The 72,089-nt window shown below is 39.1% G+C and overlaps 4 non-coding genes across 4 annotated transcripts; 3 read left to right on the top strand and 1 right to left on the bottom strand.

Moving 5' to 3' along the window:
• The first annotated feature begins 17,287 nt into the window (after window positions 1-17,287).
• LOC112738652 (small nucleolar RNA R71) lies at window positions 17,288-17,391 on the top strand. The gene has a single exon (XR_003169599.1). It is a non-coding gene; the product is annotated as a small nucleolar RNA R71 (small nucleolar RNA).
• A 24,962-nt stretch (window positions 17,392-42,353) lies between these two features.
• Window positions 42,354-42,461, top strand: LOC112738680 (small nucleolar RNA R71). Its single transcript, XR_003169626.1, has one exon. It is a non-coding gene; the product is annotated as a small nucleolar RNA R71 (small nucleolar RNA).
• A 6,572-nt stretch (window positions 42,462-49,033) lies between these two features.
• On the top strand, window positions 49,034-49,141 carry LOC112739890 (small nucleolar RNA R71). Its single transcript, XR_003170827.1, has one exon. It is a non-coding gene; the product is annotated as a small nucleolar RNA R71 (small nucleolar RNA).
• A 9,540-nt stretch (window positions 49,142-58,681) lies between these two features.
• On the bottom strand, window positions 58,682-58,785 carry LOC112739852 (small nucleolar RNA R71). The gene has a single exon (XR_003170787.1). It is a non-coding gene; the product is annotated as a small nucleolar RNA R71 (small nucleolar RNA).
• Window positions 58,786-72,089: the final 13,304 nt, after the last annotated feature.

Genomic DNA, 72,089 nt, shown 5'->3' with positions numbered 1-72,089 from the left:
TGATAAACCCATATTTCATGAGTTATTTCGTGCTTAGTTTGAGTGATTTATTCAATCCTTCACCCACTTATTCATATTAATTGCATGCTTTTACTTTCCCTTCCTTATTATGTGATGTATGTGAAAAACATGTTTCCTAAGCTTTAAAATTAATTATTTTAATTACCTTGCTTCCATTCGATGCCATGATTAGTGTGTTGAGTAGTTTCAGATTTTCTAAGGCAGAATGACTTAAAGGATGGAAAAGGAAATGTACAAAAATGGAAGGAAAGTGCGAAACGGAGTTTTGAAGAAACTGGCATCCACGCGATCGCATGGACGACGCGATCGCGTGCCAAGAGCGAAGAAGCAGTGACGCGGCCGCGTGACTTAAGTAGAATACATACGACGCAGATGCGTGAATGACGCGACCGCGCCACAAGGAAAACTCCAGATGACGCGACCGCGTGACCCACGCGGACGCGTGACAGAGGCCACGTATCAGAATTTACAGAATACGCCCCCAGCGATTTCTGAAGCCCTTTTGGCCCAGATCCAAGTATAGAACACACAGACTAGAGGCTATAAAGTGGGGGAATGCATCCATTCAAAGGGAGCTCGCATTTTTACTACTTTCCATGATTTAGATTTATTTTTGAGAGGGAGATTCTCTCCTCTCTCTCTTAGGATTAGGATTAGGATTTAGGACTTCTCTTAGTTTTTAAGAGTAACTCTCGATCCAGGTTTAGTATTTACTTTAATTTATGTTTCTATGCTACTTTTACTTTAATGCTTTTATTCGTATCTATAAATGTTGCCAACTTGACTTATGAACCCATTCCATGTTACAGATTGTTATTTGAATTAATGATATTTGAGGTATTTCAGTTATTGATTGCTTTCTCTTTAATTTGTGTTACCATTTTTTCCAATCTGAAGATATTTAATTCCAGCAAATTTACTTTTTCCCTTTTTGGTCTTGGTTAAGAAATCAGTAACTCAACAGTTATCAAACTCAACATAATTGATAATCGTTATCTTGCTAATTGAACTGAACTTCAATAATCCCAACTTTTTCTTAGGAAATAAATAGGATTCGAAGGTCCAACTAATTAGTCCCTTGACTTTCCTTTGTTTTAGCAAAGGTTAACTAAGTGGAATTTAGATTCAACTTTCATTAGTGTTGAGAGAGATAACTAAGTTGGACTTCCAATTTCTCTTACCTTGCCAGAAGTTTGCTTTACAGTATTTATTTATTTTAATTACCCTCTACTTTACTTGTCATTTAAATCACTTGCTTCTCACCTTCTAAACCCCGATTACAACCTTTATAGCCAATAGTAAGAACATACTTCCTTGCAGTTCCTTGAGAAGACGACCCGAGGTTTGAATACTCGGTTAACAATTTTTAAAGGGGTTTGTTACTTGTGACACCCAAAACGTTTGTATGAAAGGACTTTTGAAGGTTTAGAAACTATACGTGCAACGAGGATTTATCCGCAAATTTCTAGACCACGCAAAAGTTCTCTCATCACGCTGCGTGAAATGATTTAACAAAGCGCTACAATGTTTCACAAAGGGAATTGACTCAAATGGGACAGCTATGGTTCGAAGCTGGAAACCCATATTCAAGCAAAGGGGCACTACGTTTGGATTCTTAACTTAGCGCTATGCAAAGCCTTGCCAAGAAGGTTGGGATGAGCCTGGGAAGAAGCATATGTAGCGCTCAGTTACCTTACATAACTGAGCGCTCCACTGGAGGTGGTTCTTTAGCCCAATTTCAATCAGTAACCAATTTTGGATCCAATTCTTCACCAATTTGAAAATTCCACTCCAAATTCTGAAGATAAAAATTAGGAAGTGTATAAATAGGAGTTAGTTTAATTTGTAAAGGACCTTTACTTTCACTTTTGAACTTTCTTTTATTTTTAGTTTTATTTTTAGCTCACTTTTTATATTTTAGCTTTGAATTGGGGAATTGGGATTGAGATCAGAGTTCTCTTCCTCTTGTTCTTACTTCTGCATTTCTTACTTTCTATTTTGGAATTTTAGATTGAGATTGAAGGAATTCTGTTTCAAATCTTGATCTGAAATCTCTTTGTTCTTCTTCTGCGTAATCTTAGTGAATTAAAAATTTGAATCTGAGTTTCCTTTACTGCTTTTATTTTTTTCTTCTGCAAATTATTCTCTGTTGGATCAAGGAAGGAATTGAGATCTAGACCTGTTTTCTAGTCTCATTGAGCCCCTGAGATCTTGAATTTCTTTTCTAGCTTTTACAATTGAGCTGAATTTACTTTCTGTGTTGTTCTTCTAGCAATTTGCCATTTCTGTTTAGATCTACTGCACTTACTTCATCTTCTTTACTTTCTATTGTTAAATTATGCATCCCAGCATCCCACATCCCTTTACTATTCAAGCAATTTACATTTCTTGCTCTCTAAGCTTCAGTTATTTACATTTCTTGCAATTTAAGTTTCAGTTATTTACATTACTTGCACTTTAAGTTTCATGCAAATTTACTCTTCTGCACTTTAGTTTTCTATCAATTCTCCCTCTCCCTTTTAGTTTCATGCAATTTAGCTTCTGTTAGTTACAATTCACTCAAATCATCAACTGTTTGCTTAACTAAATCAACCATCTAACTAAAATTGCTCAATCCTTTAATCCCTGTGGGATCGACCTCACTCATGTGAGTAATTACTACTTGATACGACCCGGTACACTTGCCGGTGAGTTTAGGTGTTGGAATTCGATTTCAACCCATCAAGTTTTTGGCACCGTTGCCGGGGATTGATCTAGATTGACAATGATTAAGTAAGGTGGTGGTCTAGAGTAAGCACTTTTCCTTTATTTTTGTTCATTTTCTTTGTTTTTAACAAGCACACTAACTATTTGAGACTTTGTCTCTACTAATTCTCACCGCACTCAAGCTACAGAGTGCTCTATGTGTTCTTGTTGTTTTGGTTGTATGACAGAAGCAAGGAGAGAGGTTTCCACCTCTGGAAACTTCTGAAGAAGAGTACCAAGAAATGGAGGAGAATCCAACAAATCCACCAGTGGGAGTGGCCAAGAACAATGGTCAGCCCCAGAGGAGAGTCTTGGCTTCATATACGTTTGCTAATCCTAGGCATTGTGGGAGTAGCATCCTTACCCCAAATGTCAATGCAAACAACTTTGAATTGAAGCCACAACTCATCACCTTGGTACAAAACAACTGCTCCTATGGAGGAAGTCCAATAGAAGATCCAAATCAGCATTTATCTACCTTCTTGAGGATCTGTGATACAGTGAAGTCCAATGGTGTGCATCTAGACATATACAAATTGTTGCTGTTTCCATTTTCATTGAGGGACAAGGCTGCTCAATGGCTTGAAGCCTTCCCACAAGGAAGCATTACTAGCTGGAAGGATCTAGTGTGTAAATTCTTGGCCAAGTTCTATCCACCTCAAAGGATTATCAGATTGAAGACAGAGGTGTAAACCTTCACACAGATGGATGCAGAATTCCTCTATGAGGCTTGGAAGAGATACAAGGCCCTGATTAGAAAATGTCCACCTGAAATGTTCAATGAATGGGACATTGATGTGGGCGGAAATTGGCGAGTTAAGAATGATTATAAAATATGCGTTGCAAGTATAGTTCTCAACCAACCAGAAATCCGCTTATCAATTTAGAAGGGTGTCACAGAAATTAAAATTGAAATACTGGGAGTATGAATCCCAGGTCGTCTCCCAACGAGTTGCAGAAAAGTGTGCTATTTTATTAATCAGATGTTTTCAAAAAGGTTTGAGTTGAATGGCAGAAAATTAAATTAGATAATTTATATAAATTTAAATAAAAGCCTTGACTGGGAGTTGATTAGCTGGAAGCCCTATTCTTGTTGGAGTACTCTCAAGATTAATTGACAATTGAGGGTTATTATGTTTAGTTGTACCTCACTAAGTAAGGGAAAGTTAAACAAGTTGGAATGCTGTTTCTATCCACAAGTTCCAATCCGCTCTTGGGAGGATTGGTGTTAGTGACTAGAGAGCAATCCAACAATAAACCTAATTATAATGTGATGCCAGGGCATTTTGGCCAGTTTCACTGACCTTTTCTTTACTGTTTTTAAGGTAGTTTCATGCATTTTCTTAGAAAATAAGCTAGTTTTGGGTAGATATTCACTTACATCTTGATTCAAGCATACATTGTGCACTTTACATGATTTCATGAGAATTTTGCATGAATTATATGATAAATTGGATGATGCATGATCCCATGATTAAGAGCAAGACTTTGATGCACTTTGTTTGATTGATTTCAGGCCAAAAGAAGAAGAGAAGAGCCACGTTAGTGGCTACGTTAGTTACACTAACGTAGGCACTAACGTGGAAGGAAGGAAAGCCCCAACGTTAGTGAGAAAAGTTAGTGGCATTAACTTTGAAGAAAGGAAATGGAGCCAACGTTAGTGACACTTAACATTATCACTAACGTTGGACCAAGCTCATAAGTGGGGACGTTAGTTGCCACGTTAACTTAGTTAACGTGGCCTCTAACGTTAAGAAGAAAGGGGGAAAGCCAACGTTAGTGACATTCAACATTGTCACTAACGTTGGCCCAAGTTACAACGAAGCCACGTTAACTCCCACGTTAACTTAGTTAACGTGGAAGCTAACGTGGAGAAAGGTGGTGATCGACAACGTTAGTGACACCAAACATTCTCACCAATGTTGGAGTGAACTCACAAGCCCCCAATAAGCCACGTTAACTTCCACGTTAACTTAGTTAATGTGGTAGTTAACGTGGGCAAAAGTCCCACCTGGCAGCCTGACCATGCCTTCTTCAAACATGCATAACTTGAGCCACAAAGCTCCAAATGAGGTGATTTTAGTGGCATTGGAAAGTAGGATTCCAGAGCTTTTCAAGCATATATGGCACTACATGGTTGACACTAAATTTGAGGGAGAAAACCTGCCCCGAAAGTGCAATGATGAACATGGTATCAGCCTGTATTTAGGCCAACTGACCTTTTCACCTTCCAAGAAGTATAACTCGAGTTGTAGAGCTCCAAATGATGCGCTTACAAAGGCATTGGAAAGTAGACATCCAGGACATTCCAACGATATATAATATTATGGGATGGACACTAAGTTTGAGCTTCAAAAACGGAAAATCGCTAGCGATATTGGCAATCAACATTTCCAGTAACGTTGGCATATATGCCAGCGACCATGTTCACTTCAGAGGAGCATAACTTGAGTTACAGAGGTCCAATTGAGGTGATTCCAGTTGCGTTAGAAAGCTGACATTCAAAGCTTTCTAACGATATATAATACTCTATAGTGGGCATGAAATAGGAGTACAAAAAGAGGCATCTTTTAAGCCCCAAAAACACCAACTGGGCAGCAAGTGCAACGTTAGCCACAATAACTTCAGCATTAACACCACACTTGTAGCGTTAGTTTGGCTAACTTTGGCACTAACTTTAGCACCTAGACCTCAACTTGACTCACTTCTCTCTCAAGCCCACTTCAAAGCTCAAGCAAGCAAGCCCACAATTGTCAACCAATCAAGGCCACAAGAAGCATCTAGAATAGGAATTTTCATTTAATTGTAATTTGCTTTTAATTTCATTTTGTAATTTAGGAGAGCCTATATAAAGGCCTTAGTTTTTACATTGAAATCATCTGAGGCTAGAAGAGGCTGGGAATTCTGGAAGGAGGGATTAGAGAGGGGTCTTCGGACTCCCTCCCCTCACACACTTTTCCTTTTCTTTCTTTTCTTTGCACTTTTCATTTATGAATTTTGAAGTTTCAATTTTAGTTTTAATCTTCATCTTTACTTTTATGCACTTCTTTCTTTTCTATTTTGGTAGAGCAATGATCAACTAACTCTTTACATTGGGTTAGAGAGCTCTATTGTGATTCAATGGATCAATTGTAGTTCTTATTCTTCTTCTTCTTTCTTTTCTCTTGATTTTACTTGAAAGCTTTCGGTCTTCATCCAATTGGGTAGTTATCTTGGAAAAGAAGCTATTCATACTTGGATCTCTTTTGAACCTTGAAAGAGGAATGAAGAGATCAATCTAGAAATGCTTTCTCATGCTGGACCAAATTGGGTTTGGATGGATATGTGACTATAATCCTCTCAACACTTGATTTGAGAAATGCATGTGGTATAATCAGTGACCATACTTCATCTCTTCTCATGAGCAATTGACCAAGGAATTGGCTATTGATCAAGATTTGAGAGATTGAATTACAAGAAATTGTAATTCAATCACTTAAGATTGCCAAGGAGATCAATGAGTGCATTGATTGAGGAAGAGATGAGAATGAACATGATCCGGAGGATTGCAATATCTCTTGATCCCAATGTTTATTTTATTTTTAGTTCTTACATTTACTTTTCTTGCCATTTTACTTTTCTGCACTTTATTGCTTTCTTTACTTTTCTGTCAATTTACATTTCCTTGTTGCTCATCATCCAAATCTGAATCGTCTAACTAGGATAATCAATTAACCATTGATTGCTTAATCCGTTAATCTCTGTGGGATTCGACCTCACTCTATTGTGAGTTTTACTTGACGACAATTCGGTATACTTGCTGAAAGAAATTTGTTGAGAGACAAGTTTTTCGTGCATCAAGTTTATGGCGCCGTTGCCGGGGATTAATCGTGATTAACAAACTACCGGTTGATTGATTTACTAGATTAGACACTTTTCTTTTGTCTTTGTTTTCTTTTGTTTCTTTATTTTCTTTTGCTCACTAACTGTTTGTGATATTGCCTCACTGAAAATTTCCTCATCTGTGACAATGGAGATTCCAATTTCTTTTGGTGATTATTATTTGAGACAGAGCTTTCTGCAGGAAAGAAAGGAGCATCCATCATATTCTAGTCAATCAAATTTCATTGGAAACTCTTCACCACCACAGAATGATTCACTTTACTATGCTCATGGTGGGTGGGAGTATCAAGAACATGAAATGGGGTGCTTCCCAGGGCCACAAAATGGTCCATATTTTGATGACTTTGATCACTACTCAAGTTGTGGCTGTGAAGATCAAAGTCAAAGAGATTTCACTCATTCATACCCCATTCATCAAGAGCCATCACCTCTCAATTATACAACCTCACCTCTAAGTTTCACATGCCTAAATCCTTCATCATTTGAGTATGCCTCAGCACAAAAGTCTATCCAAAATCTATACAATTCATTTCACCATCCACAAAACTCAATCCACTGCTAACCACAAGAGTCATACCACTTTCAGAACACACAACCATAAAACAACCAATTCCATTCACAAACCAACCCCGTCCAACCATTACAACCTACCCAACCACCTTTAGATAGACTTGCTAGGATGGAACTCTTCATGGAAGAGCTCAAAAGAAGTAGAGAAGAAGAGAGACTCGTTAGGATAGAGCTCCTCCTTGAAGAAATAATAAAGACAAATGAAGAGGAGAAAATAGCAAGAAGGGACCATGAAGAAAAATTGAGACAGAATGCACAACTCTATTCTGAAGAACAATTCATTGAAGAGCTGAGAGCACAAAGAGAGACCACTTCACTCTCTCCAGAAACAGAGGAGTTCATTCAAAGGTCAAGAACAAATGAGGAAGTCAATCAAGGGAGTCCACACTCCAAGGAAACAGAGAGTTGCATAGAGGGTGAGTTCATTGAACCACCAATTCAAGAAGTTCTTGATGAAGAGGATGCTCCAACCATCATACAATACCCAAGTCCTGAAATCAAGGTGGTAAATGCAATCAACATGAACACTAACAAAAGGATGGTGACCAAGAAAAGAAGGACAATATTCATGAAGAAGAAAAGGTCAACCAAAAGCCATCCTACCCCTACCCCAACAAGCAAGTTTACTCAAGCTAACAACAGAAGAAGGCTTGCTGGGGAGAGGCACTCAAAACAAGGGGCATTAACTGGCTCCTCTTTCCTCTTGAGGTCATTCATCTTAACAAACTGGAAGAAGAGGAAAAAAGTCGTGAATAACATGTCAAGCTAATGACATTAAAAGAGCGCTTGTTGGGAGGCAACCCAACCGTAGGTAACATTTTCTTGCTTTGCTTAGTTTACTTTCAATAATTTGGCATATGATTGCACTCTAAGTTTGGTGTTGCCATGCAACAATTTGATTTTCAATCTTCACTGGGTACTTGCAACATTCTAAATTGACAGTGGCACACTAAGTTTGGTGTTGCCACTTAACTTTCATACAAAGTACCATGCCAACACCACTTATTAATGCAATCACATTGTCTCTGTTTTACTTCTTGTGCTTTTGTTGTGATCCATAATCTTGCTTGCTGAAACACATGCATACTCACACTTTATTTTAAGACATTCATGATCCATTATAAACCCCGTCACCACTGTTTTAATTGTTGCTTGAGTATAAGCAATCATTCTATGTCTGGTGTGGGAAGGGGAAGAATAGGAGGAAAAGGGCAACAACAATGAAGATAAAATACAAGGTGGTAAAGTTCCTTTCTCCTCTTACTTATTTCCAGCACTTTAATTTGCATGATTGTCTTCTATATTCTGTGTATGTATATGTGCTTTCTCCTTGTGAATAAGCATGTCAATTCTGTCTTTTAAACTTTTTATTGATTAAGGTTGTGTTTTCTAGTCTGAATGTCATTACTGCATCCTTACTTTACTTACTAGTATGCTTGTCCCTTTTGAATCAAATGAAAAGAGAATGAGTGTTTTATAGAAGACCAGAGTAGAGTTCATACTATGGAGTAAGTTCCTGAGTTTGTGGTGTGGTCATAAGTTAGCTAAGTTGGTTCAACCACAAGGTGGGAAGACAACTATCTGTCATGAATACTATGCTTGAGACACACCCCATGAGACTAGCTAAATAAAAAGATCCTAATAAGAAAGAGGGAAAGAACAATGAAAATGGAAGAATAAAAAAAAAAGTAAAGCAATAAGGCTAGGCACCAATGGTTTTAATCTTGAAGCATGTGTCTGTGGTGCTCCTGTGTGGGGGATCTACTTGGATGAATAAGCCCTTGGGGGTGCTTTATCACTTGGTAACTTGGGTTAACTAACCTGGGATTATCAGCTGAAAGTCCACTATCAAGAGTAACCCTCACTACTGATGCGCATAAACTTGTTATGCTACGATTTAGGAAATTGCACGATCGGCAAAATTCCTTCCGGCAAGTGCACCAGTTATCGTCAAGTAAAAACTCACCATAGAGTGAGGTCGACTCCCACAAGGATTGGTTGAGTGAGCAATTCGGATTAGAAGTGTGTTCTAGTTGAGCGGAATCAAGATTTAGATGAGAATTGCGGAATGTAAAATTGGCGGGAAAAGTAAATGACAAGAAATTTAAATGGCGGAATCTTAAATTGCATGAAGTAAAGAGCAGAAGCTAGATTGCTGAAATTAAAAGGGAATGGGGGTGATTGCATGAATGTAATTGCAGAATGTAAAGAGAAAGTGGAAATCAGAAATGGGGAATTCATTGGGTTATAGGAGATATTGAGATCTCCAAATCAAAACATGTTTATCTCTTCCTCAAGCAATGCGTTCATTGAATTTTGCTTGGCAATCTTATATGATTGGATCCCAATCCCTTGGCTCACCAATTCTCTCTAAAAACGAACAAATTCCCAATCCCTTGGTTTAAATGTTCATAAGAAGAGATGATGCTCGATCACTGATTATACCACACAGTTTCATGAACCACAATTTGGTAGGATTACATGTCACAATATCCATCCAAACCCCAATCCAATTCACTGTGAGAAAGCTTCTCTAGCATGAATCCTCCATTCCTTTCCCAAGGTTCCGAAGGATTCCAATTATGGGTAGTTTCTTTCCCAAGACAACTACCCAATGGAATTAGATCGAGAAGCTTTCTAACAAAATTCAAGAGAAAAGATTGAAGAAGAAGATAAACTATTATTGAATCATTGAATTACAATAGAGCTCCCTAACCCAATGAAAGGGGGTTTAGTGAGTCATAGCTCTGAATTCAATTACAAAGATATGAAAACTAGCTAAAAATGAAAGTCAAAAGTCCCTCCTAACTTAAATTCTATCCTATTTATACACTTTCTATATTGAGCTTCTGTTGAGTTTCTTGGGCTTTGAGGCCTCTCCCTGCTTTCCTTTTGCCTTGGGTTTATGATCCATAATCTTGATGAGGCTGTTGATCCAAATTCTGTAACATTCATTGAGCCAACTTAGTGATAATCAAATAATGACACATGACTCAATAAATTGAAATTTCAGACTCATCAATCCTTCAGGCCCAATCCCATAAACCATGATATTCAATTGGGTTTCATACCAGAGTAAGTTTAAGTTAATGTTTGTGCTCAAATACTAACTTAAACCGCAATATTTTTGGCCCAGAAACCTTTTCCAAGAGTGGCGTTTAAGTTGCAGTTTAAGCTTAAACTGCAGCTTAAACGCCAGACACTTCCAGTGATGCCTTTTGTGGTAGCACGTTTAAGCTTCAGTTTAAGGTTAAACTGAAGCTTAAACGTGGAAATGGAAGAAGGCAGACCTGGAGGGTAACTTAGTCGAACACGTTTAAGCTTCAGTTTAAGGTTAAACTGAAGCTTAAACGTGGTGATAGAAAAGGCAGCCCTGGAGGTCGAACACGTTTAAGCTCCAGTTTAAGGTTAAACTGGAGCTTAAACGTGGAAATGGAAGAAGGCATCCTGGAGGTCGAACACGTTTAAGCTCCAGTTTAAGGTTAAACTGGAGCTTAAACGTGGAAGAGGAGAAAGGTAGCCCTGGAGGTGTCGAACACGTTTAAGCTCCAGTTTAAGGTTAAACTGGAGCTTAAACGTGGAAATGGAGAAAGCAACCCTGGAGGAGAAACTTGGTCGAACACGTTTAAGCTCCAGTTTAAGGTCAAACTGGAGCTTAAACGTGGAAATGGCTCCCTGGTGCTTTTCCCCTTTCTGGCGTTTAACCACCAGTTTAAGGTTAAACTGGAGGTTAAACGTGGAACTGCCCCCCTTGGTGCTCTTCTCACTTCTGGCGTTTAACCTCCAGTTTAAGGTTAAACTGGAGGTTAAACGTGGAAGTGCTTCCTGATTGGAATTCTAATTCTGGCGTTTAACCTCCAGTTTAAGGTTAAACTGGAGGTTAAACTTCAATTCCAGCATTTCTTAGCCTTCATGATTCTGGCGTTTAAGCTCCAGTTTAGGCTTAAACTGGAACTTAAACTCCACATGTGATATTCAAGCTTCCTTTATTGACTTTGTTGCTTCCTTGCCTAGCCTCTTCTTCCCTGAAATCATCCAAACAATTGCATCAAAGTCTTGCAAAATTTCATGAGAAATCTTCCATTCATAGCATTCAAGTAATATAACTAAAACTCATGGAATTTGAATCAAAATCATATTGTTTGGATGGTTCATTGCTTTGTTCTTCTTTTAACCATTCTTGGTTACTTTAATCTCAAGAAAATGCATAAAACATCTAAAACTATCAAAAAAATGCTAGTGAAACTAGCCTAAGATGCCTTGGCATCACAACACCAAACTTAATACTTGCTTGTCCCTAAGCAAGTCCTGAGTTATTTGAGAAGAAAGTATGAAACAGAAAGCAATTACATTGGCTATAGTAGCAAGCATTTGAAGTTCATCAGAAGGGTTTTATGCAGAAAGTTGCAGCATCACTTTTTCATACTTATCAGGTAAGATTATCACTTTTTCATTGCATCCATCAAACACTGCTATGGCCTCTTGTTATTCTTATGTCCTTGGCACCTTTCTCTTCTTTGTTTTTCTTTTCTTTTTCTTAGAGCTCCTTTGCTCCTTGTTTGCTTGGTGTCATGTGTTGCACAAGCCTTTGGCATTTTCTTTTTCTTATCAGTGCACTACACATATCCACTTCAGGCATTTTAGTTCACATTTCTTCTTGAGACATTGGTGCCCAGCACCTCTTTGTGTGACTAAATGTTTTGTATTTAGGTTGCTCTTGATAATGGACTTTTGGTTGATAATCCCAGGTTAGTTAACCCAAGTTACCAAGTGTTGAAACACTCCTCAGAACCTATTCATCCAAGCATATCCTTAATACATGAACACCACAGGCATTTGTCTCAGAAGTTCAAACCATTGGTGCCTAGCTTATTTTCTCAAATTTTTTTCTTTTTGGTTGCCCTTTTTCAGTGGCTTTTTCTTCTTCTTTTTCTTTCTTTTTCATGGCCAAAGACATTTATTCATCAAGATCCATAGACAGTTTTCAATTTCTACATAAAAAATGATAATTCTACACTCTATTTCCAGTGATCTGACTGAACAATCAAGCATGCATACCACCACTTAATTCTACTTGATTTGTCACTAATTTAGCCAAGTTACTTTTGTTCAAACTTTTCTTTTATTTTTGGAAACAGAACAAGCATGGCAAGCACTTGTTTAAGAAGGTGAAGTTATATCCAAACATCTAGGCATTCACTTTATTCAAAGCAATAACAGACACTCATACTAAAAAAAAAAAACTCCACATAAAACTTAAATGACTTATGATGAAAGAAAGCTCATAAAGACAATTCACCAATTATCATTTGATTATTAAGGAACGAGACTACCTCTTATTTATCGCTTGGTTCTTCTTAATTCTTGGGATCCTGCTTCTTCTTGCTTCCTGCCTCTTTTTGACCACTTGTGCTTCCTTTGTCTTTTCTTATGAGCTTTTTCCAGAATCCAGCCTTTTTCATTGTTTCTTCCACTCCTTTTTCAAGGATCATTGCCTTGTTTATTTCTCCTTCTTTCCTCCCTTTGAAATACTCATCAAAAGCTGGGAATGCTGGGTCCATCTTGTGTAGATGTTCCCCTATGTAGTTAAGCTTGATTTGCGAACTGATGTTGTAATCAGCTTGGACTGAGTATCTTGCATTCTGTAAAGTGGTGGCTTCCTTGATTGCCAAGACATTGGCATCTTGGTGTTGGCATATGTGGCTGAAGGATTCCTGTAAGTGTAAATTCTGTTCCCTTTGCAGATCTAAGAATCTTGATTCAAAGTTCCTTTGCATATCCATCATTTTTAGGTGAAAGTCCTCTTGTCTCTCCTGAGACCTCATGTATTGTTGAGACATTCCTTCCATGATTTCCTGCATTCTGCTCATATCCATGGGGTCTCTGGGAATTCGTTGTCTTCTTTCTGGGATTGCTTGCTCTTCTTGCTCTTCTTCTCTGTCTTCTCCTTCCTGTCCTTCTTGTTCTGCTTCTTGCTCTGCTTCCGCTTGTTGCCCTTCTTCATTTCTTCTTCTTGTATGTCTTGGAGCAGTTGGGCCAAGAGTCATTCTGTACGCAGTTATGGCCAATCCAGGATATAGCCAATTAGGTCTTTCATCTTCAAGTGGTACTTGGGCATCGATGCATAGTCTAATGATGGTGCTAGGGAAGTGAAGCCAGGATTCAGGGTCACTTTTCTCACTAAACTCTTGTATCTGTTCAACAATGAGTTTATGAACTTTGATCTCCCCTCCCACCATAATGCAATGAAGCAAGATGGCTCTTTTAGGGACTATTTCTGAAGAGTTTGCAGTGGGTAGGATGGATCTCCTAACTATTGCATACCACCCTTTAGCTTCAGGTGTTAGGTCTCCCCTTCTCAAGACTCTTGGAGCCCCTCTTGTTTTTCTCACCCATTCAGCTCTGATGGTACAAAGATCTTCAGCAATAGTCGTGTAGTCAGGTTCTCCTATCATCCTTTCCTCATAACTTGCTTGGCTGAAATGTATGTTTTTCAGGCCAAGAGTTTTCATGATTGCCTTGGGGCTGAAGTCAACTTCCACCCCTCTCACATAGCTTTTGTATGTGGGTTTCTTGGTTGAGTCTTCCCTCACTGCATTTGCATAGAACTCCTTCACCAAGTTGATGTTGATTTTAGTGATTGGCTTAGTCAGGAGCTCCCACTTCCTCTTTTTGATCTTCTCCCAAACACCTGGGAACTCATCCTTTTCAAGGTCAAAGGGAACCTCAGCTAGTACCCTTTTAGGTCTCATCTATTCGGCTTGAATCTCATGGAAAACTGATTTGTATCTCCTTGCATCGAATTCCCTGTTCTCCTCCATTGGTTGCTTGTCTTTTCTTCTTTTGTGGCTAGATGAAGCTGCCATTGGTTCTTTAGTTTTGGGGTAAGTGACAGGCTAAAGTTGACAAGGTGAAGCAAGAAGTGTCGTTGGAAATGTGGGAGGTTGTTTTCGGCAAGAGATAGTTTATGCTATGATGAAGAAAATGTGCATGAAGGAGATTTGGTGGTGTTGAACTCGTTCCCCAAGTGGTTCTTTATAGGGCCCTTAAGTGAAAAATGGACGGCTAGGGTGGTTTGTGAAGGGTGGCTTGATGGTAAATATATGAATTAGGGAGAAGGACGAATTGCTTTTCATTTTCTTGGAAGTATTCTGGGTGCATTAGGTTGTACATGTAGCAATCTTTTCTTGCAGAACTTCCTTTTCCCATGTGTTAGCTTCAAAGACTTGTGAACTTTCTTTTTGACCAAGCACCGTACCTCCCTTTGTCTTTTTCCTCCATTTTTGTCTTTTCTTTTGTACCTGCACAAACAAACAAGTTTGCTATCATTTTTCGGTCCATGTGAATGATGAATAGTACTTGCACATGTAAATCAATGATTGACTCCATGAGCTTATAGCCGTGACTTTTGTATGTATGCACACTTATTATTGGACACCAAACTTAGTGTTTGGTAAAGTCTCCTGATGACATGAAATCCATATTGGTTGTCCTTAATGAATGTGCATAATTCTAATAAATCATAGTCACTTTGGCTCTTTGATTCTAAACAAATTTACTACCCTAAGTAATTGAAACCAAAGTATTAAAACATGCGAATGGTCTACTTGTCATGAATTTCGAAATCCAGAGGAACTTCTTGCTTCTCATGAACCGTGTTCAAAGAGGAACACCAAACTTAATGTTTGGTTGTGCTCCTTGCATGAAAAATTGAATGCATTTTGAATAAAATTTGGGGTGCCCTCAGGCACACCAAACTTAGAGACAAATTGTATTTTATATGCAATGTTTAGTGCACTCTTTCAGCAGTTGTCCTGAGGATTCAAGTTCATGCATAAGAAACCATGCTTTATTAGATGCAAAAAAAAAAAAAAGGTAAGGATATTAAAAACATGGGTTGCCTCCCATGAAGCGCTTCTTTAACGTCACTAGCTTGACGGTTGTCCCTTGTTAGGGTGGATTGTAGTGCTTGACGTCTTCTCCTCTCACTATGCAAACGTCTCCACTTGATTCCTTCATGACCTCTAAATGTTCCATAGAAAGAACTTTCCTGATTGTGAACACTTGAGGGAGCTGGGAAGGAATGGTTTTGAGGCCAGGTGGGATTGGCAGATAATGACTTGATATCACTTTATCTCCCGGAGAAAAACCTTCAGTGGGAATTTTCTTGTTTCTCCACCCTCTTGGCAATTTCCCTATCATTCTTCCCTTTCTCTTGAGGATTTCTTCATTGACCCTTATGCTAGGAGGATCCTTCTGATCTGTTTCCATTGATTCTTGTGGCTTTAACTCTTGCAACTCCTGTTTGCCTTCCAAAGACTGTTTTAGAGTTTCAGCTGCTGGATTACTTTCCTCCAAACACAGATGACTACTATCATCCTTAGGCTTTTCAGGTTCTGGTTCAGGCTCAGATGCAGGTTTGAAAACTTTGAAAATGAGCTGTTCATCATGTATTCTCAGAATTAGCTCTCCTTGTTCTACATCTATGAGCGCTCTAGTAGTGGCTAGAAAAGGTCTTCCCAGAATGATAGGGTGTAGGTAGCTTTCCTCCATGTCCAAAATGACAAAGTCTGTGGGGAAGTAATAATCTCCCACTTTCACCAGCACATTCTCAACCACCCCTTCAGCTTGCTTCTGAGTTTTGTCAGCCAGTTGTATGATTACATCAGTGGATCTCACCTCATTCAGTTGTAGCCTCTTCATAAGAGTTAGAGGCATCACATTTATGCTAGCTCCTAGATCACAGAATCCTCTGTCAATTTTTGTTTCTCCTATGATGCAAGGAATATGAAAACTTCCTGGGTTTGTTTTCTTAGAGACTGTGTCCTTCTTGATGAGGGCACTGCATTCTTTGTTCATTGTTACCGTTTGTCATCCCTTCAAAACTCTTTTCTTGCTCAACAATTCCTTTAAATACTTGATGTGTGTAGGCATTTGATGGAGAATCTCAAGAAAGGGAATATTGATATGGAGAGACTTAAATGTCTCTAAAAACCTTGAATAGGTTTTCCCTTTTTCACCTTCTCCTAACCTCTGAGGAAATGGTGCTTTTGGTTGGTATGTTTCCATGGTGCCTTTTTGCAGTTCCTTGGCTTGCTCAGTTTCACTTTCCTGCTTAGCTTCCTCCACACCTTCCTTTAAGATTTCTGGCTCCTGTTCTGAGGATCTGATTCCTTCTTCTTCTGAGACTTCTTTCAATATGGTGATGGCCTTGCATTCTTCCCATCTCACTCTCTTTTGTTCCCCTTTAGGATTCTTTTCTGTGTCACCAGGGAACACTGCAGTTGATTTGGGGGCCTGTTGAGATAGCTCTCCTACTTGAGACTCCATCCTCTTGAGTTTTTCACCATGGTTTCTTAAGGTAGCTCTCACATCATCCCTGAAGCTTTTCAATTCGGTTATGTCTTGACTCATGGTTGCCATCATTCCTTCTATCCGGTTTAATTGATCTTGAAATTGTTGGTTCGGATTAAGTTGGGTAGGTTGATTATTTTGGCCATGATATGATGGTTGGGAGTAAGTGTTTTGTGTGGCTTGGTATGATCTTTGGTTGGAGTTTTGGTATGTGGAATTGTTATGTTGGTTGTGGTTGTAAGGTTTGTGGTTTTGTGGTTGGGTTTGTTGATTCCCCCACCCAAAGTTTGGGTGATTTTTCCATCCTGGGTTGTAAGTGTTGGAATGTGGATCATATGATTGCCTTTGTTGGTTTCCCACATAGTTGTCCTCTTCCCAATCACCTCCTTCAATGCTTACTTCCTCTTGATCTTGTGTGTGTATTGCAGCCACTTGCTTTGTTTCTAATTGCCTGGTAAGCTCTGCTAGTTGCTTGGCAAACACCTTGTTTTGGGCTAGAATTGTATCAACATGGTTCAGCTCCATGATTCCCTTAGTGTTGCGCCTCTCTGATGCATAGTAGTACTCATTCTCAGCCACTGTCTCAATCACTTCAATGGCTTCTTCCACAGTCTTTTTCCTGTTCAATGAACCTCCTGATGAATGGTCTACAGCCTTCCTTGATTCATAAGAGAGTCCATCATAGAAAATATGCAATTGCACCCAATCATGGAACATGTCTGGTGGGCATTTCCTTGTCAAATCCTTGAATCTCTCCCATGCCTCGTAGAGAGTTTCACCATCTTGTTGTCTAAAAGTCTGAACCTCAGATCGAAGCCTATTGACCTTTTGTGGGGGGTAGAAACGTGCCAGAAACTTGCTTTCCACCTCATCCCAGGTTGTTAGGCTCCCCCTTGGGAATGATTCCAGCCACTTAGCTGCCTTGTCCCTAAGTGAAAATGGGAACAAAAGCAGTTTATATGCATCTTCCTGGACTCCATTGGACTTCACAGTGTCACAAATTCTCAGGAATTTTGTGAGATGTTGGTTTGGGTCTTCATTAGCACTTCCACCAAATGAACAATGATTCTCCACAAGTGATATTAGCTGTGGTTTGAGCTCAAAATTGTTGGCCTGAATGGGTGGTTTCTGGATGCTGCTACCACAATTCCCAGAGGTTGGGTTTATGTATGAACTAAGAACCCTCCTCTCAGGAATGGCATTGTTTCCATCAGCTCTCTCATGGTTGTGAACTTCTCTATCCATGTTGAGATCTAAAGCTTCCTCAAAATTGTCCTCAGATTCTCCTTCAGATTCCTCTTCTCCCAGTACTCTCTTCCCTCTTGCTTCCCTTCTCAGTCTATGAAGAGTCCTCTCTGGTTCGGTATATGGAGGAGTTGATGTCTCTCCTCTCCTACCTGTCATGCAAGAACACAGCACAGGCAACAAACAAGTGAAATACTCTTGGTTAATGGAAGAGTATGGTTAGAGCAGTTGAGGAATTAATTCAAACAGTTAGTGAGTCAGTGAGTTAGTTGCTTGAATTTAAAGGCATAAAGAAAGAAAGCATGTAACAGAGTGCAGAAATTAAAATTCAACAAGTAACTTGTACTGAATTAATCAAAACAAAAAAAAATGCTCAATCTAGTTAACTTCCAATTTGAGAATTGTCAATCGAAAACCAATCCCCGGCAACGGCGCCATAAACTTGATGCGCATAAACTTGTTATGCTACGATTTAGGAAATTGTACGATCGGCAAAATTCCTTCCGGCAAGTGCACCGGTTATCGTCAAGTAAAAACTCACCATAGAGTGAGGTCGAATCCCACAAGGATTGGTTGAGTGAGCAATTCGGATTAGAAGTGTGTTCTAGTTGAGCGGAATCAAGATTTAGATGAGAATTGCGGAATGTAAAATTGGCGGGAAAAGTAAATGACAAGAAATTTAAATGGCGGAATCTTAAATTGCATGAAGTAAAGAGAAGAAGCTAGATTGCTGAAATTAAAAGGGAATGGGGGTGATTGCATGAATGTAATTGCAGAATGTAAAGAGAAAGTGGAAATCAGAAATGGGGAATTCATTGGGTTATAGGAGATATTGAGATCTCCGAATCAAAACATGTTTATCTCTTCCTCAAGCAATGTGTTCATTGAATTTTGCTTGGCAATCTTATATGATTGGATCCCAATCCCTTGGCTCACCAATTCTCTCTAAAAACGAACAAATTCCCAATCCCTTGGTTTAAATGTTCATAAGAAGAGATGATGCTCGATCACTGATTATACCACACAGTTTCATGAACCACAATTTGGTAGGATTACATGTCACAATATCCATCCAAACCCCAATCCAATTCACTGTGAGAAAGCTTCTCTAGCATGAATCCTCCATTCCTTTCCCAAGGTTCCGAAGGATTCCAATTATGGGTAGTTTCTTTCCCAAGACAACTACCCAATGGAATTAGATCGAGAAGCTTTCTAACAAAATTCAAGAGAAAAGATTGAAGAAGAAGATAAACTATTATTGATTCATTGAATTACAATAGAGCTCCCTAACCTAATGAAAGGGGGTTTAGTGAGTCATAGCTCTGAATTCAATTACAAAGATATGAAAACTAGCTAAAAATGAAAGTCAAAAGTCCCTCCTAACTTAAATTCTATCCTATTTATACACTTTCTATATTGAGCTTCTGTTGAGTTTCTTGGGCTTTGAGGCCTCTCCCTGCTTTCCTTTTGCCTTGGGTTTATGATCCATAATCTTGATGAGGCTGTTGATCCAAATTCTGTAACATTCATTGAGCCAACTTAGTGATAATCAAATAATGACATATGACTCAATAAATTGAAATTTCAGACTCATCAATCCTTCAGGCCCAATCCCATAAACCATGATATTCAATTGGGTTTCATACCAGAGTAAGTTTAAGTTAATGTTTGTGCTCAAATACTAACTTAAACCGCAATATTTTTGGCCCAGAAACCTTTTCCAAGAGTGGCGTTTAAGTTGCAGTTTAAGCTTAAACTGCAGCTTAAACGCCAGACACTTCCAGTGATGCCTTTTGTGGTAGCACGTTTAAGCTTCAGTTTAAGGTTAAACTGAAGCTTAAACGTGGAAATGGAAGAAGGCAGCCCTGGAGGGTAACTTAGTCGAACACGTTTAAGCTTCAGTTTAAGGTTAAACTGAAGCTTAAACGTGGAGATAGAAAAGGCAGCCCTGGAGGTCGAACACGTTTAAGCTCCAGTTTAAGGTTAAACTGGAGCTTAAACGTGGAAATGGAAGAAGGCATCCTGGAGGTCGAACACGTTTAAGCTCCAGTTTAAGGTTAAACTGGAGCTTAAACATGGAAGAGGAGAAAGGTAGCCCTGGAGGTGTCGAACATGTTTAAGCTCCAGTTTAAGGTTAAACTGGAGCTTAAACGTGGAAATGGAGAAAGCAACCCTGGAGGAGAAACTTGGTCGAACACGTTTAAGCTCCAGTTTAAGGTCAAACTGGAGCTTAAACGTGGAAATGGCTCCCTGGTGCTTTTCCCCTTTCTGGCGTTTAACCTCCAGTTTAAGGTTAAACTGGAGGTTAAACGTGGAACTGCCCCCCTTGGTGCTCTTCTCACTTCTGGCGTTTAACCTCCAGTTTAAGGTTAAACTGGAGGTTAAACGTGGAAGTGCTTCCTGATTGGAATTCTAATTCTGGCGTTTAACCTCCAGTTTAAGGTTAAACTGGAGGTTAAACTTCAATTCCAGCATTTCTTAGCCTTCATGATTCTGGCGTTTAAGCTCCAGTTTAGGCTTAAACTGGAACTTAAACTCCACATGTGATATTCAAGCTTCCTTTATTGACTTTGTTGCTTCCTTGCCTAGCCTCTTCTTCCCTAAAATCATCCAAACAATTGCATCAAAGTCTTGCAAAATTTCATGAGAAATCTTCCATTCATAGCATTCAAGTAATATAACTAAAACTCATGGAATTTGAATCAAAATCATATTGTTTGGATGGTTCATTGCTTTGTTCTTCTTTTAACCATTCTTGGTTACTTTAAGCTCAAGAAAATGCATAAAACATCTAAAACTATAAAAAAAATGCTAGTGAAACTAGCCTAAGATGCCTTGGCATCAACTACAGAGCATTTAGTAACCCAAAGAGGTGCTGGACACCAAGGTCTCAAGAAAAGAAAATAAATAAACTATGTGCCTGTGGTGTGTATGTATGGGGGAGAGACTTGAGCAAGTAAGTCCTTAGGGGTGCTTCAACACCTAGCACCTTGAACCAACTGGTTCGGGAGTGTTGGCTGAAAGCTTATTTTAAAGAGTTGCCTCCTTACAGAGCACTTAGCTTAAAGAACACAAATAAGCCCTGAAATGACAACAAAAGGATCAATGAATAAAAGTCTCATGGGATGCAATCACAGTGAGTATTCTAGGACATGATAAAGGTCTAAAAGCCAGGAATGAACCTAAGTTGCTATGCATGAAACCACCATAAAACCAGGGACATGACTTCCACAAGAATGACTTATTTTTCTTGGGATTCCATTCATCATTCTCTTGTTCCAGTACTTGCTTAGGGACAAGCAAGCTTTAAGTTTGGTGTTGTGATGCCAGGGCATTTTGGCCAGTTTCACTGACCTTTTCTTTACTGTTTTTAAGGTAGTTTCATGCATTTTCTTAGGAAATAAGCTAGTTTTGGGTAGATATTCACTTACATCTTGATTCAAGCATACATTGTGCACTTTACATGATTTTATGAGAATTTTGCATGAATTATATGATAAATTGGATGATGCATGATCCCATGATTAAGAGCAAGACTTTGATGTACTTTGTTTGATTGATTTCAGGCCAAAAGAAGAAGAGAAGAGCCACGTTAGTGGCTACGTTAGTTACACTAACGTAGGCACTAACGTGGAAGGAAGGAAAGCCCCAACGTTAGTGAGAAAAGTTAGTCGCATTAACTTTGAAGAAAGGAAATGGAGCCAACGTTAGTGACACTTAACATTATCACTAACGTTGGACCAAGCTCATAAGTGGGCAAGTTAGTTGCCACGTTAACTTAGTTAACGTGGCCTCTAACGTTAAGAAGAAAGGGGGAAAGCCAACGTTAGTGACATTCAACATTGTCACTAACATTGGCCCAAGTTACAACGAAGCCACGTTAACTCCCACGTTAACTTAGTTAACGTGGAAGCTAACGTGGAGAAAGGTGGTGATCGACAACGTTAGTGACACCAAACATTCTCACCAACGTTGGAGTGAACTCACAAGCCCCCAATAAGCCACGTTAACTTCCACGTTAACTGTTAACGTGGGCAAAAGTCCCACCTGGCAGCCTGACCATGCCTTCTTCACACACGTATAACTTGAGCCACAAAGCTCCAAATGAGGTAATTCCAGTGGCATTGGAAAGTAGGATTCTAGAGCTTTCCAAGAATATATGGCACTACATGGTTGACACTAAATTTGAGGGAGAAAACCTGCCCCGAAAGTGCAATGATGAACATGGTATCAGCCTGTATTTAGGCCAACTGACCTCTTCACCTTCCAAGAAGTATAACTCGAGTTGTAGAGCTCCAAATGATGCGCTTTCAAAGGCATTGGAAATTAGACATCCAGGGCTTTCCAACGATATATAATAGTATGGAGTGGACACTAAGTTTGAGCTTCAGAAACGGGAAATCGCTAGCGTTATTGGCAATCAATATTTCCAGTAACGTTGGCATATATGCCAGCGACCATGTCCACTTCAGAGGAACATAACTTGAGTTACAGAGGTCCAATTGAGATGATTCCAGTTGCGTTAGAAAGCTGACATTCAGAGCTTTTCAACGATATATAATACTCTATAGTGGACATGAAATTGGAGCACAAACAAGAGGCATATTTTAAGCCTTAAAAATACCAACTGGGCAGCAAGTGCAACGTTAGCCACAATAACTTCAGCACTAACGCCACACTTGTAGCGTTAGTTTGGCTAACTTTGGTACTAACTTTAGCACCTAGACCTCAACTTGACTCACTTCTCTCTCAAGCCCACTTCAAAGCTCAAGCAAGCAAGCCCACAATTGTCAACCAATCAAGGCCACAAGAAGCATCTAGAATAGGAATTTTCATTTAATTGTAATTTGCTTTTAATTTCATTTTATAATTTAGGAGAGCCTATATAAAGGCCTTAGTTTTTACATTGAAATCATCTGAGGCTAGAAGAGGCTGGGAATTCTGGAAGGAGGGATTAGAGAGGGGTCTTCGGACTCCCTCCCCTCACACACTTTTCCTTTTCTTTCTTTTCTTTGCACTTTTCATTTATGAATTTTGAAGTTTCAATTTTAGTTTTAATCTTCATCTTTACTTTTATGCACTTCTTTCTTTTCTATTTTGGTAGAGCAATGATCAACTAACTCTTTACATTGGGTTAGAGAGCTCTATTGTGATTCAATGGATCAATTGTAGTTCTTATTCTTCTTCTTCTTTCTTTTCTCTTGATTTTACTTGAAAGCTTTCGGTCTTCATCCAATTGGGTAGTTATCTTGAAAAAGAAGCTATTCATACTTGGATCTCTTCTGAACCTTGAAAGAGGAATGAAGAGATCAAGCTAGAAATGCTTTCTCATGCTGGACCAAATTGGGTTTGGATGGATATGTGACTATAATCCTCTCAACACTTGATTTGGGAAATGCATGTGGTATAATCAGTGACCATACTTCATCTCTTCTCATGAGCAATTGACCAAGGAATTGGCTATTGATCAAGATTTGAGAGATTGAATTACAAGAAATTGTAATTCAATCACTTAAGATTGCCAAGGAGATCAATGAGTGCATTGATTGAGGAAGAGATGAGAATGAACATGATCCGGAGGATTGCAATATCTCTTGATCCCAATGTTCATTTTATTTTTAGTTCTTACATTTACTTTTCTTGCCGTTTTACTTTTCTGCACTTTATTGCTTTCTTTACTTTTTTGTCAATTTACATTTCCTTGTTGCTCATCATCCAAATCTGAATCGTCTAACTAGGATAATCAATTAACCATTGATTGCTTAATCCGTTAATCTCTATGGGATTCGACCTCACTCTATTGTGAGTTTTACTTGACGACAATTCGGTATACTTGCCGAAGGAAATTTGTTGAGAGACAAGTTTTCCGTGCATCACAATGTTTCTCTTGAGCATCCTAACTCAAGGGTTCCTTTCAATCAACTCCCCATCAAGTTAGGAAACTACTCGCTCATTGTAAATGTAAAATTCATAACATAAGAAAGGGAATTAAAGAAAGACATGATAAATAATGATCAAAAGATTAATTAAAAATAAAAGTAATTCTTGTATTAATAAATGCTAAAATAATCCAATAGTAAAATTAAGTAAATTAAGGAACATGGAAGAGTAAGAGACAAGTAAAGAGAACGAACTAGAATGTCGAAGTCTTGATGAGGCAATAACTCTTCTCAATATCCCAATGCAAAAACAATGAAAATAACAAATCCTAAAAACTATGAATGTGCAGAGAGAAAACCTAGAGGAGAGGAAAACTAGATCTAAAAACTAAAACTATGCGGAATGAATGTTGTTTTTAGTTTCTGCATGTTCTCTGACTCTAGTCTGCTTTTCTGGGCTGAAAACTGGGTCAAAATAAGGCCCGAAATCGCCCCCAGCGATTTTGCAGATTATGCAGATCGCGCATGTCACGCGGACGCGTCATTCAGGCAGACGCGTCATTCGGCGTTTTGCTTTGCCATGCGGGCGCGTCATCCACGCCTCCGCGTCACTTGTGCAGTTTCCAATTCGCGCGGCTGCGTCATCCATGCGGCCGCGTTATTGCGATTTCCTCTCTTCCGCGCGGTCGCGTCATCCATGCGGCCGCGTCGCTTCTCGCTGGTCATCTCCTCAATTTCTTGTGTTCCTTCCATTTTTTGCAAGCTTCCTTTCCAATCTCTAACTCATTCATGCCCTATAAAGCCTGAAACACTTAACACACAGATCACGACATCGAATGGAATAAGGGAGAAATAAAATACATAATTAAAAGTCTCTAGGAAGCAAGTTTTCAATCATGCAATAACTTTAGGAAGGAATTATAAATGCATGCTTATTTAATGAATAAGTGGGTAAAGATCATGATAAAACCACATAATTAAACACAATATAAACCATAAAATAGTGGTTTATCAACCTCCCGCACTTAAACATTAGCATGTCCTCATGCTTAGTTGATGGAGATAAAATGAATGAGTAAGAACATGTAAAACCCATACAACGCAATGCAGCCTATATATGTGAATGCAACTATATGATTCTTGTCCACTTGATCTAAAGTAAATAAGCTCTTCAAAACAATTACAAATCAAATTCCACTAACCCAATTCTTATACAGCAAAAACAGCTAAAAATGCAAGAAGACAACTCATGAAAGTAGGGAACATAAAATTTCAAGCCTTGAACCCTCACTGAAGATGTATGTAGACTTTAGTCTCTCTAGTGTATAGGGTAATTACTCTATCCTTCTCTAATCATGCTTTCTAGTTTTTTTGTTCTTCTCCTAACCAATCAACAACATTTAATACACCAATGCAAACATCATGAGGTCTTTTCAAGGTTGTAATGGGGCCAAGGTGAGGGTAAGGATATATATATGGCTAAGTAAGCTTATAAATTGAATCTTTAATTAACCCAAGCTTTAACATAACCTATATATATTCTATATAACTTTTAAAATTCATACCTAGCTACCCAGAAATTTCCTTTTACATTCCATACTCATGTTTCAACCTTTTATTTTAATTTTATCATACATGCATTGACCCTTGAATTCTTAATTTAACATTGGGGTAATTTTGTCCCTTATTTATTTTTTGAATAATTTTTTTTAACATAAACATAAACATAAACATAGCTTATCAATGCACATAGATTTTTAATTCTTACAGTTTCTCATGAGTAGGTATCCAAATTCCCAGTATATTATCATGGCACATTCCTTTATTATCTTTTGCTTCCACAATTTCCCATACTTAAATAACACACACAATTCTATCTTAAGCTAACCAAAGATTCAATTTGGGATATATAATTATTTTTCCGCTTAAGGCTAGTAATGTGATAAAATATAGAACAAATGGGATTTAAAGGCTCAAAGTGGCTAACAAAGGTAATTGAAAGGGTAGGCTTAATTTGGATAAGTAAGCTAAACAAATAATGGCCTCAATCATATGAAAACATATAAATATAATAAACATTGGACATATAGGAAGAAACAAAATATAGATTACAATCATAGAGAAGTAAACACACAAGAATAAAATAATTATGGTTAAATAATGTAACCATTCATAAAGGCTCAAATCTCACAGGTTGTGTGTTCTTTAGCTCAAAAATCATGTTCCAAATACAACTTCAAGCAAATTTAACATAAAAGTTTTAATTAAAATTAGTGAAATTTTGTTCCAAAGATAGGGTCTTAGAAGAAACTTATTGTCCTTTCAATCAAGCAGAACATGCATGCAACTAATCTATTACTATGCAATTTAACCTATTCTACAAAAGAAAAATCTAACTAAATATCCTAATTTATTGGTACTAGGGAAGAGAAATTACCTCTGGAAGTCAGGTACTGACCGACCTCCCTACACTTAAGGCTTTGCATTGTCCTCGGTGCCATCTGTTAGGAACAAAGGTGGGTTGGTAGCAGTATCTCCATCATCGGGGCCATCGTGGCTTCCTGTGCTGGTAAAGGAAGTGGAGTCCGGGGTGTCTGAGTCCTTGAATTTTCCCATAATCAGCTCCTTGAGGTATGTGAATCAGCGCTTGTTACGACGCTCTCTCATCTTAGCTTTCTGTTCCTGCCGATCCAACCTTGCAAGTATTTGTTGGAGCAGTTGGTCAGTAGTGGGTGCCTGTAGTGTTGAAGAAGGAATATCTTCAACTGGTTTAGTAGGCTGGCTAAAAGTGGCTGTTGGAAGTCTAAGGTACTTCTCGTTGGGGACATATTGATCATCCCGTGGAAGCATGGCTTTGGTGTCCCCAGCTCTGTAGGAGACTCTGGCTGCTGAGACAAGATCTGAGACCAGGGCAAGAAAAGGTAAGTTGCCAGCGATTTGTATGTGTCCCATGGCATTCCGGATATGTCTTGGTAGATTCAGAGGTTGGTCTGTAAGGATGCACCATAGTAGAACGGCCATGTCCACAGTGAAAGAGGACTTGTGAGTGCTCGGAAAGATGTAATGGGACATAATCTGTGCCCATACGCGAGCCTCCAAGGTAAGTGCTGAAGCCGAAATTCCCTTAGGGCGGGTACGATGGTATCCGTAGATCCATCTGCTGCCAGGTAGTGCGATAACTCTGAGAACGGCGTCCCAGTCAAAATGGTACATCTGGCACTTGAGTGCGGCTTCTTGAAAGGCGTCCAATCCTTCTGGAACAGGGGGAAGACCTAGAGCTTTTTGAATGGCTTCTTCAGTAATGGGGACTTGCTTCTGACGAACATAGACAGACTGCAGGGTTGGCAGGTGGAAGTTGGAGTAGAACTCGACTACCCAAGAAAGATTGACCTGCCTTGGCTGTCTCTGTAGGAAACCCCATTGTCTTCAGACAATTTGCGGCTCAACAAAGGTAGCAATATTGGGCGGGAGGAGAAGAAGGTATTCGTTGTTGTAACTCCTTTCAGCCAGGATGGGGAACATCTGCTCACAGTAGCGATTGGGGAATCGCGCAGTGTCCTTTACTGGGAAGGCTTTTTCTTTATCATCAACCTTTATGATCCTCTTAATCTTCTTTGTGGAGGGCTTTACCGCAGTTGAAGAGGGTTCTGCCACTAATGCTCTCTTTGTACCTCTTCTTGCTGGTTGTTTAGGGGTAGCTTTCTCCTTTCCTTTCTTGGTGGCCATCCTGAAAAAGGAAAGAGAAAGTAAATTAAATTTACAGGGGTAGAGCAAGGAAGAGGGTGGTGTAAGTGATAATCAATGCACAATAAAGAAGAATGACGTTAACTCATGGTTATGGCCACATGGAAAAAGTCATCAATGGAAATATAGCAAGTGCATATGGGGACAAATAAATGCAAGGGGTTTATTGGCATGCAGGCAAAGGCATGAGTAGCATAGATCAAGCATTCAGTGTCCAATTAAAATATGTTATCACTCGTAACTAACCATCACGTTTGTATTGACAATTAAATTCAATGAATAAAATAGTAAAGGGAATTTGTGAAAAGCAAGCATTGAATATTAGAGTAGAAAAATGTAAAGAAGTTCATAATGCCATATGGGCTTTTTCACAAACACATAGCATGCATGTAGAAGAAGCTCTTGAAAATAAGAATTTGAACATGCAAGTAATCCCTTAAAAAGCAATATATAATTGTCAAACAAATTTACAACAATCCACAAGCATATAATGAAAAACAATGACTCAAATAAATTTATAACACCAAGTAAAAAGGAAAAAGAAAGGAAGAAAAAGAAGATATGAGTAATGAAAGTAAAAAGAAAAGAAAAGAAGATAACATATAAAAATAAAAAGAATAATAGAAAAGTAAAGAGGGAAGGAAAAAAAAAGAAAAACCTTGTTAATGGGGGTAAGAGAGAGAGAAAGTGTAAAAAGTGAGAAAGAAGGAAGAAGGAAGGAAGGGAAGAAAACGAGATAATGAGGGAAAAGAGAAAATAGGATTTGGGGAGAAAAAGATAAGATAATTGGCAAATCAGGAAAACTGTGCGGCGCAAGCGACGCGGTCGCGTGACCCGTTTTAGGCTAATGGCACGAAGGCAGCCGCGCACTCGCACAACTCTCTGTTCAAAATCATTAAATGCCAAATTTTGGTTGAAGCGATTGCATGGGGCATGCGATCGCGTGAGTGATCATTTATTGGGGTATGACGCGAACGCGTGGGGCACGCGATCGTGTGGGGCACGCGATCGCGTGAGAGGGACTGCGCGTCCAGCGCCAGTCCAGCACCACTCTAGCACAACTTTCGGGTGTGCACCACTTTGACGTCGAAATCCTGGTCACGCGGCCGCGTGGGGCACGCGGTCGCGTGGGAGGCCATTATTTCCATATGATGTGGTCGCGTGGGACAATTTGTGCCATTGGCACGCCTCCAGCCACGCTCTCGCATGACTCTCTGTTCAATTTATTATTCTCTCCCACACCTACGACGCGGACGCGTCAATGAGGCGGTCACGTCGCGTGAATTTTTTTTTAATTAAAATAAAAGTATGGAAATACAGATGCACGAAATGTACTAATGAAGGGAAGAGTTATTGAATAAGAAAACTAAAAATAAAGAAAAGAACGATCATACCATGGTGGGTTGTCTCCCACCTAGCACTTTGCTTTAACGTCCGTAAGTTGGACGCTCCACTAGCTCAGTCTTCGGCTATGTGGGGATCTTCCAAGAGGAAGATCTCAAGCTCCTTGTTTTTCTTCAGCTTCTCGCCATGGTACAGCTTTAAACGATGTCCATTAACTTTGATAAGTTCAGAGCTTGAAGGATGGCTTAGGTGATAAACTTCGTACGGTTCGGCCTTCTCTACTCTGTATGGACCTTCCCATCTTGATCTCAACTTGCCTGGTATGAGCCTCAGTCGAGATTTATAAAGGAGGACTAAGTCCCCAGGTTGGAACTCTTTCCTCTTGATGTGCTGATCATGTACAGCCTTCATCTTCTCCTTGTATAGTCTTTAGTTCTCATAAGCTTCTAGGCGAAGGCTCTCCAGTTCCTGCAGTTGCAACTTCCTTTCAGCTCCGGCTTTTTCAATTCCCATGTTGCATTCTTTTACTGCCCAGAAGGCTTTGTGCTCTACTTCAATAGGGAGATGACAAGCTTTTCCATAAACTAAGCGGAAAGGACTCATCCCAATGGGTGTTTTGTATGCTGTTCTGTATGCCTAGAGTGCATCTTGTAGCCTGGTGCTCCAGTATCTTCTATGAGGTTTGACTATCTTCTACAAGATACGCTTTATCTCTCTATTTGATACCTCGGCTTGCCCATTAGTCTGAGGATGGTAGGCTGTTGCAACTTTATGAATTATCCCATGCTTCTTTATTAGTCCTATTAGTCTCCTGTTACAAAAATGGGTTTCTTGATCGCTCACGATTGCTCGTGGTGATCCAAAGCGACAAATAATATGGTTTCTCACAAAGGAAACAACAGTGTTAGCATCATCAGTGCGGGTAGGAATTGCTTCAACCCATTTGGAAACGTAATCCACAGCTAACAATATATAGAAATAACCATTAGAATTTAGAAATGGACCCATGAAGTCAATGCCCCAAACATAAAAAATTTCACAGAAAAGCATACTTTGTTGAGGCATCTCATCCTTCCTGGATATATTACCAAATTTCTGGCATGGAAAACAAGATCTACAAAATTCAGCAGCGTCTCTAAAAAGAGTAGGCCACCAGAATCCACAATCTAAGATTTTTCTAGCAGTTCTTTGAGGGCCAAAATGTCCTCCGCTCTTAGATGAGTGACAGGCCTCTAAGATGGACTGGAATTCTGATTGAGGCACACACCGTCTAATTACCTGGTCAGCGCCACACCTCCATAAATATGGGTCATCCCATATATAATATTTAGACTCGCTTTTCAGCTTGTCTCTTTGATGCTTAGAAAAGTTCGGAGGGAAGGTGCGGCTAACTAGATAATTAGCTATAGGTGCATACCAAGGGACTACTTCAGATACTGCTTGTAGGTTATCAAATGGGAAATTATCAGCTATAGGAGTGGAGTCATCTGTAATATGTTCAAAGCGACTCAAGTGGTCTGCCACTAAATTCTGGTTACCACTCCTGTCCTTAATTTCCAAATCAAATTCTTGTAATAGCAGTATCCAACGTATAAGCCTTGGTTTGGACTCCTTTTTAGCTAATAAATACTTTAGAGCTGCGTGGTCTGAATACACTACTACTTTAGTACCAAGTAAATAGGCTCGGAATTTATCCAGAGCAAAAACAATAGCAAGAAGCTCTTTCTCAGTAGTAGTGTAATTGGACTGGGCGGCATCTAAAGTTTTAGACGCATAAGCAATAACAAAAGGCTCCTTACCTTCACGCTGAGCCAGTGCTGCTCCTAGGGCATGGTTGGAAGCATCACACATTATTTCAAATGGTTGGTTCCAGTCTGGTTCTCTCACAATTGGGGCTTGAGTCAGTGCGGTCTTCATCTTATCAAATGCTTGTTTGCAATTTTCACTGAACTCGAACTCAATATCTTTCTGCAGTAGCCTGGATAAGGGAAGTGCTACCTTACTGAAGTCCTTAATGAACCTCTTGTAAAAACCTGCATGGCCAAGGAAAGAACGGACCTCCCTCACAGAAGAGGGGTAAGGTAAACTAGAAATAACATCCACCTTTGCTGGATCGACTGAAATGCCAGTATTAGACACAACATGTCCTAGTACAATCCCTTGTTTAACCATAAAGTGACATTTTTCAAAATTTAATACAAGGTTTATACTGACACATCTATCTAATACTCTAGATAATCCATCTAAGCAAAGGCTAAAGGAATCGCCATAAACACTAAAATTATCCATAAAAACTTCCATGCAGTCCTCAATAAGATCAGAGAAAAGACTCATCATGCACCTCTGAAAAGTAGCTGGTGCATTGCACAAGCCAAAGGGCATTCTCTTGTAAGTATAAGTCCCAAAAGGACATGTAAAAGTGGTCTTTTCCTGATCCTCAGGAGCTATATGAATCTGGAAATAACCTGTGTAACCATCTAGAAAACAATAATGTGATTTACTTGACAGGCGATCCAGCATTTGATCAATGAATGGAAGAGGATAGTGATCCTTACGGGTGGCTTGGTTGAGGCGTCTGTAGTCAATGCAGACCCTCCAGGCGTTCTGAACTCTGGTTGCTATTAGCTCTGCATTCTTATTTTTCACTGTGGTGACTCCAGACTTCTTTGGCACTACTTGTACTGGGCTTACCCATTCACTGTCTGAGATGGGATAGATGATATCTGCCTCCAGTAGTCTGGTCACTTCCTTTTTGACAACCTCTAAGATAGTGGTGTTCAGTCTTCTCTGGGGTTGACGGACAGGTCTTGCTCCCTCTTCTAAAAATATTCTATGCTTACAGACTTGAGGATTGATGCCTACTATGTCTGCCAAACTCCAACTAATTGCCTTATTGTGCCTCCTCAGCACACCAAGTAGCTGCTCTTCCTGTTAAGAAGTGAGTTCCCTTGCAACGATAACTGGAAACTTCTGCCCGTCTTCAAGGTAAGCATATTTGAGGTGTGGAGGAAGGGGTGTTAATTCTAACTTCTGATCATGTTCAGGTTCTGGGTTGTCTGGAGCTGGTAACAGTGGTAAGGCACTGTCATTGCTCTCTGAGAATGTCCCCACACTTGGGCCTTATCCTGTGTGCTTCTCTTCAAATTCCTCCTGGTGAACTTCAGCTACGGTTTCATCTATAATGTCACACTGGAGGATAGAATGATCCTCCGGAGGGTGCGTCATAACTCTATTCAGGTTGAAGATCACTATTCGGCCATCTATTTCAAAAGAGTATGTTCCTGAAAAAGCATCTAATTTAAACTTTGAGGTCTTCAAGAATGGCCTTCCGAGTAGGATTGATGATGGCTGGTCTGAGTCATTTTGGGGCATTTCCAGGATATAAAAATCAGTGGGGAACGTGAGTCCCTTAATGCCCACTAAGACATCTTCAGCAACTCCAACCACTGTAATAATGCTTTTATCTACTAACACAAAACGAGCTGCCGACCTTTTTAAGGGAGGGAGCCTCAAAACATCATATATAGACAAAGGCATTATACTCACACATGCTCCTAAATCACACATGCAGTAAGAAATTATCACACCACCAATAGTACAATTAACTATACAAGGACCTGGGTCACTACACTTTTCAGGTAAACCTCCCATTAAAGCAGATATGGAACTTCCTAAAGGAATAGTTTCTAATTCATTAATTTTGTCTTTATGTATACATAAATCTTTTAGAAACTTTGCATACTTAGGTACCTATTGAATAACATCAAATAGAGGAACAGTTACCTCAATCTTTTTGAATATCTCTACCATTTTGGGATCAGGTTCCAGCTGCTTCCTGGGCTTCCTTGCAAGTTGTGAAAATGGAATGGGAGTGGTGTCTTCTGCAGTGTCTGCGCCTTTTAGTGCTTCCTCCTGTGGTCGAGCTTCTTCTTTTTCAGCTATGTCTTGTATGTCTTCTTCCTCTTCAACATCTTCGATTTCCACTACCTCTTCTACTTAGGTGTGTTCTGGTGAGCTTGATTCCTCCTGGTTCCTCTCCTGCAGTGTGGTTCCGGACCTTAGGGTGATGGCATTAATACCACCCTTGGGATTGGGTAATGGTTGAGAGGAAATTCCGCTGGAGCTCAAAGGTTGATTATTGGAGTTATTCATTGATCCAATCTGGGAGACAAGAGCTTGCAAAGTAGCGTTCAGACCATTCAGAGTGGCATTAATGTTATTTTCTATGGTCTGCTATCTCCGATCAATAGATTGTAGTAAGTCATCATTAGCAGAAGAAGAAGGATAGGTAATTTGAGAGGTCTGCTGTTGGGTATTCTGTGGTCCTTGGGATTGCCTCAGGTGAGGTACTCTGTAAGGCTGGTACTGGTTCTGCTGCCTGTTGTTGTTGTTATTCCACCTTTGATTTCCCTGATTATCTTTTCCTCCTCTGTTGTTGTTGTCCCTCCAATTCTGGTTAGAATTATCCTGCCATCCATGGCTGTAGTTGCCACCTTGATTGTACCCTTGGTTGGGGTAGTGGCTGCCATGGTATTGTCTTCCTGCTGGAGCTACGGACATTCATCAGTATAATGGCTATAATCAGCACAGATTCCGCAAACTCTTTGTGGGACTAACTGTTGGTTTTGCTGTGGTGGAGAAGGTTGAGCTTGCTGAACTTCTTCTTAGTGTATCCCAGTTGGATACAATTGCTGCTGGTTGAGTGTAGTACCACTCTCTTGCCTTCCCCTCAAGAGAAAACAGGAAAGCTTTCAGCAAAATTGAAGTTTCATCTGCACCATCACGCCTGACAGTAGAACAGGCTGCTTGAAAATCTCTCAGGTGCTTGATAGGCTCTTGAGCAGGTAAGCCATGAAACTTGGGCATCAAATTGAGCAGTGCGGTCTTTATTTCAAAGTCTGTAGCCACCGCTGGGTGATGCGCTTGAAATGGTTGTATTGTAAAATCAGGGGCTCCAGCCTCTTGGATAGTAACTCTCCTAGCTGCTGCCATGTTACCTGCACGTAAAACAACCAAATCAGTAGAACGGGGGCTGGTTTCTTTCTCAAGTGACATTTCAGATCCGCCCTCAGAGAGGACTAACCAATGCCGAGCTTGCCTTATTCGTGAAATAGTTCTTTCAATCTCAGGATCGAATACTAGCAAGCTTGGGTCAGGAAGCGAACGCGTCATCCAACGAAAGAAACAAGCAGCTCATAGTAGTAAAATAAAATAAAATGCAAATAAATATAATCCAATCAATAACTTTAGCACTCTATTGCAACTCCCCGGCAACGGCGCCAAAAATTGATGTGGGCAGAAATTGGCGAGTTAAGAATGATTATAAAATATGCGTTGCAAGTATAGTTTTCAACCAACCAGAAATTTGCTTATCAATTTAGAAGGGTGTCACAGAAATTAAAATTGAAATACTGGGAGTATGAATCCCAGGTCGTCTCCCAACGAGTTACAGAAAAGTGTGCTATTTTATTAATCAGATGTTTTCAAAAAGGTTTGAGTTGAATGGCAGAAAATTAAATTAGATAATTTATATAAATTTAAATAAAAGCCTTGACTGGGAGTTGATTAGCTGGAAGCCCTATTTTTGTTGGAGTACTCTCAAGATTAATTGACAATTGAGGGTTATTATGTTTAGTTGTCCCTCACTAAGTAAGGGAAAGTTAAACAAGTTGGAATGCTGTTTCTATCCACAAGTTCTAATCCGCTCTTGGGAGGATTGGTGTTAGTGACTAGAGAGCAATCCAACAATAAACCCAATTACAATCTTTCTCTTGAGCATCCCAACTCAAGCGTTCCTTTCAATCAACTTCCCATCAAGTTAGGGAACTACTCGCTCATTGTAAATGTAAAATTCATAACATAAGAAAGGGAATTAAAGAAAGACATGATAAATAATGATCAAAAGATTAATTAAAAATAAAAGTAATTCTTGTATTAATAAATGCTAAAATAATCCAATAGTAAAATTAAGTAAATTAAGGAACATGGTAGAGTAAGACACAAGTAAAGAGAACGAACTAGAATGTCAAAGTCTTGATGAGGCAATAACTCTTCTCAATATCCCAATGCAAAAAAATGAAAATAACAAATCCTAAAAACTATGAATGTGTAGAGAGAAAACCTAGAGGAGAGGAAAACTAGATCTAAAAACTAAAACTATGCGGAATGAATGTTGTTTTTAGTTTCTGCATGTTCTCTGGCTCTAGTCTGCTTTTCTAGGCTGAAAACTGGGTCAAAATAAGGCCCAAAATCGCCCCCAGTGATTCTGCAGATTATGCAGATTGCGCATGTCACGCAGACGTGTCATTCAGGCGGACGCGTCATTTGGCGTTTCGCTTTGCCACGCGGGCGCGTCATCCACGCCTCCGCGTCACTTGTGCAGTTTCTAATTCGCGCGGCCGCGTCATCCATCCGGCCGCGTTATTGCGATTTTCTCTCTTCTACGCGGTCGCGTCATCCATGCGGCCGCGTCGCTTCTCGCTGGTCATCTCCTCAATTTCTTGTGTTCCTTCCATTTTTTGCAAGCTTCCTTTCCAATCTCTAACTCATTCATGCCCTATAAAGCCTGAAACACTTAACACACAGATCACGGCATCGAATAGAATAAGGGAGAAATAAAATACATAATTAAAAGTCTCTAGGAAGCAAGTTTTCAATCATGCAATAACTTTAGGAAGGAATTATAAATGCATGCTTATTTAATGAATAAGTGGGTAAAGATCATGATAAAACCACATAATTAAACACAATATAAACCATAAAATAGTGGTTTATCAGACATACTTCAGAATTTCTATGAAGGGTTGACCTGAAAGCTCAGGAAGCACTAGATCATTCAGCAGGAGGCTCATTGCAATTAATGAAGACAGCAGAGGAAGCCCAAAACCTCATTAATTTGGTGGCAAACAATCAGTACTTCTTTGCTCATCAAAGACAATGCCAACCAGCCCAAAGGAAAGGAGTCCTGGAGTTGGAAGGTGTAGACACCATTCTAGCTCAAAACAAGGTGATGCAGCAGCAAATCCAGCAACAATTTGAGCAGATGGCTAAGAGAATTGATAGTTTACAAGTTGTATCAGTGAATGTCACCAATCAACCACCAACTGGGTGGGGGCAAAATGAGGAAAATTGTGAAGATCAGCAACAGGAACAAGTGAACTACATGCACAACCAAGGATCTAACCAGAATGAATTCCATGGAGACACATACAACCCCTCTTGGAAGAACCATCCAAATCTAAAGTGGGGAGATAACCACAGCCAGCAATCTTGGCAGAAAAATTCAAACCAAAACAACTCAAGAAACACAACTTATACAAACCACAATCCATATAGAAAATCCCAAAGCAACTACCCCAATTCCAGCTATTATCCACTCAATAACTCAGCCACTAACCAAAACAACCATCATCCACCTTCCACATCCACATTCCACCCACAAAATAACCCCGCAAATAGTTCAAACAACTTCCAGCAACAACCATCTCATTTTACACAACCACAACTAAATCCAGACTCCCAAAGGATCTCTAGTCTAGAGATAATGATGGAGAAACTCATGAAAAATCAAGAGATGGTAAGACAAGATCAGGAAGCAGCAAGGAAAGATTAAGCCATAACAAGTAAAAACTAAGGAGCTTCAATCAGAAATCTTGAGACGCATATGGAACAAATAGCTAAACAAATTGCAGAGATGGGTGAGAAGTAACCAAATGCATCCCATAGTGCCACTCAAGACCACCCAAGGGACAAAAGAAAAGCCATAAAGTGGGAGGAGTGCAAAGCAATCATAGTGGAAAGTGAGAAGGCTAGGGAGAAGGAAGCCATCAATCAGGAAGAACATAACAGACAAGCTCCACAAGAAGAGACAGAAGAGAGAAGTAAAGAAGATAGAAAGACCAAGAATGCAAAAAGCTCAAAGAGAGATAAGGACATCCTTGAAACACAACTATAAGAGAAGAAGGAAGGGGTGAAGCCATATATCCCCAAACTTCCATATCCTCAAAGATTCAAGAAAGAGAATGAGGATAAGCAATACTCAAAATTCCTGGACATATTCAAGACACTCAGCATCAATATTCCTTTCTTAGAAGCACTTGAATAGATGCCATTATATGCCAAATTTATGAAAGAAGTGCTGACAAAGAAAAAGTCCCTAAAAGAAGGACAAATTGTTGAGATGACAATGGAATGTAGTGCTATTCTCCAAAGAGGGTTGCCAGAGAAGAAAGATGATCCTGGGAGTTTTTATATACCATGCACCATAGGAAACATAACAATTGAGAAGTCATTCTGTGACCTTGGTGCAAGCATAAACTTGATGCCTTTGTCTCTAATGAGAAAACTCCAAATTTGTGAGCTAAAACTACACAAATACTTCTTCAAATGGCTGATAAATCCATTCAGCAAGCACTTGGAGTTGTAGAGAATGTACTGGTAAAAGTGGGAAAATTCCTTCTCCCAGCTGATTTTGTCATCCTGGATATAGAGGAGGACCCTAATACTCCCATCATTCTGGGGAGGCCTTTCCTGGCTACGGGTAGAGCATTGATAGATGTTGAAAAAGGGGAATTGTTGCTAAAAGTACATGATGAGCACCTAGCATTTCATGTCTTCAAGACTTTACATGAGCCCACTCAAGAAGAAGAATGCAAGAAGGATAAGGCCATATATCATAGCTCAAAGAAGACAATTAAGAAGTCAACTCCAAGGTTTCTAAACTCATGATTGAAAGAAGTAGAGATGGTGCAACAGAACGAAGAAATCAAGGAGGAACTTGATCCAAAACCCCTAGATGAGAACCTCGACGCTCCAGATAAAGAACCACCAAGGCATGAATTATCTTCTGAGAAAGAAAAGAAGAAGAGGCCAAAAGAGTGGAGAAACAAGAAAATCCCGACTGAAGGCTTCTCACCAGGGGATAAAGTGATGTTAAACACCCAACCAATGAAGGTGTCTCCACAATTATCCGAGTATTACACTGTGAACCGGATCCTTTCACTTGAACACTTAGAGATCATCAAAGAGGAGACCGAAAGGAAGTTCACAGTAAGAGGAGAAAAGCTAAGGCACTATGATTTTCAGCCTCCATGATCAAAGAACAAGATGTCAAGCTAGTGACATTAAAAGAGCGCTTGTTGGGAGGCAACCCAACCAGAGGTAGTTTTCTTTTCCAACTATTTCAATAAATAGGTTGAGTAGTCTTATCTGTATTGCAAAGAGCTAAGTTTGGTGTTGCACACCAAAACAATTTAAGGGAGAATGAAGGATGCTAAGTTTGGTGTTCTACCAAAAATCTCATTTAAAAACACATTTTCACCTTCTGCATAAAGGGTTGCTAGCTCCAAGCAATCAGAGAAACTACTTAACCAGTGTCTGTTTTCTAGTTTTTAGTTTTATTGCCTTCAGCAAAGACAAAAGGTTCACACATGGTTGACTGGTTGTATAAGGAACATTGGCAAGGAACTAAGTTTGGTGTTCACACACCAAAAATAAGTTCAAAAGCCTACAAGTAAATTTTGCATACTAACCAATTGCCTAAGGGCTTGAGAAATAAGCAACTTTTAAGGATTATGCAGGAAAACATTCAATTTGTGAAAGGGTTCTGCATCATTGTCCAAAAGAAGTACAACAAAGAGAAATAATGATGACAGAAGGAAAAGCTGAGAGACATTCCCAACAGGTTGTATTGACACTTAATCCTTGTTGCTTTGAAGTATTTTAATTTGGAGATTCCTATATGTCTTTCTGAAGTGTTCAATTAGGTGCAAGTAGAGATGTTTACTAAAAATGCTAGCCTGCATTATGCTTGTCATAACTCATTTGCTTAAATTCTGTTTTGTCTCCCTTCTGCATAAATAAAAGAAAAATGTTTGATTTAGAAAAGTGATTGTCCAATGTTGTAGAAATTAGAATGAAATTCAGTGGTGGTACTTGTTTGATTTAATGATTAGCTCAAATAACAAAAGCTGCATAATAACATGTTCCTTGAAGTGTGAATTAGTTTGCTGCTATAAAGTCTGTTATTAATGAATATCCTTTGAGAATGAAGCCAAATAAGAAAGAAAAAGAAAAAGAAAAGCCAAGAATGGGCAAGGAAATAAATGATAAGGCTGGACACCAATAGCTTGGACCCTAGGACATATGCCTATGGTGTTTTTGTACTATGATATGCTTGGACAAGTAGGTTCTGAGGAGTATTTTAAAACTTGGCCACTTGGATCAACTGATCTGGGATTGCCAACCAAAAGTCCACTATCAAGAGCAACCTAGCTACAAAGCATTTAGTAATCCAAAGAGATGCTGGGCATCAATGATCCTAGGAAAAAATTGTGAGCCATGTGTCTATGGTGAAGAAATGTTGAGCAAAATTTAGCCAAAAGGCTGCTGCAACATTTGCCACCAAGCCTTCATTAAAGAATAAGCTTTCTAAGCAAAGGAAAGAAAGAAAAAGCTAAGAAGGATCAATCAAAAGCAAGGCATTATAGCAGCAACTCTAGTGAACCTTTGAGGAAACATTTCTTATCTGTCAGCAAGTAATAAGTGAGCTACCTTTGTCTGCATAAAACCCCATGAACCAAGTTTAATTATCGGCTAAATAAGGACATGCATACTTCTCTGTTTCATTTCATTTTCTCTTATGTTTAGTGCTTGCTTGGGGACAAGCAAGATTTAAGTTTGGTGTTGTGATGACAAGTCATCTTATGCTAACTTTTCAAGCATTTTTCACTTGTTTCATTAGGTCTTATGCACTTTCTTACATTATAAGTAAGTAATTTAGAGTGGATTTGCATGGTTTTGTTGAATCAATCAACCATCCCTTATTTGACACTAAATCATGAGGTTTAAGCTAGAATTAGTTGGTTTTTGAATGATTTATAAATCTTGTGAATTTGGTGATACTTTGACTGGTTGTTTGATTACGTGTAGGTGAAGAAAAGAAAGAAACAAGGAAAGCGTGCCCATAAAGCGTGGCTTAAGGAAACAAAAGCGTAGCATCAACCAAGGAAAGGCCATGGCGCTCAAAAAGTGAGCGTAGCGCTCAAAAAGTGAGTGCTAAAGAAAGGGGAGCATGACCAAGGAGGCAAGGGGCATAGCGCTGCGTTGAAAACGTTAACTGAGCGCCCAAAGAAGCAAGCAAAATGAGGAGCGCTCTGTTAACTCATTTACCTTTATCGTGCCTCAACCAAAAGAAAATTGGGGCGCAATACCAAGGAGTAAAGCAACTAAGGTTCGAACCTTGCACCTAGGGAGTGATAAACCCCAATTTCATGGCTTATATTGTGTAGATATCGGGGGTTTTTGTCAATATTTCTCACACTTATTCACAAGAAATGTATGGTTTTGTGTTCTCTTCCTAATATTGCTCCAGGATAAAAAACATGCTTATTTTGCCTTAGAATTGCTATATTTTGATCCTCTTTTATTGTCATTCGATGCCGTGATGTATTTGTTGAGTGATTTCAGGATTTATAGGACAAGAATGGCCTAGAAGAGAGAAAGAAAGCATGCGCAAAAAGGAAGGAACATGAAGAATTGGATTTCGGGAACTTCAGCATTGGCGCGCACTTCGCGTGCACGCGCACTTCGTGCGCACGCATAGATGTATATAGATGGAAGCGGCGCGCAAGGATGGACGCATCCACGCGGATCAGAGAATTTCCATCTACGCGCACGCGCACATGGCGCGCATGCGTGGATCACAAAAGCAATCGGCGCGTGGTGCACGAAATTGTGATCATCAATGGCGCCAACAACTTGGTACGCACAATTGTAATTTTAACTCTTTATCACAACTCCGCACAACTAACCAGCAAGTGCACTGGGTCGTCCAAGTAATAAACCTTACGCGAGTAAGGGTCGATCCCACGGAGATTGTCGGCTTGAAGCAAGCTATGGTCATCTTGTAAATCTCAGTCAGGCGGATTCAAATGGTTATGGAGGATTGATAATTAAAAGATGAATAACACATAAAATAAAGATAGAGATACATATGTAATTCATTGGTGAGAATTTCAGATAAGCGTATGAAGATGCTTTGTTCCTCCTGAACCTCTGCTTTCCCATTGCCTTCTTCCAATCATTCATACTCCCTTCTATGGCAAGCTTTATGTTGGGCATCAATCACAACTTTTGCTGTGGCTAGGAAGGGTCTACCAAGGATGATGGATTCATTTATACACTTTCCAATCTCTAGGATTATAAAATCAGCAGGGATGTAGTGGTCTTCAACCTTTACCAAGACATCCTCTACAAGTCCATAAGCCTGTTTCTTTGAATTGTCTGCCTTCTCCAATGAGATTCTTGCAGCTTGTACCTCAATGATCCCTAGCTTCTCCATTACAGAGAGAGGCATGAGGTTTATGCTTGACCCTAGGTCACACAGAGCCTTCTCAAAGGTCATGGTGCCTATGGTACAAGGTATTGAGAACTTTCCAGGATCTTGTCTCTTCAGAGGTAATTTCTGCCTAGTCAAGTCATCCAGTTCTTTAGTGAGCAATGGAGGTTTATTCTCCCAAGTCTCATTACCAAATAACTTGGAGTTTAGCTTCATGATTGCTCCAAGGTACTTAGCAACTTGCTCTTCAGTAACATCTTCATCCTCTTCAGAGGAAGAATACTCATCAGAGCTCATGAATGGCATAAGTAAATTCAATGGAATCTTTATGGTCTCAGTGTGAGCCTCAGATTCCCATGGTTCCTCATGAGGGAACTCCTTGGAGGCCAGTGGATGTCCAGTGAGGTCTTCCTCAGTGGAGATCACTGCCTCTTCCTCCTCTCCAAGTTTGGCCGTGTGGGTCATGTTGATGGCCTTGCCCTCTCCTTTTGGATTCTCTTTTGTATTGCATGGAAGAGTACTAGGAGGGAGTTTAGTAACTTTCTTACTCACTCAGCTGACCTACTTGTGCCTCCAAATTTCTGATGGAGGACCTTGTTTCAGTCATGAAACTTTGAGTGATTTTAATTAGATCAGAGACTACAGTTGCTAAGTCAGAGTGGCTCTGCTTAGAATTTTCTGTCTGTTGCTAAGAAAATGATGGAAAAGGCCTGCTATTGCTAAACCTATTTCTTCCACCATTATTGTTATTGAAGCCTTGTTGAGGCCTCTGTTAGTCCTTCCATGAGAGATTTGGAGGATTTCTCCATGAAGGATTGTAAGTGTTTCCATAGGAATCTCCCATGTAATTCACCTCTTCCATTGCTGGGTTCTCAGGATCATAAGCTTCTTCTTCAAATGAAGCTTCTTTGGTATTGCCTGTTGCTGCTTGCATTCCAAACAGACTCTAAGAAATCATATTGACTTGTTGAGTCAATATTTTATTCTGAGCCAGTATGGCATTCAGAGTATCAATCTCAAGAACTCTTTTATTTCTTCTGATTTGTCCCATTATTCACAGGATTCCTTTCAGAGGTGTACATGAATTGGTTATTTGCAACCATTTCAATGAGTTCCTGAGTTTCTGTAGGCGTCTTCTTCAGATGAAGAGATCCTCCAGCAGAGCTGTCCAATGACATTTTGGACAGTTCAGACAGACCATCATAGAAGATACCTATGATGCTCCATTCTGAAAGCATGTCAGAAGGACACATTCTGATCAATTGCTTGTATCTTTCCCATACTTCATAGAAGGATTCACCTTCCTTCTGTCTGAAGGTTTGGACTTCCACTCTAAGCTTGCTCAATTTTTGAGGTGGAAAGAACTTTGCCAAGAAGGCATTAACTAGCTTTTCCCAAGAGTTCAGGCTTTCTTTAGGTTGTGAATCCAACCATGTTCTACCTCTGTCTCTTACAGCAAAGGGAAAAAGCATAAGCTTGTAGACCTCGGGATCAACCCCATTAGTCTTGACAGTGTCACAGATTTGCAAGAATTCAGCTAAGAACTGATGAGGATCTTCCAATGGAAGTCCATGAAACTTGCAATTCTGTTGCATTAGAGAAACTAATTGAGGCTTAAGCTCAAAATTTTTTGCTCCAATGGCAGGGATAGAGATGCTTCTCCCATAGAAGTCAGGAGTAGGTGCAGTAAAGTCACCAAGCACCTTCCTTGCATTGTTGGTGTTTTTGGCTGCCATGGCTTCTTCTTGTTTGAAAAGCTCTGTTAGGTCCTCTATAGAGAGTTGTACTTTAGCTTCTCTCAGCTTTCTCTTCAAGGCCCTTTCGGGTTCAGGATCAGCCTCAACTAGAATGTCTTTGTCCTTACTCCTGCTCATATGGAAGAGAGAAGAAGAAAGTATGGAATCCTCTATGTCACAGTATAGAGATTCCTTGAGGTGTCAGAGGAAAAGAAAAATAGAAGGAGGAGGTAGAAAGAGAAGAATTCGAACTTATCAAGAGGGATAGAGTTCGAATTGTTGAAAGTGGAGGAGTGTTAGTCCTTAAATAGAAGGATGTGAGAAGAGGGGAAGAATTTTTCGAAATTAAAGTAAAAGATTTTGAAATAATTAAAAGAAATTTAGAAAATTTGGTAAAGGTTTTTCGAAAATTAAGATTGGGAAAGAAATTAAGTGATTTTTGAAAAAGATTTTGAAATTAGAAATCAAAAAGATATGATTGAAACTTAATTTTGAAAAAGATGTGATTGAAAAGATATGATTGAGAAGATATGATTGAAAATCAAATTAAAAAGAGAAAGTTTTAAAATTAAAGTTGATTACTTGACTAACAAGAAATTAGAAGATATGGTTCTAGAATTAAAACTTTTGATCCTTTCTTAATAGGCAAGTAACAACTAGAAAATTTTGAATTAAATTATTAATTGTAGCAAGGATTTTCGAAAATAGTAATAAATAAAAAAAATTGAAAAGAAATTAATTTTGAAAAGATATGATTGAAAATATATGATTTGAAAAAGATTTGATTTTGAAAAATTATGAAGATTTGAAAAAAATTTGAATTAAAAACAAAATCTTCCCTCTAGTGTCCTCCTGGCATTAAACGCCCAGAATGGTATCCATTCTGGCGTTTAACGCCCAGCCAGGTACCCTGGCTGGCGTTTAAACGCCAGTTTTCCTTCTTCACTGGGCGTTTTGAACGCCCATCTTTTTCTGTTTAATTCCTCTACTGAATGTTCTGAATCTTCAATTCTCTGTATTATTGACTTGAAAAGACACAATTTTGAAAATATTTTTGAATTTTTAATGATGAGAAACAATAAAAAATGCAACTAAGATCAAATAAACAATGCATGCAAGATACCAAACTTAGAAATTTGTATACTAAGGACTATAACAATTTGAAAATGCATGTAAGAAACAACAAAACACACAAAATAAGAGAATTTAAAGATCAGAGCTAGGAAATCATCAAGAACAACTTGAAGATCAATGAAGAACATAATGCATATATTCAAAAAATGCATGAAGAATAAAGACATGCAATTGACACCAAACTTAAAAATTGATATTAGACTCAAACAAGAAACATAAAATATTTTTTATTTTTATGGTTTTATAAATTTTTTGTGATTTTTCGAAAATTGAGTGGAAAAGAAAATAAAGAGATTCAAAACTTTTAATAAGAATTTCAGGAATCATGTAATGTTAGTCTAAAGCTTCAATCTAAAAAGATTAGACATGGCTAGCCAAGCTTCAACAGGACATTACATTCAGTAGCTAAATTGATGAGAATCAATCAGCTTTTGTGATGATAAGAACATCACCTTGGAACTTTATAATTCATTAAAAATTCTGAAAAATAAAAAGAAAAGTACCTAATCTAAGCAACAAGATGAACCGTCAGTTGTCCAAACTCGAACAATCCCCAGCAACGGCACAAAAAACTTGGTGCACGAAATTGTGATCATCAATGGCGCCAACAACTTGGTACGCACAATTGTAATCTCAACTCTTTATCACAACTCCGCACAACTAACCAGCAAGTGCATTGGGTCGTCCAAGTAATAAACCTTACGCGAGTAAGGGTCGATCCCACAGAGATTGTCGGCTTGAAGCAAGCTATGGTGATCTTGTAAATCTCAGTCAGGCGGATTCAAATGGTTATGGAGGATTGATAATTAAAAGATGAATAATACATAAAATAAAGATAGAGATACTAATGTAATTCATTGGTGAGAATTTCAGATAAGCGTATGAAGATGCTTTGTTCCTCTTGAACCTCTGCTTTCCCATTGCCTTCTTCCAATCATTCATACTCCCTTCCATGGCAAGCTTTATGTTGGGCATCATCATTGTCAATGGCTACTTCCCGTCCTCTCAGTGAAAATGTTCTACGCACGCTGTCACCGCACGGCTAATCATCTGTCGGTTCTCGATCATGTTGGAATAGGATCCATTGATCCTTTTGCGTCTGTCACACGCCTAACAATCGCGAGTTTGAAGCTTGTCACAGTCATCCCTTCCCAGATCCTACTCAGAATACCACAGACAAGGTTTAGACGTTCTGGATCTCAGGAATGGCCGCCAATAATTCTAGCCTATACCACGAAGGTTCTAATCTTAGATTAGAAACCCAAGAGATACACATTCAAGCTTGTTTGCATGTAGAATGGAAGTGGTTGTCAGGCACGCGTTCATAGGTGAGAATGGTGATGAGTGTCACTGGTGCACGAAATCGTGATTGTTCATTCCTTGGTAACGGCGCTAAAAACTTAATACGCACGTTCATAATTTTAGTTCTTTTCACAATTTCGATACAACTAACCAGAAAGTGCACTGGATCGTCCAAGTAATAAACCTTATGTGAGTAAGGGTTGATCCCACGGAGATTGTCGGCTTGAAGTAAGCTATGGTCACCTTGTAAATCTCAGTCAGGCGGATTCAAAAGGTTATAGAGTTTTAATAATGAAAAGATAAATAAAACATAAACTAGGATAGAGATACTTATGTAATTCATTGGTGAGAATATCAGATAAGCATATAGAAATGCTTCCGTTCCTCTGAACCTCTGCTTTCCTACTGTCTTCATCCAATCATTCCTACTCCCTTCCATGGTAAGCTTTATGTAGGGCATCACCGTTGTCAATGGCTACATCCCATCCTCTCTGTGAAAATGGTCCAATGCGCTGTCACTGCATGGCTAATCATCTGTCGGTTCTCGATCATACTGGAATAGGATTTACTATCCTTTTGCGTCTATCACTACGCCCAGTAGTCGCGAGTTTGAAGCTCGTCATAGCCATCCCTTCCCAGATCCTACTCGGAATACCAAATACAAGGTTTAGACTTTCCGGATCTCAGGAATGGCCATCCATGGGTTCTAACTTATACCACGAAGATTCTAATATCTTGGACTCAGTCCTCTGTATTAGATATCTAAGAGATACTCATTCTAGCTTGTTTGCATGTAGAATGGAAGTGTTTGTCAGGCACGCGTTCATAGGTGAGAATGATGATGAGCGTCACATAATCATCACATTCATCATGTTCTTGGGTGCGAATGGATATCTTAGAATAGGAATAAGCTTGAATTGAATAGAAAAACAGTAGTACTTTGCATTAATTCATGAGGAACAGCAGCGCTCCACACCTTAATCTATGGTGTGTAGAAACTCTACCGTTGAAAGTACATAAGTGATAAGGTCCAGGCATGGCTGATTGGCCAGCCCCCTAAACATGATCCAAGGATCAAAAGACAATCCAAAGATGTAAATACAATAGTAAAAAGTCCTATTTATACTAAACTAGTTACTAGGGTTTACAAAATGAGTAATTGATGCAGAAATCCACTTCTGGGGCCCACTTGGTGTGTGCTTGGGCTGAGCATTGAGCTTTACACGTGTAGAGGCTTCTCTTGGAGTTGAACGCCAGTTGGTAACCTGTTTCTGGCGTTTAACTCCACTTTGCAACCTGTTTCTGGCGTTTAACTCCAGAATGCAGCATGGAACTGGCGTTGAATGCCAGTTTGCGTCATCTAAACTTGGGCAAAGTATGGTCTATTATATATTACTGGAAAGCCCTGGATGTCTACTTTCTAACACAATTGAGAGCGCGCCATTTGGAGTTATGTAGCTCCAGAAAATCCACTTTGAGTGCAGGGAGGTCAGAATCCAACAGCATCTGCAGTCCTTCTTCAACCTCTGAATCTGATTTTTGCTCAAGTCCCTCAATTTCAACCAGAAAAAACTTGAAATCACAGAAAAATACACAAACTCATAGTAAAGTCCAGAAATGTGAATTTTATTTAAAAACTAATAAAAATATACTAAAAACTAACTAAATTATACTAAAAACTATGTAAAAACAATGCCAAAAAGCGTATAAATTATCCATGCTCTGTTCTGGCGTTTAACACGAGGTAGATGCTAGTTTCTGGCATTAAACACCAGCATGGTGCCTGTTTCTGTTATTAAACGCCAGACAGATGCTTGTTTCTGGCGTTTAAACACCAGACTGCTCTCCTCCAGGGTGTGCTATTTTTTTCTGCTATTTTTCATTTTGTTTTTGATTTTTCAGTAGTTTTTGTGACTCCACATGATCATCAACCTAATAAAACATGAAATAACAATAGAAAATAAATAAACATAATTAGATAACATTGGGTTTCCTCCCAATAAGCACTTCTTTAATGTCAATAGCTTGACAGTGAGCTCTCATGGAGCCTCACAGATGTTCAGAGCATTATTGGAACCTCCCAACACCAAACTTAGAGTTTGAATGTGGGGGTTCAACACCAAACTTAGAGTTTGGTTGTGGCCTCCCAACACCAAACTTAGAGTTTGACTTTGGGGACTTTGGTTGACTCTGCAGTGAGAGAAGCTTTTCATGCTTCCTCTCCATGGTTACAGAAGGAGATCCTTGAGTTTTAAATACAAGGTTGTCCTCATTCAGTTGAAGGATCAATTCTCTTCTGTCCACATCAATCACAGCTCTTGCTGTGGCTAGGAAGGGTCTTCCAAGGATGATGGATTCATCCTCATCCTTCCCAGTGTCTAGGATTATGAAATCAGCAGGGATGTAAAGGCCTTTAACCTTTACTAGCACGTCCTCTACTTGTCCATAAGCCTGTTTTCTTGAGTTGTCTGCCATCTCTAATGAGATTCTGGCAGCTTGCACCTCAAAGATTCCCAGTTTCTCCATTACAGAGAGTGGCATGAGGTTTATCCCTGACCCAAGGTCACATAGAGCCTTTTCAAAGGTCATGGTGCCTATGGTACAAGGTATTAAGAACTTTCCAGGATCCTGTTTCTTCTGAGGCAATGTCAGTTGATCCAGATCACTCAGTTCATTGATGAGCAAGGGAGGTTCATCTTCCCAAGTCTCATTACCAAATAATTTGGCATTCAGCTTCATAATTACACCAAGGTACTTGGCAACTTGCTCTTCAGTGACATCTTCATTCTCTTCAGAAGAAGAATACTCATTAGAGCTCATGAATGGCATAAGAAGGTTCAATGGAATCTCTATGGTCTCTAGATGAGCCTCAGATTCCTTTGGTTCCTCAGAGGGAAACTCCTTGTTGATCACTAGATGTCCCAGGAGGTCTTCCTCACTGGGATTCACGTCCTCTCCCTCCCTTGTAGGTTCGGCCATGATATTTAAATCAATGACCTTGCACTCTCTTTTGGATTCTCTTCTGTATTGCTTGGGAGAGTACTAGGAGGAGTTTCAGTGACTCTTTTACTCAGCTGGCCCACTTGTGTCTCCAAATTTCTAATAGAGGACCTTGTTTCATTCATGAAACTTAAAGTGACCTTAGATAGATCAGAGACTATATTTGCTAAGCTAGATGGATTCTGCTCAGAATTCTCTGTCTGTTGCTGAGTGGATGATGGAAAAGGCTTGCTATTGCTAAACCTGTTTCTTCCACCATTATTAAAGCCTTGTTGAGGCTTTTGTTGATCCTTCCATGAGAAATTTGGATGATTCCTCCATGAAGGATTATAGGTGTTTCCATAGGGTTCACCCATGTAATTCACCTCTGCTATTGCAGGGTTCTCAGGATCATAAGCTTCTTCTTCAGAAGATGCCTCTTTAGTACTATTAGATGATTCCTTCAATTCATTCAGACTCTGAGAGATCATATTGACTTGCTGAGTTAATATTTTATTTTGAGCCAATATGGCATTCAGAGTATCAATTTCAAGAACTCCCTTCCTCATAGGCGTCCTATTATTCACAAGATTCCTATCAGAAGTGTACATGAACTGGTTATTTGCAACCATGTCAATGAGTTCTTGAGCTTCTGTAGGCGTTTTCTTTAGGTGAATGGATCCACCTGCAGAATGGTCCAGTGACATCTTTGATAGCTCAGACAGACCATCATAGAATATATCTAGGATGGTCCATTCTGAAAGCATGTCAGAAGGACACTTTTTGGTCAGTTCCTTGTATCTCTCCCAAGCTTCATAGAGGGATTCACCTTCCTTTTGTCTGAAGGTTTGAACATCCACTCTAAGCTTGCTAAGCTTTTGAGGAGGAAAGAACTTGGCTAAGAAAGCCGTGACCGGCTTATCCTAAGAGTTCAGGCTATCTTTAGGTTGAGAGTCCAACCATACTCTAGCTCTGTCTCTTACATCAAACGGGAAAAGCATAAGCCTGTAGACCTCGGTATCAACCCCATTGGTTTTAACAGTATCACAGATCTACAAGAATTCAGTTAAGAACTGAAAAGGATCTTCTGATGGAAGTCCATGAAACTTGCAGTTCTGTTGCATCAGAGAAACTAATTGAGGTTTAAGCTCAAAGTTATTTGCTCCAATGGCAGGAATTGAGATGCTTCTTCCATGTAAATTGAAATTTGGTTCAGTAAAGTCACCAAGCATCTTCCTTGCATTGTTATTATTTTCGGCCATGTCTCCTTCTTTTTCGAAAATTTTTGTCAGATTTTCTCCAGAGAGTTGTGCTTTAGCTTCCCTTAGCTTCCTCTTCAGAGTTCTTTCAGGTTCAGGATCAGCCTCAACAAGAATGTTCTTATCCTTGTTCCTACTCATATGAAAAAGAAGAAAACAGAAAAGAAAATATGGACTCCTCTATGTCACAGTATAGAGATTCCTTATGCAAGTATAAGAAGAGAAGAATGTAAGAAGGAGAAGAGGTAAAATTCGAACACGGAGAGGAAGATGGGGTTCGAATTTTAGGTGGAAGAGAAGTGTTAGTAGATGAATAAATAAATAGAAGGAGATGAGAGAGAGGGAATTTCGAAAATTAATTAAATTAAAAAATAAAATTTAAAGTTAAATTTCAAAAATTAAAATTGAAATCGAATTAAATTAAAAATTAAAACAATTAGTTAAAAAAAAGGGAATTTTGAAAAAGAGGGAAGGAATTTTCGAAAATTAGAGAGAGAGAATTAGTTAGGTAGTTTTGAAAAAGATAAGAATCAATCAAAAAGTTAAGTGGTTAATTGAAAAAGATTTGAAAATCAAATTTGAAAAGATAAGAAGTTAGAAAAGATTTTGAAATTGATTTTGAAAAAGATGTGATTGAAATTTATTTTGAAAAAGATTTGAAAAAGAAATTTAAAAATATTTGATTTTGAAAATTAAAGTTGATTACTTGACTAACAAGAAACTAAAAGATATGATTTTAAAATTTAAAGATTGAACCTTTCTTAATAGGCAAGTAACAACTTAATATTTTTGAATCAATCATATTAATTGTTAGTATTAAATTCGAAAATATGAAATAGAAATAAGAAAAAGATTTTTGAAAATCAATTTGAAATTTTCAAAAATTATGAAAGAGAAATGAAAAAGATTTGATTTTTTTGAAAAAGATTTGAAAAAGATAGAGTTTTTAAAATGAAAATTTGATTTGACTCATAAGAAACAACAAATTTTGAAAATTTTTTGAAAAAGTCAACCCAAATTTTCGAAATTTTATGATAGAATAAGGGAAAGATATTTTTTTGATTTTTTTGAATTTTTAATGATGAAAGAGAAAAACATCAAAAAGACTCAATGCATGAAAATTTTGGATCAAAACATGTGATGCATGCAAGAACACTATGAATGTCAAGATGAACACCAAGAACACTTTGAATGTCAAGATGAATACCAAGAACTTATTTTTGAAAAATTTTCAAGAAAAGAAAACATGCAAGACAACAAACTTAAAAATTTTTTATTCTTTAGACATTAATGTTTCAAGAATGCATATGAAAAATAAGAAAAGACACAAAACAAGAAAATATGAAGATAAAAAAAGAAGACTGGCCAAGAACAACTTGAAGATCATGAAGAATACCACAGACAAGGTTTAGACGTTCTGGATCTCAGGAATGGCCGCCAATAATTCTAGCCTATACCACGAAGGTTCTAATCTTAGATTAGAAACCCAAGAGATACACATTCAAGCTTGTTTGCATGTAGAATGGAAGTGGTTGTCAGGCACGCGTTCATAGGTGAGAATGGTGATGAGTGTCACTGGTGCACGAAATCGTGATTGTTCATTCCTTGGTAACGGCGCTAAAAACTTAATACGCACGTTCATAATTTTAGTTCTTTTCACAATTTCGATACAACTAACCAGAAAGTGCACTGGGTCGTCCAAGTAATAAACCTTACGTGAGTGAGGGTTGATCCCACGGAGATTGTCGGCTTGAAGTAAGCTATGGTCACCTTGTAAATCTCAGTCAGACGGATTCAAAAGGTTATAGAGTTTTAATAATTAAAAGATAAATAAAACATAAACTAGGATGGAGATACTTATGTAATTCATTGGTGAGAATTTCAGATACGCATACAGAGATGCTTCCGTTCCTCTGAACCTCTGCTTTCCTGCTGTCTTCATCCAATCATTCCTACTCCCTTCCATAGCAAGCTTTATGTAGGGCATCACCGTTGTCAATGGCTACATCCCATCCTCTCTGTGAAAATGGTCCAATGCGCTGTCACTGCATGGCTAATTATCTGTCGGTTCTCGATCATACTGGAATAGGATTTACCATCCTTTTGCGTCTGTCACTACGCCCAGCAGTCGCGAGTTTGAAGCTCGTCACAGCCATCCCTTCCCAGATCCTACTTGGAATACCACAAACAAGGTTTAGACTTTCCGGATCTCAGGAATGGCCATCCATGGGTTCTAACTTATACCACGAAGATTCTAATATCTCGGACTCGGTCCTCTGTATTAGATATCTAAGAGATACTCATTCTAGCTTGTTTGCATGTAGAACGGAAGTGTTTGTCAGGCACGCGTTCATAGGTGAGAATGATGATGAGCATCACATAATCATAACATTCATCATGTTCTTGGGTACAAATAGATATCTTAGAATAGGAATAAGCTTGAATTGAATAGAAAAACAGTAGTACTTTGCATTAACTCATGAGGAACAGCAGAGCTCCACACCTTTATCTATGGTGTGTAGAAACTCTACCGTTGAAAGTACATAAGTGATAAGGTCCAGGCATGGCCGAATGGCCAGCCCCCTAAACATGATCCAAGGATCAAAAGACAATCCAAAGATGTAAATATAATAGTAAAAAGTCCTATTTATACTAAACTAGTTACTAGGGTTTACAAAATGAGTAATTGATGCAGAAATCCACTTCTGGGACCCACTTGGTGTGTGCTTGGACTGAGCATTGAGCTTTACACGTGTAGAGGCTTCTCTTGGAGTTAAACACCAGTTGGTAACCTGTTTCTGGCGTTTAACTCTACTTTGCAACCTGTTTCTGGCGTTTAACTCCAGAATGCAGCATGAAACTGGCGTTGAACGCCAATTTGCATCGTCTAAACTTGGGCAAAGTATGGACTATTATATATTTTTGGAAAGCCCTGGATTTCTACTTTTCAACGCAATTAAGAGCGCGCCATTTGGAGTTCTGTAGCTCCAGAAAATCCACTTTGAGTGCAGGGAGGTCATTATCCAACAGCATCTGCAGTCCTTCTTCAACCTCTGAATCTGATTTTTGCTCAAGTCCCTCAATTTTAGCCAGAAAATACCTAAAATCACAAAAAAACACACAAACTCATAGTAAAGTCCAGAAATGTGAATTTTATTTAAAAACTAATAAAAATATACTAAAAACTAACTAAATTATACTAAAAACTATGTAAAAACAATGCCAAAAAGCGTATAAATTATCGGCTCATCAGTCACATAATAATCACATTCATCATGTTCTTGAGTGTGAATGAATATCTTGGAGAAGAAATAGACTTGACTTGAATAGAAAAACAATAGTACTTTGCATTAATTCATGAGGAACAGCAGAGCTCCACACCTTAATCTATGGTGTGTAGAAACTCCACCGTTGAAAATACAAAAGTGATAATGGTGGTCATTGGCTTCGGCCCCAGAGAGGGAACCCGAAGAACCAAGATCAAAAAGTATATCCAAGATGAAAATACAATAGCAAAAGGTCCTATTTATAGAGAACTAGTAGCCTAGGGTTTACAGAAATAAGTAATTAATGTAGAAATCTTCTTCTGGGCCCACTTGGTGTGTGCTTGGGCTGAGCATTGAAGATTTCATATGTAGAGACTTTTCTTGGAGTTAAACGCCAGCTTTTGTGCCAATTTGGGTGTTTAACTCCAGCTTTTGTGCCAGTTCTAGCGTTTTGACGTCAGAATTCTTAAGCTGACTTGGAACGCCGGTTTGGGCCATCAAATCTTAGGCAAAGTATGGACTATTATATATTGCTGGAAAGCCCAGGATGTCTACTTTCCAACTCAATTGATAGCGCGCCAATTGGGCTTCTGTAGCTCCAGAAAATCTACTTCGAGTGCAGGGAGGTCAGAATCCAACAGCATCTGCAGTCCTTTTTCAGCCTCTGAATAAGATTTTTGCTCAGGTCCCTCAATTTCAGCCAGTAAATACCTGAAATAACAGAAAAACACACAAACTCATAGTAAAGTCCAGAAATGTAATTTTTAAGTAAAAACTAATAAAAACATAATAAAAACTAACTAAAACATACTAAAAACATACTAAAAACAATGCCAAAAAGTGTATAAATTATCCGCTCATCAGCGCGCACGCACGCATGGCGCGTACGCGCGGGAAGCTGCACGTGACCTCATTAAAGGAAATCGTGCCTGGAAATTTCTGAGGCTCATCAGCCCAAATTCAAGCTGTTTTTGCATGGAAAAGTCCCAAGGATGATAGGGGAAAAGGGGGGGGGGAGGGGATCAATCATTTGACACTTAGACACAATTTTAGTTAGTTTTTGGGTTCTTTGTTCTTCTAGAGAGAGAAACCTTTGTTCCTCTCTAGATCTAGCTTTAATTTGATCTTCCCTTGTTGAATTCTGAATTGGATCTTGTTAATTACTAGTTTTACTTGTTTAATTTGAATTCTCTAGTATAATTTTGCTTAGATCTTGTGTTAGTTTTATGTTTCCTTGTTGATTGTCATTTTATACCCATTCCATGAATCTTGTAGATTTTGATTTGTTATTGTTGCATTGATAATTTCCATGATTAATTATGTTGTTTGAGTGATTGTATGTTGGTAATTGTTAGTGGGTACTTGTTAAATCCAATTTAATTGCAATTTAATTAGATCTTTTATTAATGCTTACCATGTGTTTGATGAAATGTTTCCTTTGATTATGGAGTAGTCCTTTTTTACTCTTGGCCTAGGCTAAGGGAGTTGGGTAAACTTGAGTCATTGGGTCTAATGAATTTGATGATTTGGGAACCCTTAGTCGTCAATTTGATAGCCATTAACACTAGCCTACTACCAAGTTAATTGGTAGTGAGGTTGGACCTTATGGGTTAATGTTGACCAAACCATTTAACATACTTCAAGTATAGAAGTAAACTTAATGAGTTCGGTTCCTCCCAATTGTCAAGATATGGTTATTAGACAAGGATGGTGACCTCAATTCCCATGCCTAGCCAATAGTTACTTTTATCATTCATATTTGAAAACCCAAAAATCTTGATTGTTTTGTCTTAGTTATAGTTACTTGTTTAGTTAGAATAGAATTACATTGAATGTTATTTGATGACTTTGGAATTAATCACATTTTGTTCTAATTGTTTGCATTAGTTTCTTGCATTCCAAGATTACTTGCTTGTTAATATTCCTAGTTTAATTTCTTGCTCATGACTTGTAACCCCGGATTTCTAACCAATGTTGAAGCACATGTTTGCCCATTCTTTGTGAGACGACCCGAGGTTTGAATACTTCGGTTACTTTTATTGGGGTTGAACTTGTGACAACCAAATTCCTTCTAAATTTGATACTCGAGGATTGATGTTGGGAAGAGCTATACTTGCAACGGGATTTTATTGATAAATTCTATACCAACATAGTCTCTTGAGACGCATCAAATTTTTGGCGCCGTTGCCGGGGAATGGTTGCAACATGTGCCTTGATATTGGTTATGTGAATATGTGAATATTGTAGATAGTTTACTTTCTTTTAGTACTTAGCTATAGTTTAGATTTCTTTTATATGTGTGCTATGACTCCCAAGTTTGATGACTCGGTCTCAACCAAATTCTAGCTTAGCCGAGTTTGATCCTGAGATTAAAAGAACCTTGTTACACACTCGGCAAGGTAGACGGTGGTTGGATTATACAGCTAGTACTTTGGCCTCTCTTGAGGAACATACCGAATCACTAGGCGGCACCGAGAGTGACTTGGAGTCCGCTACTTCCTATTCTTCTGTTGGCACTACTAATACATCTTTGCATCCTACAGGTGAGCCATACATGGCGGAGCTACAACGGATTACTTTGCATGAGCAAGGAGCTCCGGATATCATACTCCAACCTTTTCAAGCAAGGTATCCTAACCTTGATCCAAACTTTGAGTTGAAGAGTAGCTTGATAAATTTACTTCCTAAGTATCTGATGCCAGGGCATTTTGGCCAGTTTCACTGACCTTTTTTTTACTGTTTTTAGGTTAGTTTCATGCATTTCTTTAGGAAATAAGCTAGTTTTGGGTAAATATTCACTTATGCCTTGACTCAAGAATACATTGTGCATTTTACATGATTTCATGAGTATTTTGCATAAGTTTAGTGACAAATATTATGTTGCATTACTCATGACTTGGACTAGAGCTTTGATGCACTTTGTTGCTTGATTTCAGGACCAAAAAGGAGCAAGAAAAGGGGAGGTAACTTGCAAAGATTAATGAGAAAAGTGATTGCCAATAACACTCTCAAAAAGCCATCAATGCCCACGTTAGAGAGTCATGTTAACCAAGTTAACGTGAACTCTAACGTGGAGAAAAGAAGTTGAGCCAACGTTAGTGACACTCAACATTGTCACTAACGTTGGCACTTACTCATAAGTGGCCACGTTAGAAGCCACGTTAACCTAGTTAACGTGGCCTCTAACGTTAAGGGGGAGGGAGAGAAGCCAACGTTAGTGACACTCAACATTGTCACTAACGTTGGCCTATGGTGCTAAGTACCACGTTAACTCCCACGTTAACTTGGTTAATGTGGGAACTAACGTAGAGAATGAAGAGTTGTCGACAACGTTAGTGACACTCAACATTGTCACTAACGTTGAAGCAACCACACAACCCCCAAGAGTCACGTTAACTTCCACGTTAACTTGGTTAACGTGGAAGCTAACGATAAGCAATGAAGGATGAGCCAACGTTAGTGACACTTAACATTGTCACTAACGTTGGGATGGCTAAAAGATGGCCACGTTAGAAGCCACGTTAACCTAGTTAACGTGGACTCTAACGTGAGACCTAGGGGCACATTGGAACGTTAGTGACAATGTTGAATGTCACTAACGTTCTCGAAGGATGGCAAAGGCCACGTTAGAAGCCATGTTAACCTAGTTAACGTGAGCTTTAACGTGAAGCAAGAAGGGGCACACTAGAACGTTAGTGACAATGTTGAGTGTCACTAACGTTCTCGAAGGTTTACAAGGCAACGTTAAAAGCCACGTTAACCTAGTTAACGTGGGTTTTAACGTGAGGCAAAGGGGTGCATTGGAACGTTAGTGACAATGTTAAGTGTCACTAACGTTCCCGAACTTGGACTTTCACTAAATGATTAACACTCCTTATGCCCTGAGCTTAAGTCTCTGCCCACTTCGCACTTTCTCTCTGCAAGTAAAGCCAAGCCCAATTAAAGAAAGGAACTGCTTCAAACTCAAGATCCAAAGGCCAAAGACTTGAAGAGTGAACTAGAAGCTGAGAAGAGTAGTATATATAGGAGTAGCTTTGAATTGTAAAATAGTTTCTGGAGGCTGAAGAACCACTCTCTGTATTTACTTTCTTTGCAATTTCTAGTTTTATGATGTATTCTCCATCTTTGTTTTCATTTTCAAGAGCTATGAACAACTAAACCCCTTTCATTGGGTTAGGGAGCTCTGTTGTAATTTGATGGATCAATACTAATTTTCATTGTTCTTCTTCTATTTTTCCTCTTGATTTTACTTGAAAGCTTTCAATCTTCATCCAATTGAGTAGTTATCTTGGAAGAGAAGCTATTCAAACTTGGATCTCTTTTGAACCTTGGAAGAGGAATGAAGGGATCAAGCTAGAAATGCTTTCTCATGCTGGACCAAATTGGGTTTGGATGGGTATGTGACTGTAACCCTCTCAATACTTGGTTTGGGAAATGCATGTGGTATAATCAGTGACCATACTTCATCTCTTCTCATGAGCAATTGACCAAGGAATTGGCTATTGATCAAGATTTGAGAGATTGAATTGCAAGAAATTGTAATTCAATCACTTAAGATTGCCAAGGAGATCAATGAGTGCATTGATTGAGGAAGAGCTGAGAATGAACTTGATCCGGAGAATTGCAACATCTCCTAAGCCCAATGAACTCCCCATCTCTAATCTCACCCATTCTCTTTAATTTCTGCGATTTACTTTTATGAGCAAATCCCCTATTCCCATTTACAATTCTGCAATTTATTTTCAGTCATTTACTTCCAGTCCTTTAATTCTAGCATTTACTTTTCTGTTATTTACATTCCCGCCATTTTATTTTCTGCAACTCTCAACCCAAATTCTGGATTCGCTCAACTAGAACATTCTTCTAATTAAAGTTGCTTGATCAATCAATCCCTGTGGGATTCGACCTCACTCTATTGTGAGTTTTTACTTGACGACAACTTCGATACACTTGCCGAAGGGAGATTTGTCGAGAGACAAGTTTTCCGGGCATCAAGTTTATGGCGCCGTTGCCGGGGATTGATTGTGCATCAACAATGATTAGATTGGAAGATCACTAGATTGAGCATTTTATTTTGTGTATTTCATTTTCTATTTGATTGATTTACTTTCTATTTTAGTTAAACTTCTTCCTTTCTCCATCTACTCTTTTGTTTTTCTTTGTTATTTTCAATTCTGTTTGCTAACCCACTAACTGTTTGATATATTGCATCACCCACAACTAACATCAATTCTGACATAAATACTGTCTGCACCTATCTTCTCTGCTTGTACTTGTTGGTTGTATGACAGGGAGAAGAAGCGGGGCTTCAACTTCCTTTGATTTTGAACCAGAGAGAACCTTCCTTAGACTAAGAAGGGAGGCAAGAGGAAAACGAGTAGTTGGTGCTGAAGAAGAGGAGGAACAGTTTGAGGAATACTTTGAACCAAACATAGAAGAAAATATGGAAAATCATCATGAAGAAGAGATTCACAACCATGGCAGAGGAGGTGGAGCAAATCATGCTGGGGAGGATAGGAGAGTTTTGGGCTCTTACATTAATCCAAACCCAGGCAATTGTGGAAGTAGCATCCAAAAGCCAACAATCCATGCCAACAATTTTGAACTTAAACCACAGCTCATCATCGTTGTTCAGAATAACTGTTCGTTTGGAGGAGGTGTTCAAGAAGATCCCAACCAACATTTGACCACCTTCCTGAGAATATGTGACACAGTGAAATCTAATGGTGTTCATCCTGACGCCTATAGATTGCTCTTATTTCCCTTCTCACTCAGAGACAAGGCAGCCAAGTGGCTGGAATCCTTCCCAAGGGAGAGCTTGACAACTTAGGAGGATGTGTTGAACAAATTCTTAGCAAGATTCTACCCTCCTCAACGAATCAATAGGCTGAGAGCTGAGGTTCAAACCTTCAGGCAACAGGATGGTGAGACTCTGTATGAAGCATGGGAGAGGTTCAAAGACTTAACAAGGAGGTGTCCACCTGACATGTTCAACGAATGGGTCTAGCTGCACATTTTCTATGAAGGGCTCTCTTATGAGTCAAAGAAGGAAGTAGACCATTCATCTGGAGGGTCCTTGAACAAGAAGAAGACCATTGAGGATGCCATAGATGTTATTGAAACAGTAGCAAAAAATGACTACTTCTATGCTTCCGAAAGAGGGAACACAAGAGGAGTGATGGAGCTAAACAATGTGGATGCTCTGTTGGCTCAAAACAAGCTCATTACCCAGCAGCTGGCTGACCTCACCAAGAAGATGGAGATGAACCAAGTAGCAGCAATTTCCACTTCATCAACAGCACAAGAAGGAGTAAACCAAGAAGCAGAAGGGAGTCAGGAGCAAGCTAACTACATTGGGAATTCACCAAGGAAAAACTATGATCCATACTCCAAGACTTACAACCCTGGATGGAGAAATCACCCGAACTTTGGGTGGAGAAGTGAGCAAGATCAAAACCAAGACCAGAGACGTTACAACTCCAACAACAATGCAGCTCACCAACAATTCACCCAGAGGACATCTCAACACCCCCACAACAACACTTCTCCACATACTTATCAAAACCAAAACAGCACATCTGCTCCGAACCACTCATCAATTGATGACAAGCTCTCTAAGATTGAAACATTCATTGAAGGAATATGCAGAGACATTCAAGACAGTAAAGTATTCAGAGAGGAAGTGCAGTCAAACATGCAGAATCAAAATGCTGCCATCACAAAACTGGAGACACAAATCAGCTATCTTTTAAGCAGCTTCTGAACCACAATTTTTGCTATGATACCCATTCAAGCAAAAGGGAGGAGTGTCAAGCTATCACACTTAGGAGTGGGAAGGAACTGAAGGAACATCCCCAAAAACCACTAAAAGAAAGCTCAATTGAAAAGGAAGAGGAGCAAGATGGAATGCAACCCCCCACGCCAAGTTTGCAGAAAGAGAAAAGGATACCCCAACTCAACATCTCAAGAGCTCAATACCCCCAGCTATTGAAGAAAAAGGAAGATGACAACCAGTTCTTGAGATTTTTGGAAATCTTCAAGAAGCTACAAATCAACATACCATTTGCTGAAGCCATAGAACAAATGCCACTTTATGCCAAGTTTTTGAAGGAGCTAATGACTAAGAAAAGAAGCTGGAAGAACAATGAGACTGTGATACTAACTGAAGAGTGCAGTGCTATCATTCAGCATAAACTACCTCAGAAACTGAAGGATCCTGGGAGTTTTCAGATCCCTTGCATTATAGGAGAAATCACAGTAGAAAAGGCTCTTTGTGACTTAGGGGCCAGCATCAATTTGATGTCAGTAGCTATGATGAGAAAGATGAAAATTGAGGAGGCTAAACCAACAAAAATGGCTCTACAACTGGCAGACCGATCGTTCAAATTCCCTCACGGGATAGTGGAGGATTTGCTAGTAAAAGTAGGAGATTTCATATTCCCAACAGATTTTGTGGTGCTGGACATGTAGGAAGACGCCAAAACCTCCATCATTTTGGGAAGGCCATTCTTGGCTACTGCTGGAGCTGTCATTGATGTTCAAAAGGGTGACCTCACCCTTAGATTACACAATGAAAAGATGACATTTAATGTGTTTAAGGCCATGAGTTATCCACCGGAACAATTGGGGGAATGCATGAGGTTAGATGCACTTGAGGATGAAGTGCAGGAGAATTTTGAAGAAGATGAACCTGAAGAGAACGAGAGATTGGTGGAGGAAGAATCTGAATCAAGTAAAGAGGTAGCTACAACAGAAACACATATACCAGATGCACCAAAGGAAGGGAGCGAAAAATCAGAAGCACCCAAACTTGAACTCAAAGTACTGCCACCCACTCTCAAATATGCATATCTAGGAAAAAATGAAAACTACCCAATGATCATAAATTCATCCCTCAGTCAAGATCAAGAGGACGAGCTACTCAAGGTGCTGCGGGAGCATAAGGATGCCATTGGATGGACCCTTGCTGACTTGAAGGGAATCAGTTCAGCCATATGCATGCATAAAATACTGTTGGAAGATGACGCCAAGCCATCCATTCAATCCCAAAGAAGGCTGAACCCAATCATGAAGGAAGTGGTACAGAAAGAGGTTATGAAGCTTTGGCAAGGAGAAGTCATATACCCAATTTCGGACAGCCCTTGGGTTAGCCCCATACATGTCGTACTGAAGAAGGGAGGGATCACTGTGGTTACCAATGAGAAGAACGAGCTCATACCTACAAGGACCGTCACAGGATGGCGGATGTGCATAGACTACAGGAAGCTCAATGATGCTACACGAAAGGACCATTTTCCCCTTCCATTCATGGATTAGATGTTGGAAAGACTTGCAGGGCACGCTTATTATTGTTTTCTCGACGGTTATTCAGGATACAACCAAATAGTGGTTGATCCAAGAGACCAAGAGAAAACCTCATTTACCTGTCCGTATGGAGTGTTTGCCTATAGGCGCATGCCATTTGGGTTGTGTAATGCCCCTGCAACTTTCCAACGCTGCATGCTTTCTATCTTTTCAGATATGATAGAAAAATTCATTGAAGTTTTTATGGATGATTTTTCGGTATTCGGAGATTCTTTTCCTAGTTGCCTACATCACCTCGCCTTGGTATTGAAAAGGTGCCAAGAGACCAATTTGGTCTTGAACTGGGAAAAATGCCACTTCATGGTGACAGGGGGAATAGTCCTTGGTCACAAAGTCTCTCACCAAGGCATTGAGGTTGATAGAGCTAAAGTGGAACTTATTGAAAAACTACCCCCACCCAGTGATGTCAAGGCAATTAGAAGTTTTTTAGGGCATGCTGGTTTTTACAGAAGATTTATTAAAGATTTTTCAAAGATAGCCAAGCCCTTAAGCAATCTCCTTGTGTCTGATACACCATTCATCTTTGATGAAACCTGCATGCTAGAATTTACACATTTGAAAAAGAGGTTATCCTCTGCTCCTATCATTTCCCCACCTGATTGGAACTTACCATTTGAATTGATGTGCGATGCATCTGATTTTGCAGTTGGGGCAGTGTTAGGACAAAGGAAAGATAACCTAGTTCGTCTGATATACTATGCTAGCAAAGTCCTTAATGAAACTCAAAGAAATTATACCACTACTGAAAAGGAATTGCTAGCAATAATTTTTGCATTTGACAAAATTAGATCATACTTCATTGGTGCTAAAGTGATCGTTTTTACAGATCATACAGCACTTAAATATTTGTTTACCAAGCAAGAATCGAAGCCAAGACTAATAAGGTGGATCTTACTGTTGCAGGAATTCGATATTGAAATTAGAGACAAGAAGGGAGTGGAGAACAAGGTGGCAGATCACTTATCTAGAATCCCTCATGATCAAGGTGGAGAAAATGATACAAGTGTTAACGAGCTCTTCGCTGATGAGCTGTTGATGACAGTTCATAAAGCACCATGGTTCGCAGATATTGCAAATTTCAAGGCAACTGGAGCATTACCCCCAGGGATCAATAAGCATCAAAAGAGGAAGCTCATGAATGATGCAAAATACTTTGTCTGGGACGAGCCATATCTCTTCAAGAAATGTTCAGATGGAATTCTTAGAAGATGTGTATCGGAAGAGGAAGGGAGAGAAGTCCTATGGAACTGTCACGGTTTATGCTATGGCGGGCACTTTGGATGGGACAGAACTGCAGCAAAGGTGTTACAAAGCGGATTCTTTTGGCCCACTCTTTTCAAGGATGCCAAAGAGCTAGTAAAAAGTTGCAATGAATGCCAAAGATCTGGAAACCTGCCCAAAAGAAATGCCATGCCACAAAATTTCATCTTGGAACTTGAACTGTTTGATGTGTGGGGAATTGATTTCATGGGACCATTCCCAACCTCATATGCAAACAATTACATCCTGGTAGCAGTAGATTATGTTTCCAAGTGGGTAGAGGCTATTGCAACCCCAACTAATGATAACAAGGTAGTCATGAACTTCCTCAAGAAGAATATCTTCAGCTGGTTTAGAGTCCCAAGAGCCCTCATCAGTGATGGAGGGAGCCACTTTTGTAACAAACCACTGGAAGCTCTCCTCTTACGATATGGGGTAAAACACAAAATAGCCACACCTTACCATCCTCAAACAAGTGGGCAAACTGAGATATCCAACAGAGAGCTGAAGAGGATCCTGGAAAAGACTGTGGGCGCATCTAGAAAGGATTGGCTGAAGAAGTTGGATGATCTCTGTGGGCATACAGAACAGCATTCAAAACCCCACTGGGAATGTCTCCATATCAATTAGTCTATGGGAAAGCTTGTCATTTACCACTAGAGCTGGAACATAAAGCTCTTTGGGCTATCAAGATACTAAATTTTGACAGCATTGCTGCTGGTGCAAAAAGAATCTTGCAGCTGCAAGAGATGGAGGAATTCAGGTCACAAGCCTATGAAAACACTAAGATGTATAAAGAGAAGGCAAAAAGACAACATGACATGCACTTGGCACCCAGGAGTTTCAAAAAAGGGCAGCAAGTACTCCTTTACACTTCTAAATTAAGGCTGTTCCCAGGGAAACTCAAGTCAAGGTGGTCCGGACCTTTCTTGGTTACAAAAGTGTCACCATATGGCCATATCGAAATCACGGATGAAGGTTCAAAGAGGACTTTTACAGTGAATGGACAAAGACTCAAGCATTATCTGGGCAACATGGGGGAAGACCCTAGAGTAAAGTACCTTCTCAAATAATTAAGAACTCGTCGAGCTAGCGACGATAAAAGAGCGCTCTGTTGGGAAGCAACCCAACCTCAGGTAGTTTTAATTTCATCCTTATTTCAATAAAAGTCACAAGTGGTTTCCCCTGTATTGAAAGGAGCTAAGTTTGGTGTTCCACACCAGAACAATCCAAGAGTGATGGTGTAATTCTAAGTTTGGTGTTCCACTAAAGGACATTGGTTAGAATTACATCCCACTCCCAAAAGAACATTGCTAGCTCCATCCAACCAAGAGAAACCACTTAGGTGTAGTTAGACTATAGGTGATCATTGCTTTGTTGATAATAAGATATGAGGGTCTCGGCATATATGCAATATTGTGTACTGGGCAAAGAACTAAGTTTGGTGTTCACACACCAAACTGAGTTCAAGAGGCACAAGCATACATATAAGCTAACTATGTCTCAAGTGCTTTGGGAACAAGCAACTTCCAGTGACCTTGTAGGAATCTTATAAGGAAATGGTGCACTTTCACCCAAAGAAGCAAGGCAACAAAAACAAGGAGGACAAGCAAGGAAAAGAGTGTGGACACCCACAACAGTAAAAGGTGGTGGAGTTCCTTCTTTGTTCCATCTTTCTCTGTGTTTTAAATAAGGAAGATCTTGTATGAAATAGAACTTGCTTCCATGTTATGTTTAGACCTTTTTCAAATCATGTTATTTTTAGTTTTTGGTATTGAAGAGAGTCTATGTGCACTGGTCTTTATGTCACTGCATCATTCCCTTATCTACTTGTAAGTTTGTCCCTTTTTATCAAATGAAGAAGAGAATGTTTATGTTTTTAAAAGACCAGGGTAGAGTTCATATTGTGGAAGTGCATTCATGAATCTTTGGGGTAGTCATAAGTTAGCTAAGTTGGTTCAACCACAAGGCTAGGAGGACAACTATCTATCCTGAATACTTTGCTTTGGATACACTCATGAGACTAAGTTAATAACAAGATCCTAATAAGAGAAAAGGGAAAGAACAATGGAAGTGAAAAACAAAAGAAAAAGAGTAAGCAATAAGGCTAGGCATCAATGGTTTTAAGCTTGAGGCAAGTGTCTGTGGTGCTCCTGTGTGAGCGATCTACTTGGATGAATAAGCTCTTAGGGGTGCCTTATCACTTGATAACTTGGGTTAACTAACTCGGGATTATCAGCTGAAAGTCCACTATCAAGAGTAACCCTCACTACAGAGCATTTAGTAACCCAAAGAGGTGCTGGACACCAAGGTCTCAAGAAAAGAAAATAAATAAACTAAATGCCTGTAGTGTGTATGTATGGGGGATAGGCTTGAGGGAGTAAGTCCTTAGGGGTGTCTCAACACCTAGCACCTTGAACCAACTGGTTCGGGAGTGTTGGCTGAAAGCTTATCTTAAAGAGTTGCCCCCTTACAGAGCACCTAGCCTAAATAACACAAACAACCCTTGTAATAACAATAAAAGGATCAATGAATAAAAGTCTCATGGGATATGAACAAAGTAGGTGTTTTAGGACAGGATAAAGGTCTGAAAGCCAATAATGGAATGAACCTAAGTTGCTATGCATGAAACCACCATAAAATTAGTAATATGACTTCCACAAGGATGACTCATTCCTCTGGATATTCATTTCATCATTCTCTTGTTCCAGTACTTGCTTAGGGACAAGCAAGCTTTAAGTTTGGTGTTGTGATGCCAGGGCATTTTGGCCAGTTTCACTGACCTTTTCTTTACTGTTTTTAGGTTAGTTTCATGCATTTCTTTAGGAAATAAGCTAGTTTTGGGTAAATATTCACTTATGCCTTGACTCAAGCATACATTGTGCATTTTACATGATTTCATGAGTATTTTGCATAAGTTTAGTGACAAATATTATGTTGCATTACTCACGACTTGGACTAGAGCTTTGATGCACTTTGTTGCTTGATTTCAGGACCAAAAAGGAGCAAGAAAAGGGGAGGTAACTTGCAAAGATTAATGAGAAAAGTGATTGCCAATAACACTCTCAAAAAGCCATCAATGCCCACGTTAGAGAGTCACGTTAACCAAGTTAATGTGAACTCTAACGTGGAGAAAAGAAGTTGAGCCAACGTTAGCGACACTCAACATTGTCACTAACGTTAGCACTTACTCATAAGTGGCCACGTTAGAAGCCACGTTAACCTAGTTAACGTGGCCTCTAACGTTAAGGGGGAGGGAGAGAAGCCAACGTTAGTGACACTCAACATTGTCACTAACGTTGGCCTATGGTGCTAAGTATCACGTTCACTCCCACGTTAACTTGGTTAAGGTGGGAACTAACGTAGAGAATGAAGAGTTGTCGACAACGTTAGTGACACTCAACATTGTCACTAACGTTGAAGTAACCACACAACCCCCAAGAGTCACGTTAACTTCCACGTTAACTTGGTTAACGTGGAAGCTAACGAAGAGCAATGAAGGATGAGCCAACGTTAGTGACACTCAACATTGTCACTAACGTTGGGATGGCTAAAAGATGGCCACGTTAGAAGCCACGTTAACCTAGTTAACGTGGACTCTAACGTGAGACCTAAGGGCACATTGGAACGTTAGTGACAATGTTGAATGTCACTAACGTTCTCGAAGGATGGCAAAGGCCACGTTAGAAGCCACGTTAACCTAGTTAACGTGAGCTTTAACGTGAAGCAAAAAGGGGCACACTGGAACGTTAGTGACAATGTTGAGTGTCACTAACGTTCTCGAAGGTTTACAAGGCAACGTTAAAAGCCACGTTAACCTAGTTAACGTGGGTTTTAACGTGAGGCAAAGGGGTGCATTGGAACGTTAGTGACAATGTTAAGTGTCACTAACGTTCCCGAACTTGGACTTTCACTAAATGATTAACACTCCTTATGCCCTGAGCTTAAGTCTCTGCCCACTTCGCATTTTCTCTCTGCAAGTAAAGCCAAGCCCAATTAAAGAAAGGAACTACTTCAAACTCAAGATCCAAAGGCCCAAGACTTGAAGAGTGAACTAGAAGCTGAGAAGAGTAGTATATATAGGAGTAGCTTTGAATTGTAAAATAGTTTCTGGAGGCTGAAGAACCACTCTCTGTATTTACTTTCTTTGCAATTTCTAGTTTTATGATGTATTCTCCATCTTTGTTTTCATTTTCAAGAGCTATGAACAACTAAACCCCTTTCATTGGGTTAGGGAGCTCTGTTGTAATTTGATGGATCAATACTAATTTTCATTGTTCTTCTTCTATCTTTCCTCTTGATTTTACTTGAAAGCTTTCGATCTTCATCCAATTGAGTAGTTATCTTGGAAGAGAAGCTATTCAAACTTGGATCTCTTTTGAACTTTGGAAGAGGAATGAAGAGATCAAGCTAGAAATGCTTTCTCATGCTGGACCAAATTGGGTTTGGATGGGTATGTGACTGTAACCCTCTCAATACTTGGTTTGGGAAATGCATGTGGTATAATCAGTGACCATACTTCATCTCTTCTCATGAGCAATTGACCAAGGAATTGGCTATTGATCAAGATTTGAGAGATTGAATTGCAAGGAATTGTAATTCAATCACTTAAGATTGCCAAGGAGATCAATGAGTGCATTGATTGAGGAAGAGATGAGAATGAACTTGATCCGGAGAATTGCAACATCTCCTAAGCCCAATGAACTCCCCATCTCTAATCTCACCCATTCTCTTTAATTTCTGCGATTTACTTTTATGAGCAAATCCCCCATTCCCATTTACAATTCTGTAATTTATTTTCAGTCATTTACTTCCAGTCCTTTAATTCTAGCATTTACTTTTCTGTTATTTACATTCCCGCCATTTTATTTTCTGCAACTCTCAACCCAAATTCTGGATTCGCTCAACTAGAACATTCTTCTAATTAAAGTTGCTTGATCAATCAATCCCTGTGGGATTCGACCTCACTCTATTGTGAGTTTTTACTTGACGACAACTTCAGTACAGTTGCCGAAGGGAGATTTGTCGAGAGACAAGTTTTCCGTGCATCAGTATCATGGGTTGCCAGGTCAAGACCCCACGACATCTAAGAGATTTTCATGTTGCTTGTTCTACGGCTCGAAGGCATGGAGCCGACGAGTTTGCTATTATGGTTTTTGCCTTCCCCTTCTCTCTTGAAGGGCAAGCAAAGATGTGGTTTTATTCACAACCGGATGAAATTATGACCAATTGGGATTTCTTGAGAAGAGAGTTTATAGATAAATTCTTCCCACTGGAGAAGACCGACTACATCCAGAAGGAGATTTTGGGTGTAATGCAAAAAGACCAAGAGAGTTTGTATGAGTATTGGAATCCGTTCAAGAGGCTATTGGAATCTTGTCCACACCATGGATTGAACCCTCACTTGCTCATTAATTACTTCACCGGAGGTCTTTGTGCGGAAGATAGAAGATTGCTCACCGCTTCTAGTGGCGGTTCCCTTTCAAAGAACAAGACGGAGGGAGAAGCTTGAAAATTGATAAATGATGTTGCTAAGGCTACACAACATGTGAGGGTGAGAAGTAATCCTCTCAAGGGTGTGGTAGAACCATCCCCTTCTGAAGAAAGCTTAACCAAGGCACTTGGGGACATGACTACTATCCTCAGTCAAATACAAAATGATCAAAAGGAATACTACTCCATCTAAGCCATCCAAGCCTCACCTCAAGTTGCTCAACTTGAAGGTCCTCCTAGAATTTGTGGTTTGTACTCTAGCACCACACATTACACCGATCAATGCCATCAAATCCAAGAGGAACATGCTCTTGTAGTGGCCAATGTGAATTACAACAACCGTCCACCCTATCCTTCTCAAGGCCAAAACAACTACTCTCATGGTAGTAATCAAAATCAAGGGTGGAAGGATAATCCACAAGGGAGCAATCAAAACCAAAGATGGAACAACTCTTCTTCTCATTACAACAACAACCAATCTTCATCTCAATATCACAACAACAACAACCACCAAGCCAACCAAAATCACCACAACCAAAACCAAAGCAACTACACCAAATACCAAGCACCACACTATAGACAACAATCCAACCAAGCTTCTTCATCTTTCACCAATCAATTCGATGAGCTTAGAACCGCTCTGGAGAAACAGGACGAGAGCTATAAGGCTCAATTCGATACCATGGGTGCTCAATTAACCAATCTCACCGACATGATCTCGAAGATGTCCATGTCCTCCAACAACACCAACCAACCCTCAAACTCTTCTAGCCTTCCTTCCTAACCCCAACTAAACCCCAAGGGCGGTTTGACGTTAGGATTTTTGCCAGTAAAGAATGTCATAAAAACAGTCACGTTGTAGATATAGTCTCTAAACCGACAAAAATCTCTTCGTACAAACGTTTTAGTTGTCACAAGTAACAAACCCCTTTTAAAATTGATAACCGAGTATTTAACCTCGGGTCATCTTCTCAAGGAATTGCAGGGAGGTATGTTCTTATTATTGGTTATGGAGATTGTAAATTTGGGGGTTTGAGAAATTTGGAGTTTGGGCAATGTGCACAGTTATATTTAAATAACAAGTAAAATAAATTAACAATAATAAAATCTCTTGGCAAGGTATGGAGAACTAGAGGTCCTATCCTAGTTATCCTTATCAATTGTGATGAGAATTAGATTCTTCCCCCACCTTATTGACCTCTAACTATGAAGGTAAGTTAAGTGGATGAATTAATTCTTGAAGAATTCCAATTCTCAATCAACAATGAGTTTGATAACTCAAGAGTTACCAATTATTTAACCAAAGCCAAAAGGAAGAAAATATGTAAGTTAAATTGAGAGTACTTATAAATAAAGCAAAGCATAATTAAATCTGAAATTACCTCGAATTGCATTAATAATAGAAGATCAATCTAAACATAAAGAGTTCATAAATTAAATTGGAAAAATAAATAAAAATAAAGAACCTGGGATTGAGAGTCACTCCTAAAACTAAGAGAAATCCTAAATCCTAATCCTAAGAGAGAGGAGAGAACCTCTCTCTCTAAAAACTACATCTACTCCTCAAATTGTGAATTGTGAAAAACCTCCTTATGAATGGATGTATTATCCCACTTTATAGCCTCTAATCTGTATTTTCTGGGCCGCAAACTGGGTCAGAAACAGTCCAGAATTCGCTGGTTTCGAATTTTGCCACGCTAGATTTCCTTCACTGCGATGCGGCCGAATGGTTCACGCGGTCGCGTCGCCTAGCGTCAGGGGAACTATAGCATATTATATATCAAATCGAAGCCCCGGACGTTAGCTTTCCAACGCAACTGAAACCGCATCGTTTGAACCTCTGTAGCTAAAGTTATAGCCGTTTGAGTGCAGAGAGGTCAGGCTGGACAGCTTAGCAATTTCTTCATCTTCTTGTATTCCTTCCACTTTTACATGCTTCCTTTCCATCCTCTGAGCCATTCCTGCCCTGTAATCTCTGAAATCACTTAACACACATATCAAGGCATCTAATGGTAATAAGAGAGGATTAATAATAAGCAAACATAAGATCAAAGAAGCATGTTTTCAATCAAAACACATAATCAGGAAGGAAATATAAAACCATGCAAATAGTATGAATAAGTGGGTAAAGAGTTGGTAAAAACCACTCAATTGAGCACAAGATAAACCATGAAATAGTGGTTTATCAACCTCCCCACACTTAAACACTAGCATGTCGTCATGCTAAGCTCAAGAGAAGCTATAAAGAATGAAGAATGTATGAAATGCAACCTATGAATGTAACTACATGCAGAATGTTTCTACCTACTTGGTTAAAAGTAAACAAATCTTTTAAGAACAAATATGAACTAGATTTCACTAATTCAAATCATAAAAATGAAGTACAAATAGACTTGCAAGAAGAAAATAGCTTATGAAAGCAGGGAACAAGGAATTGAGCATCGAACCCTCACTGGAAGTGTATACACTCTAATCACTCATGTGTTTAAGGTTCGATTCTCTCAATTCTCTACTAACCTTGCTTTCTAAGGCTTGCTCTTCATCTAACAATCAACATAAATTTAATGCATAAATACACAAATCAAGAGTTCTTTTAAGGGTTGTAATGGGGTTAGGGTCAAGGTAGGATTGTATTTGGCCAAGTGGACTAAAATTTGAATCCTTAATTAACTTAAACTTTTCACCTAACTTTAGACAATCCATGTAATCATAATACAACATCTAACCATCCATTAACCATGTTTTCCACATATTCATGCATTCTAATTTCAAGTACAGTACATATGCATTGCTTTCACCGCTTACTTTGGGGGCATTTTGTCCCTTTTTATTATTTGCTCTTTTTCTTTTCTTTTTCTCCTTTATTTTTCTCTCTTTTTTTTATATTATTATTTTTTTTATTTTTCTCAATGCATATGATTAAAGTATTGAATGCATGAACATATTCTCAACATTCTTTCACATTTTCAGAAAATTCTAACATACTCAATTCTCAAACCAAATGTTTCCAAACCCACTTTTCCCATACTTAATTTATGAGCACTCTCACTAGTCTAAGCTAACTAAGGATTCAAATTAAGGACATTATTGTTTTCCGCTTAGAATTAATGATGTGCTAAAGTAAAGAATAAAGGGGTAAAATAGGCTCAAATTGGTTTGCAAAGGATAATGAAAGGTAAGGCCATATGGGTATGTAAGCTAAGTGAAACAAAGGCCTCAATCATGTAAGTGTATGCATACATTAAACAATGGAAATATAGAATTAAGCAAGACAAAGATCACAATTTTAGAGAGAAAAAACACACATCAAAAATAAAATGTTGGTTGAAAAATGCAACCAATTCAAATAGGCCCAAAATCTCACAGGTTTTGTGTGTTCGAGCTCTAAACCATGCTCCAGTATAATATCTCTTCAAACAAGTGTAACATTAAATTTTATTCAAATTAGTAAAATTTTCTAAAAATTTTCTTGAAAAAGAAAATATTACTTCAACCAAGTGGTAAAATATGCAAGAAAATCAAATAATCATGCAATCAAACATGCAAATGCAATAATGAACAAACAAATAAAATAAAAATTTTGGTGTTGAGTTAGGAAATAACTAACCCATGGAGATCGGTATCGACCTCCCCACACTTAAAGATTGCACCATCCTCGGTGCATGCTGAGATTTGCAGGTGGATGGGTTGTTTCAACTGTTGCTTTTCTCTAAGGATTGTGCAGATGGACTTGTCTGTCTCCCCATGTAAACGTCTTCCGGTTCCCTTCCGGGTGGCCATCCTGAAAGAAAAAGGGAAGAAGAGTAACCCAGAAATAGAGATAAGAAAATAAAAGAAGTATGGGTAGGTTAATGCCAAATGATAAGGGTCTCATTTACATGGAAGCTTCAACATGTAAGTGAGAAAACAATAGAAGCCTTGGCATGCCAGTGGTGCAAAATTTGCAACAATGGGGAAGAGAGTGGGTAATGAAAGACAATGTGAGTTCATGTCAATGCAAAAGGAATATCAGTATTATAAAAATTAGCATTGATTTAAATAAGATTACCCAATCAGAATTAAACAAGTCACTAAGCACCAAGAAAATACCAGAAAAGATGTAACAGTTGAGTAAGAATATTTGAACACCAATAATAACTTTAGAAAAATAAAATATGCAATGAATGAACGTATGC

Source organism: Arachis hypogaea, chromosome 13 (assembly GCF_003086295.3).
Source record: "Arachis hypogaea cultivar Tifrunner chromosome 13, arahy.Tifrunner.gnm2.J5K5, whole genome shotgun sequence".
NCBI lineage: Eukaryota > Viridiplantae > Streptophyta > Magnoliopsida > Fabales > Fabaceae > Arachis > Arachis hypogaea.
This window is presented reverse-complemented; position numbering and strand designations above follow the sequence as displayed.